At 50.1% G+C, this 68957-nt stretch overlaps 3 protein-coding genes across 9 annotated transcripts in view; 2 read left to right on the top strand and 1 right to left on the bottom strand.

Annotated features, from left to right (window-relative positions):
* HK1 (hexokinase 1) overlaps positions 1–30063 on the top strand; it is a 33183-nt gene extending 3120 nt beyond the window's left edge. The window contains exons 2-19 of one of the 6 annotated variants that reach the window (XR_003251779.1): positions 1211–1373; positions 5320–5468; positions 9949–10068; positions 12092–12187; positions 13371–13470; positions 13552–13735; positions 15619–15774; positions 17305–17538; positions 18584–18888; positions 19139–19287; positions 19387–19506; positions 20752–20847; positions 21642–21741; positions 23966–24149; positions 26500–26655; positions 27295–27528; positions 28242–28459; positions 28625–30063. Coding sequence is in view for 5 of the 6 variants with exons in the window: in XM_026054893.1 (XP_025910678.1) it covers positions 186–239; positions 1211–1373; positions 5320–5468; positions 9949–10068; positions 12092–12187; positions 13371–13470; positions 13552–13735; positions 15619–15774; positions 17305–17538; positions 18584–18888; positions 19139–19287; positions 19387–19506; positions 20752–20847; positions 21642–21741; positions 23966–24149; positions 26500–26655; positions 27295–27528; positions 28242–28386 (2745 nt within the window). In the remaining variant the exon portion in view is untranslated. Of the gene's footprint in view, positions 76–104; positions 240–1210; positions 1374–5319; positions 5469–9948; positions 10069–12069; positions 12188–13370; positions 13471–13551; positions 13736–15618; positions 15775–17304; positions 17539–18583; positions 18889–19138; positions 19288–19386; positions 19507–20751; positions 20848–21641; positions 21742–23965; positions 24150–26499; positions 26656–27294; positions 27529–28241 lie in introns of those variants that run through there. The other 5 variants (XM_026054892.1, XM_026054894.1, XM_026054893.1 and 2 more) reach the window with 5 other exon arrangements.
* A 3773-nt stretch (positions 30064–33836) lies between these two features.
* TACR2 (tachykinin receptor 2) lies at positions 33837–39933 on the bottom strand. The gene is made up of 4 exons (XM_026054923.1): positions 39477–39933; positions 36508–36702; positions 34675–34831; positions 33837–34074 (listed from the first exon to the last, which is right to left on the bottom strand). The coding sequence occupies exons 1-4, from the start codon at positions 39878–39880 to the stop codon at positions 33874–33876; spliced, it is 957 nt and encodes a 318-aa protein (XP_025910708.1). The 5' UTR covers positions 39881–39933; the 3' UTR covers positions 33837–33873.
* Positions 39934–47516: 7583 nt separating this feature from the next.
* TSPAN15 (tetraspanin 15) lies at positions 47517–62537 on the top strand. 2 transcript variants are annotated; one of them, XM_026054924.1, is made up of 9 exons: positions 47517–47595; positions 48039–48224; positions 50415–50489; positions 53184–53279; positions 55241–55357; positions 60173–60220; positions 61543–61659; positions 62128–62328; positions 62409–62537. In XM_026054924.1, exons 2-8 carry the CDS (start codon positions 48039–48041, stop codon positions 62278–62280), a joined length of 792 nt encoding a protein of 263 aa, XP_025910709.1. In that variant the 5' UTR covers positions 47517–47595; the 3' UTR covers positions 62281–62328; positions 62409–62537. The 2 variants fall into 2 exon arrangements, with proteins under 2 accessions (XP_025910709.1, XP_025910710.1); XM_026054925.1 differs by lacking the exon at positions 60173–60220 and having other exon boundaries at positions 62128–62537.
* The last annotated feature ends 6420 nt before the right edge of the window (positions 62538–68957 follow it).

Genomic DNA, 68957 nt, shown 5'->3' with positions numbered 1-68957 from the left:
TGGTGGCTGCGGGAGGCCGTCCGGGTCGGCGGGATGCTGTCTTCGGAGCAGGCGAGAAAGCAGGGCTCTGGCCAGGTATGGCAGCAGCGCTCGCTGCGAGAGYGATGACGCTGGCGCAGGCTTTACGGTCAGCTTAGGGCCCAGTTACGCTGCGGTCGGCTGCGTTTCCCTCAAGACGTGGTTTGATGGCGTTATTCATCGCATCCCGTCTCAAAGTCCTGGGTGCGCGCAGCACTTGCGTACGTACGCTTCGCATGGGAGTGTTTTATTATGGCATTTGTCACCTAAGATATAGTGTCAGCCCAGAGATACGGGCGCTATCTCGGCTTCCAAGGCGGCAGAGGAGGCGCAGACGGTCTTGGCACGGAAACGGCCAAGGGCGTAAAACAAGGTGGCTCTTCCCGTTTCCCTAAGGACAGAAAACACGGGATGGGTTTTATTTCCGTTGCCCCACTAAGTTGTGTTTCCCCCAAGCAAAAGTGATCCYGAAGGGGCGGCTTCGGCCCGAGGTGTTTGCAGAACCAAGTTTCCAAGGCAGGCAGTGAAACGAGGCAGGAACAGGCGGAAAGAGCTGCGATAAAAGGGGTGCGACGTGCACCTTTAGCAGGAACCCCCGCGGCCAAGCTGCGTTTTTGAAGCGTCAATGCAGCTCTTGCTCTTTCTTATGCTGAAGATCCGTGTAATATTATGGAAAACAGCATTATTGGACTCACTGTAAAACTGCCCCCTTTTTCTAGGGAGGTGAGTTCCCATCTTGGGAAGCCCCAAGGGAGAAGTCAACAGCTTTTAATTTGAGGAGGAAGACGCTACCCACCCGCAGCTAAGTTCTGCCTCCCCTGAGCCTCTGGCTGCGATGACTTTGGAGCAGGGTAGGGAAGAGGGTTTGGGACACAGAAATCATTTCTCAGCCTGGAAGATAGCGTTGAAACCGCTGCGGCAAATCCTTTGCAATCCTTTAAACGCCCTTTGTTGCCCYGTGCTGCTCACTAGCCGCCAGCTGCCCTCCGTCTCCGTCCCTTACTTGGTTTTCCCTCTCGTTGGGTTGAAGGACAAGGCACCGAGAGCTTGGCCGCTTTGTCYGTGTGGTCGCAGTCCCCAGCTGGGGCCGTGTGTTATTCTCCCATTAAATTCCGGTTAAAGAGCGGCATAGGCACGCTCGCGTGTGCTGGGCAGGCTTTCACTCTGCCGTGTTGTTTGTCTTCCTCTCCAGATCGACAAATACCTTTACGCCATGCGGCTCTCCGACGAGACCCTGATAGACATTATGGCTCGCTTCAGGAGGGAGATGAAGAACGGCCTCTCCAGAGATTTTAATCCCACGGCTACGGTAAAAATGCTTCCTACGTTTGTGAGGTCCATTCCTGACGGATCAGGTAAGGAGCTGAGTGTCTGTTTTCAGCATTAAACACGACGTGCTTCGTGGGAAACCTTTTAGAAATAAGCCAAAGCACTCCCAAGGATGACAAAGCAGTTTGCTTTCTGGCAAGCGAAGGCAACGTTTCAAAGAGGCAACCTCCCTTCCGTGTGCAAACCTGCTCCGACAGATGCCGGAGGATTTTGCGATTCCTGTGTCAAACCTGCTTTAATGGCAGCGGAAGAGCCCTTTCTAGCAATCAGTCCACCAACGATCAATACATTTGCGTGGAGATCTGCCTGCCAGCAATCAATACCTGCACGCAGGGGGATTTTTTTGATCTTAGGAAATTCACACTGAGGGGATTTTGAGTTTTAATGAATACAGTGGCTTTTAGTCTTTTGCAGTTTGACTCAGCCCCTCTTCTCCTTCCTGTCCCCCCCGGGAGGGTGCAAACCCCCCATATGCAGAATTTAAGCTTCCTGGCAATAGCTTTGCTTTCTGTAGTTACCTCTTGCAGACCCTCTTTGGGGAAATTTGGGAGCTCAAGGAGGCTGCAACATATTGCTTGAAAGCTACTGGTGCTTGGCTGTACCAAGCATTTTCAGGCTGGATGCAGGATTCAGTTTTTCTGTGATCACTGTACCTTATAAAAGGGCCATAAAGAGCTCTCAGAAACCAAAAAGGTGTTGCACTGGTGTCTGAGATCAAGATTGCCCTTATTTTTGTGTTTATTATTTAGCGGTAACACTGGATTTGCTTTTCATATGCAGCATGAGTTGGTTAACTGTATTTTGGTGCCTGTGACAGATTAAATCCCTTTTTGCAGGAATTGCCCAGTTATAATTGTGTTACACAGTTGTTTTTACATGTTTTGAGTCTCTTTTGAATTAAGACCAAGGAATTAATGGGTGAAGGAATATTGAGCCTGGTGCTTAGCATCAGTTTGAGCTGTCTAGCAGGTGGAAATCTTTGCTAGCTCTGCTCTGCCATTGCTTCATGTGGCCTTAATGCTGACTTAATTGCAATGTGATTCTGAAAGAAGAAAAGAAAAAGAAAGGGAGAACAAGTTTGAATGCTAATTTCCCTTAATTTAACGCTCTTAGCTGTTACGTTGAAATGTTGTGTTGAAATCTGCTGCCTGTTGAGACAGGCAGCATTGAGCTGCTGCACTCAGCCGTGTCGCCGGCAGGCGTTGCACTGGTGAGATGACCTTCTGTGCCGCCGCGGGGAGGGCTTTTGCGTGAAATCCCAGCATTTTTACTGACTCAGGAATCCCTGTTTTTTTTCCTTCCACCCAGTTTGGGTGGAAACGAGAGCAAACCTGTCCCCGTTACCCTGGTCGGGCAGGGAAGCCTGAGTGGCGGCGTGACTGGCCCGGCTCCYCGCCGGCCGTGTGCACATATGGGTGCACGGCGAGACGTTTGCTTTAGACCACATATACGCCCCTGCTGAAGCAGAGCCCTTGTGTGTGGTGTCCCGGGTGCGCAGGTCTGGCTTCGGCGCCTGCGGGCTCACCGGGACGGGCGCGCTGCRGGTAGGGCATCGGCAGCGCGGGATGAGAGCGAGCAGCCCTTCGACCGGGACGAGCGCCGGAGAACGCGATAATCACCAAACGTGGGCTGAATACGCAGGGTTTTAGTGTCTTCTTAGGTAGCTGTCAGAAATGTGGGCAAAAACATGCCATTATTTATCTAAAAAAGGTACCGAGCCCTCCCATCCGCCGGGAAGGGCGCAGGCGATTTCTGCCTTTCGTCCCTCCCTAGAAGCCGAAGGCTTTTTCCTGGCCCGTCTCTAATTTCCGCCTTGTAAGCTCTCCCCTCCATGTCTGGTTGTTATTATGAAAGCTGATTATTCAGAAAAAAATAGCGCTGTTTAGCTGCAGATCTCTGCTCCTGTACTTTAATAACAAGGAGCCTTTGAGCAGTATTTATTGGAGACTGGAGATGTTGTTCTTAGCAGGGTTTTTTTGCTTCGTTCTGAGTTAATTTGAAAAAGCAGCAAGGTTTTGTCCAGAATGCCTAGGATAGTATCTCAAGTTAACTCAAAATGCTTTTGAAGGATCTTCTTAAATTATCTGTAGCAGTTTTAATTGCACCTTTTTGTTATAAAGCATGGATTAAATCCTGCTACTTGGGTTTAACTCCTGAAATACTCTGAAAGAAGACTGTTACTTTGCATATAGAAAACTTTACGCTTTAGTTCAGGGCTGTTTTTTCTTTTTAACCAAAAAGGATAACTCTCACGAAGCGTTACCTTGTGAGGAGCCTGACCGTGCTGGAAATCTCTGGCAGCGTGTTAACAGGTCAGCGCATTTGAAGACCTTTCTGAAGTGCACTGTTTGTTTGGAGTGTGTGCTAGGGTGCATTTAGGCTTGAAAAAGGGCCATCTGCTCCAGTGTTGATTTTCCATTATTTAGTGGAAGCAATGGCTTACGCTGGACAATTGATACTCTATTATGATAAAGCTTGTTCAGGTATTTGGCTTAACGAGACACTGGCGATAGACATTTTTCTTCCGGTCTCGTCACAGTGAAGGAGGCTACGAAGAACTGAATTCATTTTACAAAACGTGATACAGGGAACTGCAGGCACAGTTTTTGGATGGCTTCACATTTTAAAAGGCAGTCATATTGGAACAAAATGATGTTTAAAGCCACGCTGTCCGGAAACAGATAGGGAAGCACTGCATGGTCTGTATTTTGGCAGACTCGATAGAGAATCAGCCCATGTCTAAGGCAGCCAGAAGAAAGAGCTACATCGTAATGGGGTAAAATCATGAGAATTATGTTAAGGGTTACGGGCCCATGCTGCATGTCATGAAGTTTGTTGCATTTTCTGCGTGGAAGTTGCTGTTCTTTGTGGCTCCTGGAGGCTCATTGGAGTCCAGGCTGGTGAGGAAGAAATGTCCATCGGGAGTTAAAGACAACTGTAGGTAGTTTTGGCCTGTGCGTGGGCAGAATAATCTCAGAGGCAAGTTTGGGTCTGGAAATCCTAGTGGGTAAATTGCAGACCCAGCACTTTTTTTTTTCTTTCTTTTTTTTTTTTGGATGGCAACGTGGGGTCAGAGGGCTTTGAGAGCCGAGTTGAAGTTTGAGATGGCACTCAACAGCTAATGGTCTTCCGGACCGTTAAGGGTCTTTCCGCACCGAATTTAGGTAGAAATGGAAAAATGGTGAAGATGTTGGGAATGGCCTTCCCAAAGCCGTAGTTTAAATTGACAGGAAGAGCAAATAGAAACGAGAGGCCGGGCCGCACTGCGGGATGGGGTTGGGACGGGGTGGGAGATGGGTCGGACCCYGCAGCAGCGGTGCCGGCTGCGGCGAGCACCTCCGCCTTGCCCTGGCGAAAGGAGAGCAGCTTGGGCCGCCCGAAGCTCGCGGGACTTTTGGGACCGGCAGATAACCGCGGYGTGCCCTGCTTCCCCAAATGCGACCTCTTCCTCGGGCTTCGGCGATTGCTCGCTTTGTTTGCTCCCTCCTTGATAAGGCGAGATAGYGCCGTTGCCCGCCCTCGCCGGCCCGGTGAAACGTGTTTGCTTTGCTCTGCAGGCAGCAGCGAAAGCGTGACTTCGCGGATAGCTGGGCAGCGTGTGAAACTCGCAGGGAAGCTTCATTCTACTCTCTGTGCTCAACGTCTTTTCAGCTCGCTCCCGAGATCTTTGCCAGCTCGGTCATAAGACCTGGATACGAGCTGTCCGCTGCCAGCCCGCTCTCTTTGGACAAACCCTCCTAATAGTTGTCCTTGTACCGTCGACGCTCAGTGTTGCCATTGCACTAACTTTGTGCTAAATTTTAAGGAATTAGCCTGACGCTTCAAACAGATGCACTGCAGACAGAAATTACTTGCTATAAGCACCGTGTGCTTGCTTATATACACTATACTTTATACTTAACATATACTTGGTGTTTTCCGAATGCGTGTTGCGTACAAAGTTTAATCGCTTATGTCTTGTTTTCCCCATAGAGAAAGGAGACTTCATTGCGCTGGATCTTGGTGGTTCTTATTTTCGAATTCTGCGGGTGAAGGTGTCGCACGAGAAGAAGCAGACGGTACAAATGGAAAGTGAAATTTATAATACGCCTGAAGACATCATGCATGGCAGTGGGACACGGGTAAGTGTCATCTCTTCAGGATGCATCTCTAAAGATTAGCTGTTTTTACACTGTCATTTGAGGGGGTGGGGGAAACCCCCAAAACAAAACCCCAAAAACCAAAAAATGCAAGAATGATCTTAGCATTTTAATAGTTATGCCTATGATAATGAGACTAAATCAACAGTAGTTAGTAAAAGAGCATTCAAGAGTACTGCAAACCTGCTGTTATTGTGTGGGAGACTTTTGGCCGAGTTAGAAGAAAGTATATACTCCTATAGTAAAGTTACTTGCCACAGACAGGAATGAAGAGCAGGAAAACAACTTGGTTTCTGTGAGCAAGCAGCAAGCCCAGCTCTGCAAAGGGAGTGCTAGATGATGGACAGAAATATTGATGACAGCGCAAGTATCTATCCTGGCAGTCTGAGGAGCTCAGCATTCGTGAAAAATTATGAGTACATTAAAAACATCACAGGAAGCTGATGGGATGCTTTGGGACAACTTCAGCTTAATTTTTGCTGAATAAATGGTATGTTTTTTTAGTCTCTTGTGTTCTAAGAGTGGAAAACAATATCTGAATCCATTTACTTGGATTTCAGATTTGGTTGTTTGGAAGAATTTGTTTTCTTTTTATGATTAAGAATTGGATTACAATGAGTATTTTATATACAAATGTGTCTCTGTCAGTGTAACACAAAACAGGTAATTTTTATTGTTGGAAGGGACGTTTTTATACCTTTTTTTTTTTTTTTTTAGAATGAGGTGCTATTTAAGAATATAAGAGGAGACCTGTAGGAAACTTGGTCTGTTTTAAAAGAATGAAAAAAATCAAAAAATGATGTAAAGGGCATTTCTATCCTTAGTATATTTTCTGTAGTCACCTTAATAACATTAACATTTATAGGTAATAACCACTGCTACATTCTTATGCAGTAGCATGCATCAGATGGCAACCATTGCTCGTAAGTAGCATTGATATAAAAATTTTTGTGGTATCTGAACTACAATAATAAAGCACATTCCTCTTAAAGGCTTTTCCTAATATTATTACTTTGTTATCTGGCTGAAAGGGCATGCAGCAGCTTTCCCACGGCGAGGTTTCGGAGGGGAGCTGAGCTGAGCCGAGCCGCCTGTTGCAGGTGGAGGTAGGGAAATAAGTATTCCCACAAATAAGTATGCCCAGCTCGGCACCACCAGCTCTGCCCGGCGCTCCTTTGCCCTTCCCTCAGCAGGCAGCGGCCTCATCCTGGCGTTTCTGCCTCCGGCTTCTCCAAGGCTGCCCAGCCTTGAGGCGCCCCGTGCCGTTGTGTAGCTGAGCCATCCTACCGCTGCTCTGGCTTTGGGAAACTCGCGGAGCAGCCCCTGACTGAAGAAGGGGAAAGGTTTGGGGGCCCCCCATCCCCGGGATCGAGCTCATGACGCCGGTTCGAACGAGCAGCCCAGACGGCGGGCGGTGAGGAGGCAGGTTTGGGATGAAGGCAAGCGGAAGAAGCAGGGGAGGGAGCCTGAAGGAGACATCGCATCTCCGTCCTGTCTTGCGCTGACTCTGTGCCTAGATGGATCAGTGTGCTTTGTCTTGATAATATTTTACTTTTTAAATATCCAAAGGCAATTTGGCTGCTGAGAACCAGTAGCACGGAGCTCAGACTGATCGGCTTTGTCACGGCTTTTAGACTAGAGAAGAGGCAAGCAAGGGCGGCTTCCGCTTACCCTGGGGAGAAGAGACGTAGCTTAGGTCACCCTGGTGGAGATGCAGCCTAGATCATTTCCAGTATTTAAGTACCTGGAAAAGACTGGGAGGATCGTCAGGATTAGATCCAGGTCCTGAGATGTCCCATGACAGAACCTAACCACAGCTGAGCTGTTCCCTGTGCCGTGAGACCTCGCAGGSAAGCGTGATGGATGCCGGGAGGCACCTGAGCAGGTGGTGGTTTGGTCCTGAGGACTCCGACATTCCCGATTCAGGGTCTCCTGAAGCTGCGAGCCAGATTAGTGCAATACTTGCAGCAAACCTCCTGCGTGGTGTAGGTTACTAATGTGCTTTTCAGCAAGCTGTGTCATTAACTTCGGTGAGTTACACGCTTAAAATCCCAAGACATAATCAGCTTATTGGAGGGATCGTGATTTATGGCTTCATGCCTCACTGGCACAGTTCATTTTGTTATTTTCTACTCTACTGCATTCAAAGTTCTATTTTTGTCCACCTGTTGGGCATGAGCAGACTTCTGCCATTCCYAGCTGAAGTCAAGGGCAAAACTCCTATTGACTTCAGCAGTATCAYAGTGAGTCTAAACTTAGTAAGAAGTCTTCCTCACCAACTCGGAGAACGGCAGTGCGTTTAAGGCTCGATTTACGTGTTGCTTTTTGTGTTCTGCTCACGCCATTGCCCACCGCACACGATGCCCGGGAGTGGGCAGCGATTTGGGTTTCTCCTCCATCTGCCTGCACTGTTTTAATGAAATCCGCAGGAACCGCAGAGCGTCGCCTCTCCTGTCCTCGCAGATGTGAGGTTTGGGTGGTATTATGGGCAGTGCATGTATAGATGCTTTCTTGAGTCTCCTTAGGAGCTGGCTAAAACTGATGGTAGCAAAATCAATAAATGCACCTCTCTTTCTTCTCTCCTTTTGAGCAATGTCTTCTTACTGTGCTTTATTAAAAAAAAAAAAGGAAAAAAAGAAAAAAAAGAAAGGTTCAGCAAGGTTATGCAGTACGGAGTAGGCGCTGCTGMTGTCATGCCACGAACGTGGCTAATGGTTAACTCGCTCTGCCCGTGCGCGCCGCGGCGGCGGGGTGTGCATGCACGCGCCGTGCTGACCGCGGGGCGCTCTCCGCGCACCCAATGAGCTGTGGCGTGTCGCTGCCGGCCCGCTGGGGCGTTCGTCCGCGGAGGAGGCTCTCGAGGGATCGCGTGAGACCCCTCTGCGCCGGGGGCTCGTGGTGCAAGGGAGGGGTTTTGTTGCAAAACTTCTGCTTCCTGCGTGGGCTGCAGTTGGCCCTCAGTTAACATCTGTAGTCCTGGTGGCAGCTGCAAGTTTAGTAGGACCGAGGGTTTAGCAAGATGGAAAACTTGCCAGAAACGTATAATCCTGTTGCTGCTGTGCTCCTCTTGCAGGAACTGTTGTATTTTGTTGCTTAACTAAAATTCTCCTTTTGGTAACTCCTCTTTCTCTCCCCCTCATCTGGACAGCTGAAAACAGTATTACAGAAGTGCAGTGTGTATTCTTTTCCCAGTCTTTTTTGCTGTGTCTGCTCAGTTAAATGCCCCCGATTTGCCCGGAACAATGAATGGCAGTGTTTCCCCTGGGAAACCACTGTAATTGTGCTTAATCAAATTTGAGCTCGTTTTAGGAATGGGTTGAACTGTGTTCTGTTAAACGTTAATGCTGCACATGCCACTTCTCGGCCTGCTTCAGACAGCACAATATTCCTTTTCAGGCTCAGGATTGCTGCAGTCTGTCTGTAGTGCTTTTCTGTCTCTCTGAGATTGTGTGAATCCTTCTGAATAAAGCTGGGAGAGCTCGCTGCAGCCAGCAGCCGGGACGGATACCTGTGCGCGCTCCCTTCCAGTCGTCCCCACTGCTCTGGGCAGTTTTCCCAGCTTCTGCCCACCAAAGCTGCAGCTGGATTTTGCTTCAGGGAGCTAAAACGTGAAGTTATCTTCTGGGGCAAGAGGAGGCTCGTTAATCGGTTCAACATCCATTTGCAGTGTTGGTCAGTTCAAGGCACGTGTGGCTTTTTGGTCCTGGTGCCTACCTGTGTGTATTTGCGCTGTTTTGATGGACAGGGCTTCATCTCTGCCTTGTGAGCGGCTTCGGGCGTTGCAATCCAGCCGAGGGCCTTTCCGAATAGCTGCGAGCGGGAGACCTCCCCGCRTCTCTGCCCGCCTCTTGCACTCACCCGCACGTGCAAATCCTGCTGCTGGAAAACCGGCCCAGCAGCGGCAGGAGCCGCGCAGACAGGCGCGGGACCGGGAAGGCAATGGAGATGTTGATTTAGACGTGTTTTGGGTTGGTCCTGCGCGGTGTTGACTTTGCTGGTCTCAGCAATGCCTGCGTTCAGCAGATGTTGATCTCTGCTGCATCTCTGTAAAAGTGCTTAGCCTCGCATGGGATTCAGTCCCATGTACTCTTCTAAGATGCATCGTCCTGTTAACGAAAGGTTAAAAGAATATTTTGTTCTCCTCCAGCGTTAGGTAGAAGGATTATGGCAGGCAGGAGAGTCACGTGCCTCTTGTTCCAGGAAAAGCATTTTTATATCGGTGTAGAAGATGCCATGCAGAATTAGATGCATTAAAGAACAACTGATTTGGTAACTTATTAATTACTAAGGTGTTAATATTCGCTGCCTCAGAGTTCTGTCACTTACATGTCTTAAAAAAACTTGGAGCAGATACGTTCCCTGCTTCCCCCACCCAGCACAGTTTTCATACTCGGTTTGAAATACTCTCTGCCCTAAGCTATATCTCGATTCATGGCTGTTCTATGTTTTCCCCTTTTTATAGCTTTTTGATCATGTCGCTGAATGCCTGGGAGACTTCATGGAGAAACAACAGATMAAAGACAAGAAATTACCAGTCGGGTTTACGTTTTCTTTCCCGTGCCGGCAATCCAAGCTGGATGAGGTAAGAACATGTCCCGATTTTCTTAATGTGCAAAAGAGCTACCGTGGTATTAAGCCACGGCTATGAAAGCAGTATCCCAGAAAGGCATCATTTCTGGGAATAAGTGAGTGGTATAGCTCACTGGAAGAGCTGATTAAGAGGTGACGGTGAAGCATGGAGCGTGGCCTCGTGCTGGCTCCGCACGAGATCCTCAGCGTTACGGTTTGCGGCGCAAACACGGCAGCAACTTTGCCTGGCTGTTACAGAGCCTTTTTCACCTCTCCCGGCAGGCCGCAAGCGGAAGAGATGCGGCCCGGCGGCGTTTGCTCAGGTTTTGTTGCGCTCGCTGGGCGCAGAAGCCGACGCAGGTTGGGGTCGGCCCTCCGAGGAGCGGTGCTGAGCACCGCCGTGGGCTGGGCGCTCGGCGCCTCGGGGAGCCGGCGGTCGCCTGCAAGGGAGATCCTGCAAAACGGGCTGGAAATACCCGAGTGACGTTGCTCCGGGTGCAATTCCCGCACTACGATATTCCCCCCCTGTGCCTCGCTGTAGCGTGCGGCTCAGCAGCCGCCTCGTACAGCATTGCCGTGGCAACCGGGCGCCAAATTAGCGCCGGGACCGAGCGGTTGCATCCGTGCGGAGCGCGGCGAGGTTGCACGGCGGAAAGCGCGACCTGCTCTTTTAGCTTGCAGTGCTGTAGGCGGGCTGGTGCCCCCGCGCCACGAAGGCTGGTGCTGAGAAAGGTCAGGCGAGGCCGTTATTTTTGCATTATTTGCAAAAATATGCATTATTTTTGTTGCATTTCACGCCACTTGAGCGAGGCCAAGAGCCGAAACACCAACGCAGGGCTCGAATGCGGTGAAAAACGGAGAGTAAGTGGTTGGTAAATGCCTGGTCGGCTTCGGCGCGGCTCGGCGAAGGCTCCCGGCCGCAGCAGAGCCGTGCGGGGAGAGCGGGTGCGAAGCCGGGTCGCCCTCAAGCAAAGCTGTGCGGGTGCGTGCGGGGTGCTCGTGCCCGGGCCCGGGTGCCGAAGCACACGGAGACGCAGCCRTGACCGCGCGCTCCGGGGGCGGCTGGGGACGTCAGAGACGCGGAGCTGAGCGTCAGAGGAGGGGTAYGATAAGAGACGAGGGAGAGTGTCCCTTAATGAAAAAAGAAGGTACTTTTGGAGGCTGGAAAATGGGTTTGCGGGCTGGATTCGTTCCTGGCTTGCCTCTGCTCCCGGGGGGATCTTCAATCTCTTTAAGACAGTTTGCAGACAGGGAATTCAATATCGGGACTTTTTTTTTAAATTTGATCCATGCTGCATGCCACTTTTTTTTTTTTTTTTTTTAAACTGTAACCTATCATTTTATACCTGTGTTTTGCTTAGCTTCATCTTAATTTAATTTTTAATTTTGGTCGTTTCTTATTCATCCTTGTCAGTATAAAAGTGACTTCTAGCCCTAGATTTGTGTCTAACCGTAACATGTCATGATTTTCTAGGTATGTACATAGTCACTCATATGTTCAATTTACAGCGAGTGCTGGCAGTTCGCTTTTTGCACACGTATACGCACGCATGTGTATATTTAAGGATTTTAACCCGTGCTACACTTCTAGTGTTTGCCTTAACCTGTGGGCGCCGTCCCACGGTGAAACAGGCCCCGGCGATCGTGCCCAGCTGCCTCCCGCTCCTGCAGACGCCCCGTCCCTTCCCTTTAGTCTTTCTCTGAGAGCAGCCAATTTCTGTGGCCCCAAAGGATTAAATGGTTTTCCGAGAAAAACTGTTGAGGAGTAAGAGGAAGAAGAGCAGGCTGAAGAGATAAATGTGAACAAAACGCTTCCTAGCAAGGGAGAGGGGAAAACGTTTCCCATCTCTCCAGCGACTGTTGATGAGGGTCAAAGACCATCAGTTGTCCCAGGTTGGGTTGGTAGGTCATGTCAGAAGAGAGACCTGAGGATGCGTTTGAAGTACAAATGTCTTGTTTTCAAAGAAGAATAAAGTCACGGCTGCGTCTCGGCTCGCGCCGGCCCCGTGGTCAGCGTGGCTCTGCTCTTCCCTCAGGGCGTCCTGATCACCTGGACGAAGCGCTTCAAAGCGAGCGGCGTGGAGGGAGCCGACGTCGTGAAGCTGCTCAACAGGGCCATCAAGAAACGGGGGGTAAGCCGCGCTTTCTTCGCGTCTCGTTCTGCGTCCAGGCAAGCTGGCGTGCTGCTCGGTCGCAGAGCCCCGTTTCTGCGCTGATCCCAGCGACGGTGTGGTCTGCCGTCCCGCCTGGAGACGTGCGTTTTGGGGCCGGCATCCCGCGCTCCCGCCATCCCCTTTCCTGATGGGCAGCGGGAGCGGCGACGTTGTGGCACCTCGCTGGCAATCTTCAGCGATTTTATCACCCTCCAAAACCTGAGAAATTGCTGTGCTTTTGGTGGCACCTGCTCCCAAGAAGCTGCACATCATGGTTGGGGTTGGTCTTGCCCAGCTTGGTGCGGGCAAGTTGCGGCTTCGGGGGGGGGTTTCAAGCTCAGTGTTGCCCCCCTGAGGTTCCTCAACGCTGACTTTATAGGGGTGACTTGGTTGCTGATTTAGACAAGTACCAAGGCACCTAGCGTTAGACGAGACCAATCTGGGCTCGTGCGACTCTTGCAGCCAGGCGATATGTTGACGACTCAAAATCCAGATCCATCGCATCCGGGGCAGTTTTTGCTCTGGGCAGCAGTGGACTCTTAAGCAAGTCTGAGTTTGACCGTCACCAAACAGCGTTACTGTAGTCCGTTACTGCGTCAGACTTGGGAGCAGGGAGAGTAACGCACCAGAGCGCCTGGAAGGGAATGGTTGCATATCGCTCTGATAGTCTAGCATTATTTGCTTACATGCTTCTATTGAAATCTTTGCTTGAAATAAGCATCCTAGATGTTTTAAGTGAATTCCAAGAGAAATAGGCACCTTGGGAATATTATCTAGACTGACTCCTCAAAAAACTGTATCATGATCTTTTAATTGCACAGTTCCTCCCTCTCTCACGTGTGCACCTTTTCCTTTTCTTTCCTGTTGTAAGGGTGTTTACCTGACAGCAGGGTCTTTGCTCTCTGCAGGCTGCTCTGCTGCTGCTGCTGCTCATGGTTTGCCTGGTGCGTTAATCTGCTCTCTCTGTGTTCTTGGATATGGGATAAGGATTGACAGACAGAGCAGATGATGTTTAAAAAAAATGCAGCTGTCATGTTTAGACATATGGTTTATCTGCCCTTAACTGGGGAAATTGGTGGGTATAAGCAGGGCTGGTGATAACCACAAGTGGTGTTTTCCGGAGAAGCCGTATGGTACAGGTAATGCTGTGTTCCCCCGTCAGGACTACGACGCGGATATCATGGCAGTGGTGAACGACACCGTCGGGACCATGATGACCTGCGGCTTTGACGACCAGCGTTGTGAAGTTGGCCTGATCATTGGTAACACACACTGCTGCTGCAGCAGCGTGCGCGCGGCTTGCTGCTTTGAGCGGCTCGTTCCCTGACGTCCTTTCCCTAAAGGCACGGGCACCAATGCCTGCTACATGGAGGAGATGAGGCACATCGACCTGGTGGAAGGCGACGAGGGGAGGATGTGCATTAACACGGAGTGGGGGGCCTTCGGGGACGACGGCTCGCTGGAGGACATCAGGACCGAGTTCGACCGCGAGATCGACCGCGGCTCCCTCAATCCTGGAAAGCAGCTGTAAGTGAGGCTTTTGTTCACGAGCTTTCTGGCTTCTGCTGACGGGTGGTGTGATCCAGGCGAAGTTACTCCCTCTCAGGAGGGCCAGAGGGGCCCCGTGCAGCCTGGAGCGGTGGCTGAGGACCACCCGGAGCTCCTTCCTGGTGGGCGGGTGGCTGGGAAGAGGACAGGGGCTCTCCTGAACCCTGAAGAGTTTGCTCTTTGCTTCGGAATTGCACCGTTAGCAGCCGCTGGAGCGGAGGGCACCCTCCCYGGGAAGTGCGGGATCTGATCAGGGTTATAAATGTCCCTGTTAGGGCTATGGGTATTTACTTTGTCGGCTCTGGTTCACAGCTTATCGCTGTGGTTCTGGCCTGAGCCAGGTGATTAAAATTAACTCAGGCTTGCTTGTTATCTTAATTATTGCGCTGAACAGAGTGGGGGAGCAAACTCTGAGGCAGAGCGGCTACCTTGCAAGGGCCTATTAGCGTCCCAGGCTGCCTGTGTTATCTCAGATCTCGTCTCAAATTTGCATTTGATTTATTCAGTAATTCAGATGCACCTTGTCTTCAGAGTCGTGATTTGTTTCCACGCTCTCCCCATTTATTTCCCGTCAGCTCTAGCCCCATCCTGCTCCTGCTTTTCAAGCAGGTCTCGAGCCCTCGCTCAGTCCAGCCACAGCTCGGATGTCCGTAGCATTTCTGATCCCACCGGTGCCTTGTCATTTTTTTTGTTTTGTTTTGTTTTTTCCCCCCTTTTGCCTTGCCTGGCAGTGTTGGGGGAGCTGAGGGAGACCAGAGCTGAAGGTCAGAGGGGCTCATCAGCGGTGTTTTGAAGCGCTGGGCTGGGGGAGCCATCTCTTTGCAGAGCCAGGTCCCAGAGCGCGGCGGTGGGTTCAAAGCCGGTGGAGGAAGGCAGGCCCAGCACGCGCGACCCCAGGGAAGACCCAGGAGGAGCTGGGGTAGTCCGAGGTGGAGGACAAACGCGGTGACAGCCCTCATGTAGCTCAAGGGTATCTGCAGAAAGGAAGGGGATATGCTGCTCACTGAGGATGGGACAAGTAGCTCTTCCTCAGCAGCAGAAGGAAGATTTTGGCCAGACGTCGAGACAAACTGTTTAATGCCAAGGGTAAGGCAGCGCTGGAAGAGGGAGGCTGTGCCACCTCCATCCCTGGAGCTTGTTAAGGACGGGTTGGACAAAGGTCTGGTGCTGGTGAGCGTGTCTAGCATTGACCGTGGGGAGAGAAGATAGACTAGAAAGCCTGCAAGTCCCTCCCATCCTCACTTTCTGCGGTTTCGGGAACATCTTATATTACTGAAGAATCTCCAAAGTCACCTTTGCTTGTGGAGGCAGTAAAAATGAGAGGGGGAGTGTGAGGAGTCACAGCAGATGGATGGGTGCCAGCTGGAAACGAGTATTTGTGTTTGATTTAATTCGTTATGTGCTTTAATTTATTAAAGATGTTCTTGCTTCTTTTGTGACTGCTTTCCAGTTGTTTGATCAGCGCTGTTTAAAAAAAAAAAAAATAGAAAAAGGGGGGGGCTGGCATAAATTCCCCCCGCTTGCTGGTTCAAAGCCTGTTCAGTCTGGTGTAGCGAGGCCTTGCTTGGTGTTCGCCTGGACCCTTCCTGGCGAGCAGGCCCTGCGCTGCGGGAGCAACGCGCTTGGCTTGGCTGCAAGGAGCAAGCAGGGCCCCTTTGCAAGGCGGGCGCTGGGCATGGCCACCAAAGCGATAGGGTTTCAGCCTTCATTGACGTGTAGGTGCGGTTTTTGGCTCTCATGCGATGAGCGTGTTTTCCAGCCCGTGCTCCCTTTTCGGCTTGCTCTTTGAATTCAGCGGTTGAAGAATATTTTGAGTAAAACCAGAGTTTGCCCATGGTGACTGCTGCTGTCCTTCCCTCCAGGTTTGAGAAGATGGTGAGCGGGCTGTACATGGGGGAGCTGGTCAGGCTCATCCTGGTGAAGATGGCCAAGGAGGGGCTGCTCTTCGAGGGGAGAATCACCCCTGAGCTTCTGACCAAAGGGAAGTTTGAGACGAAGCACGTTTCTGCCATAGAAAAGTGAGTACCTCTCCCTTTATCTCCCCTAATGGCTCTGAACGTCAGTCTTCTGGTGCCCCCTTTATGGGGGACACACTGTGGTGAGGGTGGTTGCCACCGTGGCCCACCTGAGCCCACCAGCACCCTCTCCTCCAAGCTTCGAAGGCAGGTTTTGGCAGCACACTGGTGGTGGTGCTGCCCTTTTCCTGGGATTTGCTGCTGGTAAAAGCCTGCCGTGGGGTGGGAACGGCTGTGAAACCCGAGGCTGAGCCTTCCTGCAGGGACGCCAGCCTCTTCGTCTGTGTGCACGGCGCTGCCGCTCGCAAGCCGCCGATGTCCCTGCACCGCCACTAAACGTGGGAGTGAGTTGGCTGAGGGCCTCCTGCGAAATGCTTGTGTTGCTCCTTGCCGTCTCCATGAGATCGCCGGGCAGGGAGAAAATACGTGGGACAAAGAAGCCGGAGTGCTTGGCCGCGGCGGCGGCAGYGGCGGGTGCTACGTGCCGACCTCCCAGCTATGTGCTGGTTGGTTTGCTGCAGCGCTGTCGCCCTTTCGCTCAGCGCTTACTGGCTGTTAAAATTCGCATCGCTGGGGCTGCTTGTGCTGTATTCGTCAGGCCAGCTTTGCCTTTGGAAAAGCTTCTGGGTTTTGTGCACGTGTGCGGAGGTAACGTTGGCTGAGCGCAGCGCCCAGGGGACAGCCAGTAACTTCTGCCAGCCTGTTGCGCCCTGCCTTGTGCTYGTACCCCTGCAGACTGCTTATCTAAGCAGCTTTCCGCTCAGCCTGTGGATCCATCTGTCTTAACCACAGAGGTCTGGGTGGATCTGATGCAGTGTTAAACAACGGTGGAAAAAATGGGGGGTGGAAATAGGCCAGGGACTTTGGTTGCTGAGAGCAAAATTTGACCTGAAATTCCACCCCGCACCCCAAAGAGCACCTTGGTTATAAGTATGGGGCAGTTTCCGATTTCTGACCGTCGCTAGTGAGATGCAAGAGCCCTTGAAAGGATGCGTGGGGTGTAGTTAGTAATGACAAGATATGCACACTGCGTTTTTCTCTTTTTCTTGAATGTGACCGAGCTGGATGTGGGGGGACTTTCGTCAGAAGCTTTGCTCTCAGGCTGGGTGCTAACGTGGGAAACCTCAGTGCAAGAGGCAAACATTCAGCGAGGCTGTAAAAGTCTGAAAAGAGACCCATTAGATCACTTGGGCAGCTTGAGCTCTGGGTTTTGTTCTTCGCACTGCGCTTAATTTATCAAGACGTAGAAGCATGCGAGCGTGGGATTAGTTGTAGGCTCAGGACTTTGCTGGCGCTTGCAGCTCCGGCGAGGAGAAGCTGTTTGAAGTTCCCAGCGTCAGTGTGATGAAAATGCATTTAATTTCCCCAGGCTGTAGAAGTGCCCGGAGGGGTCGTTGCTGATTTCTCTCCAACACCCTTCTCAAACCCTCTGTGGGGTTACCGCACGCGGGGCCACCCATGGTGGGACATGCCTCAGTCCTGCTTTTCACCGCTTCCCCCTAAAGCGCGCGCTGTGAAACCCTCTCTCCGCAGGAGCAAAGAGGGCCTGAGCAAAGCCAAAGACATTTTAACCCGCCTGGGAGTGGAGCCGTCGCACGAGGACTGCGTGGCCGTCCAGCACGTCTGCACCATCGTGTCCTTCCGCTCGGCCAACCTGGTGGCCGCCACGCTGGGCGCCATCCTCTGCCAGCTGCGCGACAACAAGGGGGTCGGCCGGCTCCGCACCACCGTGGGCGTGGACGGCTCCCTCTACAAGATGCATCCGCAGTAAGTCCCGCGCCGCTCCGGAGACCTCCCGGGAGGGGGGTCGCTGTGAGCAAAACCCAGGGACTGGGCTTTCAGGAGACCTTCGTTAACGTGGCTTGATCGCTATTTGCAGTTTGAACTCGGCTGTTTTGAGAAAGACTGTGTTTAACACCGTTTTTCAGTCTTTCTGAAGATCCTCTTGGAAAAATCGATGCTTACGCTTCCATGCCTTTTTAAAAACAATCTAGCGTGGTCTTTTTTCCCCCTTTTTTTGAAAGCTACTTTTTAAACCAAACAGTTGTTGGGGTTTATGTAAAATTCGGGGAGGAAGCTGAGCCCTTCTGCGCAGGGTTGTCCCAGTAACCTGGCCATGTCTGTTTGGCGAGAGTTTTGGTGTCAAAAACGACGCAGCCGCCCCGGCCCCTAATCCCGCTGGCCTTTGGGAGTAGCTGCTGGCCTCCGCCYGCGTGGACAGGGCTCGGGCATAAGTGTTTCCAAGGTCAGAAGAAGGAAACTGAAGAAATAGGCGGTATGCAGGTATGGTCTGTGCACGGGTGCCAAAACGCTTTCCTTCAGGAAAGGAAAATGAGGCAGTTTTCGGTCTCGCCTGTAGGATTTGGCTGTAGGAGCGTGAAGTGGGGGGAGTACGCAGCGTACAGGACGTACCTTGGTACTGGAGCTGGCTGGAAGGGCTGAGCGCTTTTTGGGGGGAAACTTTTGAAAAAAGCAAAACAATTTTATTTCCAATTTGTCACTATTTGGTTGAAAAAGGTGGGATTTTTTTAGTTAAGAAAAAAMCATAAAATTTTGGCAAGCAAAAATTTCCAAGAGAATTATTCTGGCCAGTTTTTTTAGGAGGGGACAGGATCTAGGGTGCTTGAAGGTGGCAGGTGTGGGCGCGTAGCCCAGAGGCACCTCGTTTGCCTCRAAGAGGACGGGCTGTTCCTGGAGCTCGGCGCTGCTCGCCCCCCTCGCGCGTTTCGGTCCGCGCTGGCCGCGCAGCCGTTTGAGGTGGCGGTGGTGGAGGTGGAGGAGCGGTGGGCTCGCAAGCGTCCCTTCCCCACAGGTACGCCCGGCGCTTGCACAAAACCACCCGGCGCTTGGTGCCCGACTCGGACGTGCGGTTCCTGCTGTCGGAGAGCGGCAGCGGGAAGGGGGCGGCGATGGTGACGGCGGTGGCTTACCGGCTCGCGGAGCAGCACCGGCTCATCGACGAGACCCTGGCCGAGTTCAAGCTCACGCACGAGCAGCTGCTGCAGGTGAAGAAGAGGATGAGGACAGAGATGGAAGCGGGCCTGAAGAAGAAGACCCACGACACCGCCAAAGTGAAAATGCTGCCCACCTTCGTCCGCAGCACGCCGGATGGGACAGGTAGACCCTGGGCAGCTCTTGGCTTTCCAGAGTGGCTGACCAAGTTTGTCCTTTTTCTGCAGAAGCTGCTGGGTGGGTGCTCCCTTGTTAATTGAAAAAAGGGGAGGAAAAATAAAAAAGGAGGTCTGGAATAAACAGAGCAGCACCTAAAACCTTCGCGTGATAGACACCTTCCACCTTCTGGGGGGAGAAGTGCACCTCTTTTTCTAGATTTCATTTATCCTATTCTTTTACCCCTATTCCTTTACAGAGAATGGAGACTTTCTGGCACTTGACCTTGGAGGAACAAACTTCAGAGTTTTGCTGGTGAAAATCCGCAGCGGTAAAAGGAGAACGGTGGAAATGCACAATAAGATATACGCCATTCCTATAGAAGTGATGCAGGGAACTGGAGAAGAGGTGAATTTGTGYGCTCCTCTTTTGCAGCACTGCTGCTTTTTAAGTACACGCTCAAGTGTAACATGTACAAATTCAAACGTGTGACTTCTCTCTTTCAAGCTGTTTGATCACATCGTTACCTGCATTTCTGACTTCCTGGATTATATGGGAATAAAAGGTGCACGGCTTCCTCTTGGCTTCACGTTCTCCTTCCCTTGCAAACAGACCAGCTTGGATGCTGTAAGTTCGTTAGTATCTTTCGAAGCTGCTCTTGCGCTTATGCCAGGCCTGATTCTCCGCCTTCCCATCACCTACGCGATACTTACGGGAAGGGTGTACGAGGGCAGGGTTCGTGCTCTCCCCCTGATCAGTACAGCTGCTCCTTTATGCGCCTATAAATAGCTCCTTTGAAGGCAGTAATGCAAATGCTACTCAGCCCATGGCGGTGGCGGGCGATAGCATTCAAATTTCCCATGGCAGTGATATTCCCTTTCTTAAGTATTGTCATTTTTCCAGTCGTTTTTCCTGGAGCCCCTGGTTTTGCGGGCTGTCAGCGGAGTCGAGGTCCAGCTGTGCCTGCTGCCAGCGACCTGCCTCCGGCGCTGCCTGCAGCGTGTCGAGCCCCCGCCGCGGCCCCTGGGGCGCCCTTTTCCTCTTTGCTCCCTGTGACATTGGTTAGCTCATTAACTCCCACATATCCCCACCTGTGCACCTGCCCTTCCACTTAGCACTTCTTTTCTTTTTCTTTTACTTATTTATTTATTTTATTTTTTGAAGAAAGATCTCTCTTCTGTCACAGCTGCCTTTGGACTCTGTTGCATTTTATGCTTTGCGCAATAGCGCTGTCTCCTGGTCATATGTTTTTTTAGTGAGCCATGCCACAGTGTTTTGGGGAAAAAGTAGTTTCCCAGTCTCAAATGCTGGCATCTGATGTTCCCCTTTTCATTTTCCATCTTTGGGCAGGATGTTGAATGATTCAGTCCTGGAAATTTGGAGGCTAGGCATAATTAGTGGTTTTAGGTGCAAAGTTCCAAAGATACAGAGATCTTCCTCCTTTACAGAGACTCTTCTGTGCAACTTCATGCTGAAGTGTTTGAAATGTTATGCGTACAGAATAAAATTGGAGTGTTAGCAAAAATAAGATGAATGTTCATGTGTAAGGAAGGAGAAAATAGACAGTGATGTTAGGAGCAGCATTCAGATGTCCAGCTCCCAAACACAGCTTTGCACGTGTGTGGCCATAAATACTCTTGGCCACTTGCTGGGGATCGTGGGGCCAGAGCTGCAGCATGCAACAGCCCTTGGTCACTTGGCTGTKTGAAGCACGGTTATGATTTTGTGCTCTTACGGGCCAGGGAGGTGGGTAAATGCAGGGAAATTATCAGACAGAAACGCTCGGTGATTCTCCCTCAGGGGATTGCAGGATTTGGAGCAGTCTACTGTGCACAAGGAAATTTAATAATAAAGTATTTTCTTTCTTTTTAGGGTATCCTGCTCAATTGGACAAAAGGATTTAAAGCTACAGACTGCGAGGGAGAAGATGTGGTGTATTTGCTCAGAGAAGGGATCAAAAGAAGAGAGGTGATTTTTTTTAACTTTATTTATTTATTTTTCTCTCCCTCCTACTTCTCTCCCGGCTCCAGAACTGGCAGACCTCGCGGGCCAGGCCAGCTCTCTCGCCCAGGGTTTGTGCGCCTCGGGGTGACCAGCCGTGCCCCCCTTTCCACGCAGAGGGGGTTTGCCTTGCGGCGGGTCCAGGGGCTGCACAAAAGGTGTCCGGCAGCCCCGTCGGGTGGTCTGGAGAAAGTGGAATTTCTCAATGTGGTGATTTTTAAGAAGGTTTCTCAGCACACCCTAAATGAGTTCCCTCCCTTACCCTTGTTCTTGGAAAAGGCTCACACAGCTTAGCTGAAACTTTCTAGGAAGGGGAAGAAAAATGCCTGGGAGAGGGCACTAAGTAGTAAGTTGGGCAAATTTTTGTGAGCAAGTGAAAAGAGGCTCTTACAAACCTTAGCTACTGGATTTGCTGCYGGCACTGCTGCAACACGAATGGCAATAGCCATCCACAGCGTGCCTACATGAGAGGTCTGTATTGGAGCGTGCCTAAGCCAAAGTCAACAGGCRGGATTATACTTTCTTCTGGTGTCGTAGCCTATAGTACAGCACGTGAGGAGCTCAAGCTACCTGCTGGTGGATTAAGTTCCTGTTTCTGCATGTGTAAAATCCAGGGCAGTACTTTCAGTTTCTTGTTCCCAGTGTGTTTTGCCGGTGTCCTCTTTCACGTGCTCTTTTTGTGTCCCCTTTTGTGTCACAGGTTGCCCCCAAACGGTAGTCGCTCTGCAAAGATCTCACTGGGTTATTTCTCTTTTCCACAGGAGTTTGACTTGGATGTGGTGGCCGTGGTGAACGATACGGTTGGCACAATGATGACTTGTGCCTAYGAAGACCCGAACTGTGAAATTGGACTCATCGTGGGTACGTGCTAGAGCTGCTTCTTATTCAGCTCTTTTTTCTTACTAAACAGCGCTGTCGTATAAAGCAGGCAGACTCCTGGGAGGAGTTGGGGTCCGGGTGCCGGGGTCAGGATGCAGCCCCAGCGTGGTGCCAGGCTGCGTGGAGGCAGGCCGCGCTGTACATAGTGCTGGTGGTGTCCTCTGCGGTGGGGTGGCAAAGGTCTGTCTGTGTACTCCCGTGGAGACATCCCCGTGGTCAACTGAAAACGTAGCTATGGCGTCCAGGAGTGAAAGGTTTCGAGACCACCAGATATTCCCTCAAAAGCCAGCCACGTGAAGGAGCTGGGAGCAAAATTCAACAGCSAGCTTAGCCCTTGGTCACTGGAGATGTGCATGGGCTGCAGTGCTGAACAAACCCTGCCTGCTTTGACTTGGAGGGTGTCGTGCTTCTCCGGCAGCGTGCATCGGTGGGCACGCGTAGCTCCGCCGGCTCGCTAGAGTATGTGTTAGTCTAGCCCACGACAGCTCTCCCTGCCGGGGTGCTGAGAGCRCCCGCAGCTTGCCTGGAGCACGTGGTCTCTCAGAATAAACGCGTGAAGCAGAGCCGTGCRTTCCCGAAAGGCACGTGATACCGAGCGCTGCTAGACCGAGCGCGGCGGCTGACAGCTCCCTTCCCGGCCGTAAGACAGCTGAAGTAATCCCGCAGGGCACGGCTGGTGCCGTCTGCAAATGCCGCGCTCGGGGCGCCTGCGGCACGCGGCGACATAAATTCCCAAGAGAAGTACGTTCTCGGGGCCTTGCCCGGCGAGGAAGAGAAGGTCCCACAGTGGAGATCTCCCCTAAAGAAGGGGACAAGGCAGCTGTGAGCGTAAGGAGGCCTTTAAGTTGCAGAGCGGCTCTTAGGGCCCTTAAGAGCCTGCACAGGGGCACAGTCGGTCTGCTCTGCCTGGATTTAAAGCAGGTGGGGTGCAGGACTTTCCCCTTGTTGCTTGGCAGGGAGTAACCTTCCGAGGACAAGTCCACGTCATGCTGGTGCCCCTTGGCACCGCGCTGAAATAGGAGAACCAGTGCTTTGGGTCTCCTCTGCCGAATGCTTGGGAAGCTCCTGCGGATGAGACCGGGCTCTGCTCTTCCTCCACTGGCAACAGGAGAGCTTAACATTAAATTAATTAACGTTAACATTAATTGACATTAGCTGACATTAAACATTATCTGCACAGAATCTACAACAGCAGATTAGCTACTGTTTGTGTCACAGTATTGTAAAAAATACAAAGAAACATCGAYTTGCCAATATAACTGAAGCAGAATCTGTGCTGCGACACTTAGAGTTGCAAAGGCAACTTCAGGAAAACTTTTGCTCTGGGTGGCAGCGAAAGCTGCGTCTATCCGCTAATGCAGCTCTGCTCCCTGYGGCCTCCTCGCGCACGGAGCACTTGGTAATCGCCACGCTCCTTGGGACCCCCTTGAACAGCATCGGCCGTGGCATCGTTTCARCACGGGAGTGACCTTCCTGTCCGAGAATCGCTTTAAGCGATTGAATTTTGTGCATCAGAAAAAAACAAGCAAGAACTAAAAAATACCCTGCCATTAGCCAGTAAAATCCCTGGGGGTTTTCTTTGCCTCGTGGCTCAGAGCTCCGGCAAATTTTCCCTTGAACTGTGTGGGTCCTCGGGCTTTGTGAAAGGTGCCTCCTAACTTCCAAAACCGGGGTCGTTGCTTACCGTGGTTTTGGGCTCAGAAGCGCCTGGGGGTGGGCCTGCCGGAGGGGCCGCGCTGCTTCTCCTCCACCGAGGACGTGGGTTTGCTTTGCCCAGTTGTGGGCATCTGAACGAGGTGCCGACAGGGGGAGCCTGCTCCTTCTGGCCGCACTTCGTGGTCAACGGAAAGGGAGAGGTCTCCGCAGAAGGTGCTTCAGCCCGGCGACCATCTGAAGCGCTCTGTGGAGGTCTCTCTCCCTTTCTTGCTAAAGGCAACCAACTGCACATCCCATTTCTGAGCCTAAATTTAGGCAGGCTGAATCCTGCACGGGGAACTGCTGGGCTCCTTGCTGCAGTAACTCGTGCAGTATTGGCTTCCCTTGATGTGGGATTATTGAAGAAGGTTTGTGGCCATGCTGAGAAACGACTTCACTGTTCAGAAAACGCACGTTCAAGATCCACCAGAGGTTTTGTCACGGCTCTCGTGCTTGTTCCAGTGTTGTTTTGATTCAAAAAAAGAGTAATTTCAGTGTTTGCTTGTTTCAGGAACTGGCAGCAATGCCTGTTACATGGAAGAGATGAGGAACGTGGAGATGGTGGATGGCGAGCAGGGAAGGATGTGCGTGAACATGGAATGGGGAGCTTTTGGGGATAACGGATGCCTGGACGACATCAGGACAATATACGACAAGGCGGTTGATGACTATTCACTAAATGCTGGCAAGCAAAGGTACTGCGTGACAGCCGGGCAGACTGCTGTGCTAAGAACAAGCCAGACGGTCTCAGACGTTTTTAAGAGATAATTGGATTTCTCCCAGTCAGAGAAGAGAGTGTGCAAGAGCGGCAGATGACTGTGCTGTCCTGTGGGATCGCCCTCGTCTGCCCTTCTCCCGGTAGCTGCTTTTTTTCTCGTTTCCAAAAGAGCAGACAGCTACGACCTTCTCTCTGCTGTGGTCGGTCTATTGGCAATCGATGTGGCTATCGTTGTCAGGCGGTTTTGCAGCCGCGTCCCTGCGTTTCCCTTCCAAGAGCCCGCGGTGCGTTTAGCTACGGCTGCGTTCGGATGGGCCGGGCAGAGCGTCTGCCCGGAGCTTATTTGCTGCCGCTGGGCTGCAGCAAGGCTTTTGGTGAGAGCTCCAAGAGTCTTGCAGTTACTAAGGGGCTCTTTTTCTCCTCCCCTGTTGTGCCGAAAGGGATAAGACGGCTTGTTGTTCCTTTGCTGATAGTCTCTGGTGTAATCTCTTTTAGCTGAACTCTTTGCAGAGGGTTCGCCTCTAGAAACCCTCAGCCTAGGCCAGCCAGCATGGTCAGCGTGAGGCCGTCCGGAGCTTTTTAGCGGCTGCAGATAGCTCTTGTTTCAGGCAATTTGCTGGATGAAGTACCTCATGGTAGAGGACCTGTCCGTCGGCCCTGGAGGCTGGGTCCCAGCTGGGGGGTCCGGCTCGCGCGTGGGTATGTTGTTCCCTGCCCCCTTCAAGAAAGGGCTGCCGAGGAGGTGGAATTGGCATCGTTGCAACCCGGCTGAGAGCGCTGAGGTTGCTGCCTGCCCAGACTGCTGGGTTTTTTTGTTGTTTTTTCCCTTCTCTCTCCATAATTTTTCACAGCAATGCTTTGATGCCAGGGTAATGGGGCTATTAAAGAGACTGTGCGACTAAAGTAAATCTGACTGCAGACCTGGGAGATGCAGATAAGTTGGCAGGTTCCTTGCAAAGCTCTTGAGAGGGTGGGAGGACACGAACGGACCCAGAGAGATGGAAACTGCGAGAGCCCCGCGCAGCAGCTGAGTCAGCCTGGAATAAGCTGCCAGAGGTGGCGGTGGAGACCGCTGGGGGAGTAATTTATTCTGGGAACAGCTAGGCACTTAAGAGGGAGGACGCTCGCCGGGTACAAGCCCGAGACAGTTCACAGTCTTAAATGGACTGTGTGGCCCGCGTCCAGGGTGGGATGGTGCGCCGGGCTCGGCTTCAGCCAGGACAAAGCCCCCGCTTAGCGTTTCAGGAGGCGATCTAAAAGCTGCCAGGGCGATGCATCACCAGATGTACTGCTCGATAAATGGGAAAGCGCTCAGTCCTCCTTGTGAAGGAGAACTGGCCTCGGTCACGGAGCACAAAGCGCTCCCTCCAAAGGAGCAGGATGCCGGAGGAGAGCAAAGCAGGCTCCTGCCTTCCTTGGCACGGGACTGCCGGGCACGGCTCCTCGGTGGGCACCGGGAGCAGGCGTGCGGGCGAGCAAAGCCCGGGCGGCCCGCGCTCGATTTCCAGGGCGCAGGGTTTGTCCCTGTAGTCTCAGGCTCCGCTCACGGCGAGGAACGAACTCTCGCATCTGTTGGCTTAGGGTGGAGGAGCCGAAACTTCACCAGAAGCTTTGAGCCCGGTCTCTTCCTCCCGGCCCCGTGGCTTCCTTCCCGCTGGCGTCTCCATGCCCTGGGAAGCGCTGGGTGCCCGTCCCTGGCCGGTGCCTCTGGACGGGCAGCGCGCACGAGGCCAAGGAGCCGCGGTGGAAAGTGGTGCCAGAAATTCCCTCTCTCCGGTCCGGAGGCAGGCCTGCAGGGGGGAAGCTCCGGTCCTGCCTGCAGTTGGGGCGTGAAAGCGCGGTTCCTCCTTACTGATTCTGGGCTACCGCTTCCTTACCAAAAACCAGGTGCTGGAATGAACCGCTCCGTAACAAAGCACAAGTTAACCTCATTCCCCCGGCTTGCTAGTTCACGCCTTATATCATGGTCAGCAATCCTGGGAAAATGCTCGAGAAGCTCCTGAATGCCAGACGTCAGGGATGAGCTTGCCCGCGCTCAGCGCTGTTGCTGCAGGGYGCTTGGGGACTTTAGCCTTGCAGCTCTGCGCTTGCCGTGGGGTGGAAATACCGGCCGTCACCGATGACCGCTGAGCTGGGGGAAAACGGCGGCGAGGAGCAGACGAGGCGCTTGCCGATGGGCTCGTGAGCTTTCCCGCTGCGCCTTCGTGGTTTTTTCCCGCCTTATTTCCGTAATAAACGGCTGCTCTGCGTGAATCGGGTTGCGCTTCTCGTGTCGCGTCATGGGCGAGCAGCCTCCCCCTGAGACGCGCTGCCGCCTCCTCTTGCAGGTACGAGAAGATGATCAGCGGCATGTACCTGGGGGAGATCGTCCGCAATATTTTGATCGACTTCACCAAGCGGGGCTTCCTGTTCCGCGGTCAGATTTCGGAGACGCTGAAGACCAGGCACATCTTCGAAACCAAGTTCCTGTCTCAGATTGAGAGGTGAGAGCCCGGCACAGGCGGCTGCTCGGAGGCAGCGGCGCGGGACTTGCCTGGCCGCCCTGGGAGCCGCAGCTGGGGAACGCGGTTCGGTTCCCCAGGGATCACTGTGGCTTCGGCTGTAAGGAAGAGCCTGCGCGTAAGCAGGACGACGCTCTAAAGCGTCAGCTGGATTTCTGCATTTCTGCACAGCTAAATCACGGCCATGGCTGTGAAAGGTTCCCGTATTGCATCACTTTCTTTACTTGTTTATAAGTCCAGCCGTTTGCTTGTGCCCCTTGTGCGTGCGAACCTTGGAGCTATAATTACTGAGCTGAATGAGTGCTATCTGCTTATTCCCCACTGTACATTTTTAATCGTGTCTTTATTGCTGGGGCTCTGCATCTTAAAGTAATCTCAAAGCCTACTGAGTCTTTATGGGGGGAAGAAAAAAAACCCAAGTCGGTACTAAAAATATTTTCCTGGAATACCCTCGGAAAGCCCTGACGAGGGGAAGCAATGCAGAGCTGGACTTGGGCACCCGCTCGCGCCCCTCTGCCGCACCGCTTGCACGTGGCGGCAGCGTGGCGACGCTTGCTCTCCGCTTCTCACGGTGGGGTCGGGATCGCGGGAAGCCTCTAACGCCTTGCTCTTGTCCCGCAGTGACCGGTTAGCCTTGCTCCAGGTGCGAACCATCCTGCAGCAGCTGGGGCTCAACAGCACCTGCGACGACAGTATCATCGTCAAGACGGTGTGCGGAGCGGTGTCGCGGCGAGCGGCTCAGCTGTGCGGTGCCGGCATGGCTGCGGTGGTAGATAAAATTAGGGAGAACAGAGGATTAGAGCACCTGGAAATAACGGTTGGTGTAGATGGGACTCTGTACAAGCTACATCCACAGTGAGTATTTGCCGTCTCTGCGTTTGCCTGTGGCCTGTAGCGCGTTGCTGCACGTCCTGTCTCTTGACCCACCAGAAACTGGTGTCTCTTGCTTGCTAGGAAAAGAGCCAGGGAAGGGAGGACTTAGTTAAGGGTGGCCAGGGCTTTCTAAAAGGCGATGAGGGGAACAACAAGGCCTCCTGAAGGATTCGGAGGGCCGTGCCAAACCGAAGGTGGTGGAACTTGCTGAGCAAGTTTTAGCGTGACAAGGGGATGATCTCTGGATTCACGAAAAAAGCGACATGGCAGCGCCCAAATTTCTGGTACATCTTTGGAGGATGTTTATGTATGGCGGGGCAGAGGAGACGGACTGTCACGAAGCAGTGACAGGCGAGAATAAGAGGCTAAAAGAGCAGGTGACAGGAGGAGGAGAGGGCGAAGTGCCTGTCTGAGCTGTGCATGGGTGCAGGCGGGTGGGTGGGAAGGAGAAGACCATACGTGGTGTCTTCTCTCCCTTTTTCTGTGATAKCGGGTAACCCTGATCACGGAGAGAGGCCGGAGTGGGATAAAGTGCCTTGTTCCTCTAACTACTGCTGCTCCCTGTCTTCAAATTCCCCACAGTTTCCAGCATTACCGCTCTTTCCATGGTGAAGGGGGAAGCGTTGCAAGGGCCCGTGGTGGTGCCGTGGGATCTCCTCCCTCCCTCCCTCACCGCGGTGGTTTCCCTTTTGCAGCTTCTCGAGGATCATGCACCAAACAGTCAAAGACCTGGCGCCCAAGTGCGACGTGACATTCCTTCTCTCGGAGGACGGCAGCGGGAAAGGGGCGGCGCTCATCACGGCGGTGGGCTGCCGGCTTCGCGACGCCGAGCAGAACTGAACTCCTCCAACCTGGCCCCGATTCTGTCTTGTGAGCACTTTCTCATAAAGCAGCGACTGCCTAGTCTGAACTGGTAAAAACCCAGAACTCACTGCTTTATCGGGGGGAAAGAAAAAATACAACTAATGATATAAATAGGATACAAGATAGAATGTGTGCTGTTAATAATATCTCCTGTTTCTGGACCCCCAATCTGCATGTTTCTTATTCACCTTGTTGGTACCTTCCCCATCCGTAGGTCATTGAAAATCAGTCTATACTTTCTGCAGCCGTCAAAAGTCGGTTGTTGTCCGAGATGAGATTGCCCCCAAGTGATGTGCGTTGAGAGCTGCCGTTGCATCGCACAAACCGTGCTCTGCCCAGCATCCCCGTTAAGCGTGCCGCCACCACGCCGACCACGAGACCCGGGGGGTTGTGCTTTCGGAGACGGGGAAGCAACAGTTCCCTCCTGCACATCTACCTGCTGTTGTTTCCTTTAAAGCGGTTGCGGAAACGTTACGGTGCGTCGGCGCTCTGCACGCGCGTATCTCTATAGTGGGACTTGGCGCCGCAACTGACTCGCTTCCTCGATTCCTGTTTTGTCACGGTAAAAGTAAATGCCCTTGTCCCACAGATCTGGTTCTACTGGTATTTCCCACTGCTTCTGTGAATAGTGTTGTGTTACCGAGCAAAACCTGTAACGTTTCGGCAAAAAATCCCTAAGGAGTAAAACGAAGTGGCTGGTGGTTGGGGTAATCCAAATCTCCAGGCCCAGGAAATGGGTAGATTTGTGGTCTTGAGGCAGGCTGCCCTCTGCTCCTCTGTTTAGGAGCTCTTACAGAATTATTTCCTATCTTTCTTACTAGTATAGATGGGGGCACCGCAACTGCCGGTCTGCTGAACCTGCAGCCGAACAGTGTCACTCGGATGTGCACTTCCTTCTCTCGCCTTAAATGGGTATTTGCTTCCCCTCAGAGCTTTAATCTTTAATACTGTTGAGCAGCCACTCAAAACACAACAGCTAAAGTTAATGAGGAGAAAGGAATTTGAGGGTTTGATTTTCATCTTGGCTTTGAGGACCCAGTTGCATAAACCAACCAAACCACAAAACCAAAAGCAGACCCAGCTTATTCCAAGACTAAAGCAACAACAAAGATTACACACACTTGGTGTATCGTGTCCTCCGTCGAGTCGATGCCGTTGTTACATTCACATAGCAGTTATATTACTTAAATTGAGAAGTGGGTTAGGAAGGCAGAAGTTAAATAACATTTGCAAGTCACACCACTTTCTTTCTGCAAAGAGGGAGACCTCACAATAGTATTTAATTCCCATTCTTCTACCAAAAATGAATTTGAGATCTCTGCATGGTTTTCCCTCCTCTCTTTTCCTGCAGAAAGTAGACAGAAATTTGCAGGCTACTCCTGTTTGTTCTCTTTGCGCCCCCTAAGATTTGGATTGCCCTACCTATTGATAACATTTCAGTATGCGTTATGGTGCACTGTGCGTGAATGTCGTAAAGTAACATGTGAGTCACAACCAGTCATTGCAGCTTTAAGTGTGTGTCTACCTGAAAAATTGCATGCCTAACTGGTTTTGCAAAGGTAGAGAGTCTTTTTACTTTGCACACTAGTAGCTACGATACTAGTGTTACGTGATATTTGTGGAAAATATTAAACTTTTTTTGATGTGCGTTAACTGGTGTTTAGTGGTTCTTTCCAGAGAGACGCTGTTGGCCGGTGGCTTAGTGCTTTGGGAAATATCTATTGTGCAGGGAGAGCCGCAAGCTAATCCCAGTGGTGCTTGGGTTTTGCGCGCGCGTGCTTATTCCTGGGCATTCAGTCAGGTTCAAACGGGGGATTTCAGCCAGGTCCCCGTGCCTCGCGTTTCCGAACGGCTCATCGGAGTCTGTCGGAGGCGCAGAGGTGACCGTGCCCGAACCTTAGGGCGCACGTGGCTTGCCCGCATGCCTCTCGCGCCCCGTTCTGCTGGGGGACCTGCAGCGGCGCCAGCATTTGCGTGACCGCGGTGTCAGGCGCTCACGCCGCGGGTTTGCGTGTGCCCTGCTAGATCCGTGTGCCAGAGCCCCCTTTGCACGCGCTAGAGCCGCGCTCCTCCAGGAACCAGGTTTTGCGTTACGGCTTGAATAGTCTCCAGCACCCTCGATGGCCCCAAATAAGAGACAGGACAAGGGAGATGGGGGTTGCGTTTTAATGGCTGAGCATTTTGCAAATCTTGCGTCTGCCCTCGGCAGTCCTCTGGAGGTGGTCTGAGCCGTCCCTGGGGACCCGGGTTTGCAGCGCTCCTGCATCCAGGGCCCTTGGCGCTGGAGAGCCTGGGTCAGTGCAGGGCAGAGGGCGAGTGGGAAGTGAAGGTTAAGCTTGGTCCCTGTGTGACTGCGAATATCGGGGATGCTGCCATAGGTGGATTTGCCTATCGGATCCAGCTCGCAGCAACAAGCAGGGGTTGCTTTGTGTGTGTAACAGCATGATTTTTCCTACCGCGGCCCACAGGCAATGTACCCGATAAGGAACGGCAGCCCTTTTTGAAGGGGACCCTGGCGGGCTTTCCATTTTCAAGCTAATTTTTACCCCTAGGAAACTGTTACAAGTGAACCACGAGCCGTAGCTGTGTCTGAAGAAAGGTCTCCGATGTTATCCAAGCAACAACTGAGATGTCTTTCTTAAAGTTAAGGCTTGCTGAATAAAATTGTAGTCCTCTTAATTGTTAAGCTGTTGAAATTACTTTAGCATGAACACAAAAAAACTTATCTTTCCTGGGAAAAGATCATTTACATACTACTGTTGTAATGTCATCTGCTCCGTGTTCCTCTGGGGGTTCTCTCAGAAGCCTTTTGAATGGGTTTTAAAACAAGCAGACCTTGTTTTTTCTTTCTTTTTTCCCCTTAAAAAAAAAAATAGAACACAAAAATAAAGTGTTTCTGAACTTCTGAACCCGTTCTGCGCTTTTTGTTTGTTGCTTTGCCACAGCAATAAGTCTTCAAATGTTTTTCCTTAATGACTGCAGGGACTCTGCTGGTGCTTAGAGCACAAGTAGCTGCATGGAGGAGAGATATATTGCTGGCCTGGAGGCTTTTAACTGCAGCGTGGTATTTATTTATATTAAGAATTGTATTTATTTCTGATGGAACATGGTGTTCTTGCGATATATTTCGAGTATCACAAGAAATAACGTAGTCTGCCTTGGTGTGCCCTCTCTTGTTGCAGTATCTAATAAGGGCTCAGCGCATCTCTGCTAGCTTTACCCGTTGCCGTTTCTAGCGGAGAGCCTTCTCGGGATCTGTGGTGCGAGTCCTTCGGAGAACGCTTCCCTTCGCTTGCAAATTGAAGAAATCGGCCTCCGCTTTCTGCGCCCAGCCCGGAAACAAGCCGGTGGGGAAAGGCGCCGGTGCTGCGAGCCATCGGTCCTGAGCGCTTCCCCTCTGCCCTGCGCGCGTGCGCGCACCGGCGGGGCTGCCCCGGCAGGAGCCGGCTGCCTGGGTGAGGGGTGGCCAGGTGACCTCGGGGCTGGAGACTGCCTGCTGGAACAACTCGGAATTACCAGCCTACAGCCCTGGGCTCTCTGTTGCTTCCCAGTAGCGAGACGAATTTGTTGGGTCTCTAAGAGTAGCACATAGCTGCTCTCCGGGGCCACCAGGGAGGTGGAGAACACTGTTAAGTGGAGAAAGAATAAGTGTCTGCTGACTCCCGTATTTGAGCAGACTTGGGAAAATCATATCCCCGAGCTCTCTTGTAGTTCAAGCCACAAATCTTTGCCCTGAATTTACTGCAGAAGCCAAACCTGGCAACAATTTGTGACTAAAGCAAAGGGGGATATTTCCAATAACTGGGTCTTGTGAACATCAGGGGAGCTCTCACTACGCCAGCTGTGGCTCTCTTGTGTTATACAAGTCTATCATGGAAGGTGAAGGTGACTGGTGGGCGCTACTTCTCACGCCACTGTTAAAGACTGTATTACATTGTACATAATGTTTATATTTCAGCTTCTCCTGTTTTGCATGTCTGCATGTAATGTCTCAGGCTTTGAACACGGCACTTGTCAGCCTTTATTCCCTATGTGAGAAGAGAAGGACGGAGCAGAGGGAGTTGGGGTAAGTCTGGGCAGGGAGAAGGAAGAGGCTGTCTGGGACAAGACAGCCGTGGGTCAGGCTGCGGCTAGGACCGAGAGGAGGAGGCACAGGAGCCGGATTCGGATTGCTCTCCGTGCTCCCTTTGCCTTGCGTTGCAGACGGTCTCTAGCCAGGGGAGGGCGAGCCGAGCTGCCGCCGCTGCAAAGAGCTTCTTGAAAGTTGGAGGAACCACTTGAATGCAGTTTAAGAGGAAAATGACATCGTATTTTAGTCCAAGGTCATGGAAATCCATGTGACTGTGATTCGTTAAGGAATGGCTTCTCGCTTTTTGTCGATGAGAGATGGTGCTGGCGAAAACTGCAGGCCTGAAAATCCCAGAACTGAGGCAAGTTTCAGGCGGGCTTTCCAGCCTGGCCTCAAGCCTCCCGGGCGCTTCGGCATTTGCTGTTGCGGTGAGCACGCCCCGGTGGTCCCGCTCGCGTCTCGCCTGCCCCGGGCTGCCGAGCCGCGTGGAGTCGGCTGCCCCAACCGGCCCGGGGTCCGGATGTGCCCCTGGCGCTGCTGCATCACTATTTGGCCAGATTTTAGCGTCTCGGTGGAACAGAGAACACGAAGGCGATCACCATCTGGATGAGAATGACTTGAATGCTACTGATGGATGCTGCCTGCGGTTTGCAGTGCTGCTTTTTTGACTTTAAGGGCAAAATCTCTGTTCCGTACTGCAGTCCTCAGCGCCGGGAAGGGCTCAGCTTGCAGCCGTGGCTGGGCGGTGTTTGGAGCTACGTTATACTACTTCCAACGCTGCTGGCATTTGCACAAAAGTCCTGTAGAAAAGAGCTGCTTAAAAAAACCCCTGCTTTAATCTTGTAAAAATCTACTTAGAGCCTAAAGCTTGAGAAGAAAATCAGAGCGTTAGCTGAGTGAGGGTAAATGATGTCTTTTCATTGAATTGCGCTTCTGTGCTGAAACTTGATGTTTTTAACCTTCTGTGGGTCGTCTGGTAATGGGACGGGGATGTAAGTTTCAGTTTGTCTTTCTCAGTTGCTTTTATGCACGGACACCACCGGAAGGCTAATTTGAAGCCAGAACGAAACCTGTAAACGCAAGAAGAGAAATTAAATGGTAAAACGATCATCATCTCTGCACTGAGAAAGAACAAATGTGTGACCTGGTTCTGTCTCTGAATGACTGTGGGAAACAAAAGGTTTCTACTGAAATCAAAGGATTTGGGTCGGAGTGACAGCTGGAAGCGGGGCTAAAAAAAAAAAAAAAAAAAGTGTGGCTAATCTCATACTAGTAGACTATAAACTTGTCTACCTGGCCCAGAAACATGCGCATCATTCCAAAATCACACTTGTCCTCTCCTCCAGAGATGCATGCCCTTGCAGACTGAGATTTTCTTTTTCCTTGCGTGCTGCTCACCTTTGGTTGAGGCAGCAGTATATGATGGGATTGTACATCGTCGAACTCATGGCCAGCAGAAAGATGGCCAGGTAAACCTGCTGAATGTACTTCTGCTGATAGATGTCTTCCTTGAAGTTCCCCAGGATGAAGTATATGTGATAAGGCAGCCAGCAGACAGCAAAAATGATCACGACTACCACCATCGTCTTCACAAACTGGAAAACCAAAAGCAGCGTGTTACTCGCGCCTTGGCTCTGCACGAGCGCCGGGTTGCTGGGGGAGTGGAAAATGCTGCTGGATTTGTGTTTGCTTTTCCCCCCTGAAGCGCTGCGTGCGATGTATAGAGCTGGGCTGAAAGAAAGCAGTCCTGAGGGTGGAAATTGAGAACGGGGAGGGAGTTGCAGCATATGTTTCCCTGTGGACTACGGGAGCTTTCTGTAGAAAGCTGCTTGCAGCTAAGTCAAAGAGACTCAGCAGGGAAATATGGGAACTGCTATTATATTAAAAGCTCTGGACAGTGGTGGAGAGGTTTTCCCTGGCTTATTCTGTRATGTGTGGATTCGCTGGATACTGCCCTTTGCTCTCTAAGGGTTTCTGGGCAAACTAGTCTCCTCCCTGATGCTGTGAACCTTTCTTCCCTGGAGGCTTAGTTTTTCTTCATACTTGCTGGGCAATGCCCCTTACCCCTTGGCCCAAAATATGTCGTCACCCTTTCTTGCCCAATCCTGCAAGATTTTGTATCTAATGCAAGCTCCGTGCTGGAGCCAGAAGGGCTGGYGCACTGAGGGGAATTATTTTTAAATATAACTTCCAACCTTTTTCTTGGCGTTAACTTGATGCTCGTAGCGGATTCGATTAACGTGGTTGCCTGGAACTGTGCTGCTCCACAGAGTAACTCCTATAATGCTGTACGCAACAAACATCACCATTAAAGGCAGTAAGTAAATCAACACGATCACTGCAATGTGATACCTGAAAAAGAAAAACAAGCACGTTTTCACAGTCAGTACGTCGCTTGAAGAGCTCTTTCAGAAATCGTCTTTTGGATGCATGTGTCTGGCTCCCATTGACTTCAACCCCACAACATGAAGAAGCAGAAATTTTGCTAAACCGTGCAGCCCCCCGTCCACACGGGCTGCTCGCTGCTGCCCTGGCCGTGCGCGAGCTCGGGCGCTCTCCAGCTTTCCACGTTACCCCTCGGGCTGCTGCTGCTTCCCTCGCGCTCGGCTCCGATTACTTTAAGCGAGCACTGTTTATGGGGAGGGAGCGACCAGCTCGCTTGCTTTACAGCAGATGTCAAATTAATGTAAACTGTGAAAAACAGAGGATTACGCTGCTGGCAGTGACCACCGAAGGCTGGGTGCACGTGGTCCTTCTCCGGCTGACAACGCTGCGCGGTTACCTGCGGCGGTAACCTGTGACAGGGGAAAAACCCTCTGGTTAAGGTACTTTATTTTGGTGAGGCTTTTACAGGTTCAGTCCCTTCGTATCCAAGATTCCTCGTGTGGTTGGGAGCTGCTGCTCTTTAGCCAGGGGTTCGGGATCAAGCATTTGGGACCGAGCTTTCCAGCCTGCGGGGACAACAGGCGGTGATTTTGCCCACACGCTGGGAATCTCCTGTTTCGGCCCTTGCACGAAGCTTCTGCAGCTTGGCACAGATYGGTGCGAAAACCTGTTACTTTGGTAAAAGCTAACTGTAGGAGGCATCCAGCTGTGTGTGTCAGAGATGGAGGAGGAGAAGGGGAAAAATAGCCGTGGTGCAGATAGCTGGGCAAAAGCGTTCACCGTGAAGAACGGTCGTGGGGGATTCAGCCCTTGGTTTTGCTCTGAAGAATCGTTTCCTTTTTGTTAATCAACTTGTTCCTTTTCCGCAGTTCTGCCATCACTCCTTCACACAAATATGTTTTGCGTGATAGACTTCTCAACCTGCTCTTTGTATCAAGGGCGTAACGATTAATCGCAGCAGATCCCCGAAACGCAGGATAGACTTTGTTTGATCTGCCTGAGCAGTCTCACCCGAAGAGCGGGGGGAAATTGCCGGCAGGGTTGGGAGCTCGCGGGAGGGCAGAGATGTGCCCAGGTAAGCAGGTCTGTAAAACTTTAGGGTGCTTGAAACACAGTCCTCTTTCCCCCACAAGGAAGAGCATAATTTTTAGCTACTTGTGTCACTTCTCGGCATTAAAAATCGCCAGCTTCTTCCTGCCTGAAGGAGGGAGAGGAGAATCCAGAATTTTTGGAACTAGGATTTACTGCTCATTTTGAGACGTCACGTTCAGCTTTCTCTTGAATCCACGTGAGCTGGGTGGTGGCACCCGTTCCCTGGCCCAGAGAGAAACCTCTTCCAATCCCTGCTGCAGAGGGGGGCTTCACGTGACTTGATCTCCCTCCGTTCTGGGTGGTGTGTCACCCGTCTTTAGCCTGAGTGTGAACACACGGCAACTTTTTCCATGGCTGGCTTAAACCGAGCTTAGGTGGGTTGCCCCCATCCCACACCCCTCTGGCTGCGTGTTTCCCCCCAGTTTTCCCCTTCTCTCTCTCCCAGTACAGCCTGTAGCCAACACTTTGGAGGAGACATGAATTTCACGGTTAACTTCTACATGAACCTGCACTTTTCTCGTTTCTCTCGCGCACCCCYGAGAAGGTCTTACGTGAGCTGGTGCTTCCACCCAGTGTCATCCGGCCAGATGACGACGCACTTGGTCGTCCCGTTATCCATCATGATCTCGGCGTAGAAGCACTGCGGGAAGGCGAGCCCAAACGCCACCAGCCAGATGATCCCTATGATGACTCTGGTGCTTCCYGCAGAAAGCCTGGGCTGAAAGGGGTGAATTATAGCCACATACCTGCAAGACAGGTGGGTTGTGCTTTTACTGTTGYGTCAATAAACCATACAAATAATATAGCAAGAGTAAAAACTCGTCAAATGATATGGTAGGCTTCATTATTTAAGGGCTATAAGTAATTGGAAGGAGCTAATCTTTTCTTAAGAGAAGCAACTACAAGTCTTAAGGCAGTGTATCTTAAACGCATGCGGATGGATGCTTTCRGTGTGGGGAGGAAGCAATCGTCTGTGCCTTCTTCATATGCTCCTTTGCAAGTCTTCCCCTTGCTTTGAATTCTTCATTGATGTTTCTTTCTTCATTTTTCAAACTAGTTTATCTGAAATCCCGGGTTGAGCTAGAACTGGAAAGCTTTGAAAAAGGCCAGCACAGTTTTCTGGCCCTCCCCTCTCCCATGAACAGGTACTGTGTACTTAAAATAATACCGATGGCTGAAAATAGTATTGCTGTGGCACCGATGCAAGGTGCCTAAACACACTGTTCCCACTAATTATGTCAGTCGTTGATGCCCCATATTATCACAGCAACACTGTCTTATGTATCCTTTACTCTGTATTTTTTTCCCCCACTGATTTTAGCAGTGGAAAACGTGTGCCACCCGCTTCTGCCTGTAACTGCTCTAGCGCTTGCGCTCGTGGCGCAGGGCACATCCCCTCGTCCCCCACCTGTCGGGAGCCCTCGCGSCACATCTGACTATCGGGTTACTGCGAGCCCGGCGGCCGCCTGGTTTTAAGTTCACTGTGCAAAAATGCGCGGCACCGTAGGGAGTACTTATCAATTATRCATTTCTTGTCACGCCGTTCGTATTCATGGCTCTTTCGAAGGCAAAATAGAGTGGAAAATGCCAATTGCCTCCCCGTTTTCAGAGTGGAAAATCTGACAAATTCTGTGCTGCCTCTTGGCCAGGCCTTTGGGAGAGAAACCTGCCTGGGAAAGGGCATGGGACGGACACGCGGCACGGACACATGGCACGGTACGTAGCCCGGCACTGCAAGGTATCAGAGCCTTAGGTAGCTGTCRAATTTTTACACTGCCTTGCATTTCTTTAGCTTACAGTAGGTGATATTATAGTTTGCTAAAACCCAATCTTGTGAGATTTCCCGTGGTTTTCCTTCCTTGCRATAAACTGCTTCAACAGACGTTGTTTTATCACAGTTAAACAACTGAGCCCAGGAGGACACTGGCTCGCCTAACAATAAATGGAAGCTGCGGGTTTCCAGGAGACGGTGTCAGYGTCTATTTTAAGGTCAAGCGAAGAACAGCTAAATATGGTTTGCGGGGAGATGCCAAGTTTTCTTTCTGAGCCTTGCTGTGTGACTCGAGAGATTTTGACTTTATAGGTACTTTCCCAACAGTCCCTAAGGAATGAGAGTAGGGAGACACGAGGATAGGCTGAAATGGAGTGGTTTTTTTTGTTTGTTTTTGGCAGACTACATGTGTAAAATAACTATTATCAAGAATCCGTGATTTAAAGCCAGGACTAGCAAAAACGTTTTGGGGTTCAAAATTGAGATGCCGTCACTTCTAAATAGAGATTTGCTTTTATTTGGACAACTGCAGGCTAATGAGYACATCGTTGCGCTCTCTTCTTATCAGCAAACCTTTTAGTGACTGCAGTGGCAAGTAGCCTGTGTTTTGGAGGCTGCAWGTCAGTCCCGGACGTATCTGTAATTCAGGTGTCTGTAGGCACTGGGTTGCAGGGCAGAGCTTCGCTTTGCCAGCTACTCTCTCTATCTCGTTTGATTTGTCTCTCGCTGGGCTCCCGAGGCTGGGAGCATCGGCCAGGACCCTGCCGGCAGCGAGCTGGGAAAGCCGCACTGGTGATTCACTGAGCAACGCTGTTCAGATGGCTCCAGAGGGATGCTGGCATCGGTCCCGAGGGAGCTGGAAGGGCCCTTCTCCGATATGCATGCTTGATAAGAAATGGCAGAAACCGGTAGGAAACCGCAAAGTCGACAGAGGACTGATAGGGGACGTGATAAGAAACCCCAGGTATTTCTGGACGATGGGTTGTGCTTGCCCAGGAGGGCAAGGCAACACAAGGAGGGCTGGGAGAAACTTTTATATTTCATTGCTGCCTATAAGAAAGGAAATTGCAGTGGATTTTTGACTATTTCCTAGTAAATAGGAAAAAAAAGCGTTACTCTACTTTACAATGAACCATAAACACATTCAGGCTCCACAAATCTAAGCTTGAGTAAGAGACACTTGGCAGATCCTAAGAGAGTATTATGAAAATACTAAATTGCCTCAAAAGTCAAACAAAACCACTGTAATTACTTCCCCCCCCCCCGGAATAAATCATTCATGTAAATTATTGAAACCAGCCCTGCCATTTCTGATCCGCTTCCCATGTTTCTGTTGGTTTGTGATTACACTGGACTTGCAAGTGGGATTGTGGATTCTGATGTTTTCAGCATTTGTATAATCAGCCTATTCCCATAATTCCTGCTCTGTCCAAATTATGGGACCTTCTCAAGGTTTAAAAAATGAAAAAGTGTGCATGGGAAACATATGTAACATGGGAACAAAAAAATTCAAGCCGCTTCCATTCGTTGCGGACTTGGGCATGATGCAGACCAGGGATAAGGCAGACGAATCTACTTTTCATTTCATAACCAGCATCTAACCCCATAGTCTATTTGCTGCTTTGTGGGTAAGGCACCTGCCAGGGTAGATGGGGCCCAACTGCACAAAGTATTGCAATAGATTTTTTTGGTGGTTGTTTAGCCTACAGCAGATTTGTTCAGACATTGTCTTTCCCATTCAGCTCTTACCTCTCTGCAGCAATCGCTGTCATGGAGTAAATGCTCACAAACATTGCGGTAATGGGGAACCAGTTCTGAAACCTGCAGAATTCCTCGCCGAAATACCAGACGTTGTGGCTGGCGTAGATAAAATTGAAGATGGTGTTGAAAGCAGACATCAGCAGATCCGAAAGGGCCAAATTCACAATGAAGTAATTGGTGGCAGTCCTCATCCTGCTGTGCGCGAGGATAATCCAGATGACGGTGACGTTGCCGACCATCGACACGACCACTACGAGGGAGTAGGTGATGGCCCACAGCGCGATTTGCCAGCCGGGCTGGGTGAACTGGGTTGCGGCCGTCCAGTTGCCGCTGTCCTCGAGGGAGTCCGCTGGGGAAACGCTGCTAGTGTTTAAAAGGGAAATTGCGCTCATGTTTTTTCTTCRGCCAGGCACAAAATCGGGTCTTCTGGCATCCGCTGGCTCGCTTGCGGTAGTCGCTGGCGTTGCGAATCCCCACGTATGTGACCAGGTGCTGCTGGAGAGACCTCAGGATGCGATGTCTGATGTCCTCCTGCCCTCTTTCTCAAGGGATGCAGTGTCGTGCCCAGGGAAGATGCTCCTCAGCAAGGGCCTCCCTGCCTGGCACTTCCACTTAGCTTGCAGAGCAACCAAAACCAAAACCAACCCCCCAAACCTCTGAGTTCCTTTTCCCCTAAAAAAGAAAGAAAGGGGGGAAAAAGAGAGGGGTGGAGGGTTTTCCAGGTCAGTAACAGGCAGTCTCTTCTTTTAGATTATCTTTAGGGCTAAGGAAATATAACTGCAAGTATCAAGCCATAAAGCATTTTAATCCGAGTGGAAATCCTTCTGCTTTGTGCCAGGGATTTTCCAAAGCACTGGGTGTCTGGACTTGGTGGTGGGACGAAGGATGCGTTATCATCTCCGCCTGCATGACTGCTAAGCGCGAGGCAGCAGCCGGACTGGGATGGATTTTCTACAGGGTTTAGGGGACTTGGGAAGGAGGTGGAGTCTCTCGCAGGCAGAAACTAAACAACCAATTTGACATCAAATGTAATGCGGCAAAGTGGTGCTTAAAACTCCCCCTCTTCCCCCCGCTTTTGTTTTGGAAATAATCTCTGAAATGGCTGTGCTGCTACCGGGATTTATAGGCATAAATGCAATCCTTGTGTTTCTAGAGCGCTCTCGGGCTTTGTGGGGTCTCTTGTAGCAAAAGAGAAAATATATTTGCCACAACTGCAGCAAGGCGGTCTTGCTCTCTGCAACTACGCGGAGGTTTGCCAGCGTTTTTAATAGCATGTTGCATTTACTTACGGTGAGTGCCCAGCATAATATAACTCCACCAGCTGTATTTAGCAGGTTTGATATGATTTAATTCATTTGAGTGACTGTGCTTTCGGTGCTGGAAGGGCCGCCAATCAGTGCTGCGGCATTTGTCAAGGCCGGACCTGAGCTGGGATTTCCAGTGAGGCTTCAGCAGAAAGCCGGCACCCGGGGTCGATCCTGGTGTTTCTTTACCTGCGCTGCCAAAGCTGTTTGCAGAAAACCGCTGGCTTTGCACACGCGGGGGGGAGAGGAGAAGGAGGAGGACGTGGTGCACCTAGCAAAGGGGAAGCCCTGGCTCTCGTCCCTGCTCCGAGGACAGGTTTCTTTCTCACTGTCATCTTTTGGATAAACTACATAAAACCTAAACAGCACGTCGAGGCTGAGATTTCAAAGAGTACTTGGCATTGGCCCCATGCCTGCTCTGCTCGATGCTGATGTTAAAACCCGCTTGCAGATATTAAAAGCAGTTTTCAGGACTCGGAAGGCTCCTGCTTCGTAATGCTAAGGAAAAACTCGCYCTGGGCATGCGGTGCCGGGATGGCGATAGCTTTCCAGCTCTTGTAGCTCCTGGAGGTCCAGCCATGCCCAGCTCCTCTGTAATAGAGCAGATTTGTCAGTTTAGGGCCCTTTTCACTGGTGGGGCCATCTGGACAGGTTCAGCTTGGTGTCTTCCCTCGCTGCACTGACTTCTGAAGGCAGCTGCTGGTTCACCCATCGCCTAACCCAGCAGCTCTTCAAAGCAGCCCTTCTCTGATGCGGTATTCCTAAAGAGTTGTTCGATAGAAATAAATGCCTGCAGTACAATGATTAATATCTCCTTCTCCTCATGGTGGACTTTGCCTCAGGTAATCCCACTCGCTTCCTTACCCGGAAATGACCAAAAAAAAAAAAAAAAATCAGGTCTCTTCTCAAATGGATTGCTAAGCCATTTCAAGCTGCTCTTGAAGGTCTTCCAYGGACGCCTCATTAAATAGCTTATGAACCTTCAACTTTCTGTATACAGTGCAGGAGGGCTTTTCATCTGTTTTGCAATATGGGCTCAACGGCTTAATACTGTTCTTCAGATTGTCTCTGTGGCTCACTTGAGTCTCTCCAAATTCCAAAGAGAATATGAGCAAACGCCTCCAGATGTTTTTCAGAGACAGCAAAGATGAAGTGCTTTCTGAATCTCCGTCACAGAAAAAAAAAATATAAACAAGTGAAACAAGTGCTTAGAAAAAGAGCTGCACTCTTTTTGATGTTTCRATGGTGGAATGAGAACCACTTGGATGACTTTGGCTTCGAAGATGGTCAGGAGGGCGCCTGTGCCTCCTGGGAAGCCCCATAACCTTCCTCGGACCCGTGTGCCCTGGTAACTGGTGTGTGTTAAGCAGGCATTAATCGAAGCGCAGCCACCCTTGTGTCAACATTTCCTCATCCGAGTCACTGGGGACTCGCTTTCCCGTATAGGCACCCACGCCTTGCATGCATTTGCTGGTTGTGCACCGACTAGGTTATGGGCCTGGAGGCCTGCCAGCTGCCGAGCGGGGGCTCTTGGCCTTCCGCCTTGCAAACCAGAGCAATTTGTGCGAAGGCGGGCTCCAAATTCCTCCCAAAAGTCACGCTCGCCTATGCCTGTGGTGCAACCCCCCCCCCCCCCCCGAAACATGTTCGGAGATGCACTGGGAAAAAGCGCTATCTGCGAGGGGGGTGTTGGGTTTGGCTGGTTTGTTTGCCCTTTCTATTAAGGGCAAGATTGTTGGAGGCCGAGCGTGACCGCGCTGACGCACCAGCTCGCGGGCTGAGAGATGCAAACAGAAGATGTGGCTCTGGAAAGTCATAAAGGGTGAACAATGCCTGTTTTATGTTTTGGAAAAATAATGCAAGGGTAATCGCAGAGACTTTAATCGTTGTGCACATTGGACCTGGCTTTAGCAGGAAGAACTTTGCCTGGGTGTTTGACTGATGTCTATAAGGTGTTACCAGTGTGCGGTAGACTTTAACATTGGAGTACTTGCATTATACGCAGCGTGGTTTCCAGGCTGTTTTCTAGGCTGGCCTGAGCAGTCGCTTGGCCATTCCTGCCTAAAGCCCTGGCGTGGGGCCAGCGGTGTTAATGCACAGGTGCGGGATAACCGTGTGCCGCAGAAACCCTGCGAGAACGCATCTGAAAACTGGAGCCGCCACTGTTTTCGGGGACAAGGGCCTGGAAGCATTGCGTTATGCTTTATTGTCGGGAATGCAAACGGGGGAGAGCGACTGTGTCGCCGGCGGGGACGCTTCCCAGAAGCGAAGGCCCGCAAAAGCAAGGGGGCTTCCTACAGTGCAGTCAGCCGTGAACATTATTTTTATGCTTAAAAAATACAAAAAAAAAAGAAAAAAGAAGAAAAAAAAAAGGGGGGGGTTTGGTGACTGTTGCTGGATCAGGAGCTTCCAGCGCTGCTCGCCGCCCTCCCCGGCGCTGCGACGGAAGCGGGGCGGTGCCGCGCGAGCTCCGCCCCCGGCGGCAGCGGCAGGCGGCAGCGGCAGGCAGCGGGAGGCGGCAGCGGCGGCAGGTGCCGGGGCGGGCGGGGGGCGGCGGTGGCGGGCGGAGGATGGCGCCGGGGGACGCGGAGCAGGCGCGGTACTGCAGGCACTTCTCCTACCTCTGCCTCAAGTTCACCCTCATCGCCTACTGCACCGCCTTCTGGGTGAGCGGGCTGTGCGTGTACAGGTGTGCGTGGGGTGTGCGCAACAGGTGAGCGTGCCGGGGTTGTGAGTGTGTGCACCTGCGTGGGGGTGGGGAGTTTGCAGGGGGTGCGTGCGTGTGGGGTGTGTGCATCCGAGGGTTGTGAGTTTGCAGGGTGTGCATGTGTGGGGGGGGTGAGCGAGGACCAGAGAGCAGCCTTGAGACTGTTGTTAGTTGCAGGTTGTTAGTGTGCCAGGGGTATCGTGTGCGGGTGTCTGTGTGCGGGTGTGCGCAGGGGGTTGTGAGTGCCCGTGGGGAGAGGTGGCCCAGCGAGGGTGTGCGGGGTGTACATGTGAGAAGTGGTGGTGGTGGGGCTGGGTGTGTGTGCCGACCGCGGGTGTGCGCCTGTAGTGTGTGGCTGTACGTGCTAGAGTGTGGCGGGCTGTTTATGGGGCCCTCGGCTGCCGTCTCTCAAGGCAATTTGGGGATTAAAAGAACTTTTTCTGGTCCCCTGGCTGCCGGGCRGGTGTTCCCAAGCAGGGGTGTGTTCTGCCTGTTTTCTGCCTGTACCTAATGCTTCAAGTGTACCCGCGTGGGAGGAGGAGGAGGGAAGAGACACTTCCTCCCAGGGAGTGCTTTCCTCGTGCGTGAAAGTACACCGGGATTTTGCAATCGGGTGGTACTTGCGGTGTTAATGGCCCGGCTGCCTCACCGCCTGTCACTCTCGGGGTGTAGCTTCATGGCATCGTTAGGTATTTATCGACCAACTGGTTCTGGCAGAAAGCGACGTGAAGAGGTCAGAATCTGGCAGAGAAAATCGATSTATATGCAAAATATTTTGCTTTCCCTCTCTCTGGTGGAGGTGGGCAGGTAATGTTTTTAGCAGCTGGAAAAATGAAGCCTGCGCCCTGGGAAACCGGTTAGGCGGTATATAGGGGAATTCATTTTTTGAGCTTTTGGTTAAACAGTGCTGTAAATGTTTGCAACTTCAAACACGTGCCTTGCTTGCTGCCTGACCCATGTTTCGGACACCACTTCTTAGGCATATTGCTGGGGCGGTGATTTAGTTCTGCTGTTTTGCGTTCTGAGGACTCTTTCTTAAATTGAATTAATTACGTTTACACAGATAGCTATGCTCCCCGCTCCCTTCTGGCACTGGGGGCAATTCCCGGTGGGATGTAGGAGCGCATCTAGTAACCGAAAAAAGGCAGTTCTCAAGCGCTTCTGCGCGCGTCTGCCGAGAACAAAACGCCTTTCAAAGAGCAGAAGAATTTTATTTACTGCTTGCAATCGTTTGCTCTGGATTTTCGGCATTCTGGCCTTGTTCGCGCCTGACGGCTTCAGTTTCGCCGAGGCGCCGGGAAGATGGTTTGCCCTTTGGGAGAGCGCGGCGGGCACGGCGGCGGCTCTTGCAAGGGGGGAGGCTGGGGGCCGATGGCATTTTGTTCCTGCAGCGGGTGTCGTTTCGTGGCCCGTCCGCGGTCCGAACACACAGTGCATTGTTTGAAGTATGTTGCATAGTTTTCTGCGCCCTCCAAATTCTGCATTCTTCTGGTTTAGCAAAGCGGATCTCATTAGCGGCGAATATCAGTGGTGCAATTATTTTTTTTCAGTGGTGGTAGCATAGTCTCATTGAATCCTTAGGTTTTTATTAGCAAAAATAGGAGYAGAATTTGGCTGTGGAATTTAAATAATTAGTATTGTCTTTCTTAATTTTTTGGCATTTTTAACACCTGGAATATACTTTTGCTGTTTTATGGGACTTTGATTTATGGGATACTGAGAATATTCAAATTCTTCACTGCTGTCGATGCTGTTCTGGGATATTTGCTAAGCGGYGAATATCCCCAATTCAGGTGCCCAAGGTTGGTAAAAGATGCCAGGGACTAGATAATTCTCTGGGGATTCTGGTGCAGAGACGGTGTAGTTGTCATCCTTGTCTTTTTGTAATGGATCACGATTAGAACATTTAATTAAAGAATAAATACTAAATCTTCATATTATATATTATATTCATATTTTTAATATATATAGAGAGAGGAAACATTCAGCACATTGAGCAGAGCATACTGTTATCAAGCAGGCACAACTTTTTACTTTATATAACAGCAAATGCTATAAATAAAACGTTAAAGCCAGTAGTTAGAAGAAAATGCTTTTCCTTTCCCTTGGGAAAGCAACTCCTCTGCATGCAAAGCCCCAGAGAAAGTCCCTGGTATTTGCTGGTGGATACTCGTTTAATGCAAGTCAAGGCCAGCGAATTTTTCCTGCGAGCACAGYGTGAACTGCGAAGTTCGGAGCCGTCGTGAAGGATGCAGGATGTAAACAGTATGTGTATTTGGGGGCTGCCTACGCAAAAGCGGGATTTCCATCTGTGGCTGCCGGAAGGGAGAGAGCAGCCGGCATTCCCGGCAAAGAGACACCGCTGGGATCAGATAAGTTTTCCAAGTGGCGCCGGCTGCATTTCATTGAAGCTATTGGTTTGGGCCCTAGTGAAGGTTTAAAAGATTTTTGTTTAATACTTAAAAGCATGAAGGGTGATAAAAGCGTAAATACTGTTTATGAGGAATGAGGATTTTAGTGCGTACCTAGGTTTTTCTTCCTGTCGTAGTGTTGCGTGCTCCGAAGCCTGTATACGGGCTGGAAAACCCGCAGGTGCCTGCTATGCCGTAGGYGCGCGTGAGCTTTTTCTTTGCCAGCCGATGTTCTCCCGGGGCGCAGCAGAGGTGCTGAGCGCCGCCGCTTAAATCCCCCCCCTTCCCGCGGCACGTGCTTTTCGCCTGTGCAGGCGTCTAGTGTTTCTGCTCACGGGCAGCTTTAAAACTTAAGATGCTAAAGAGCGTGTATGTTTTGACGAGAAGCACACCGCTCAGGAAGAGCTATTTCAGGAAAGCGTGGTTCTTGGGGCTGTACGAGGTGTTTTAGGGTACAGAGCCGGCGTTTGAGGTCGTGGCCTATACGGATRTGCCGATTTATGTCAAATTCGGTCTGAGGTCCGTTTGCTTGGTAAAGACCATATCTGCCCGTGAAAGTCCATAAATGCATTTTTGCATCGATGACGGTCATCCCTACTCTTTGAAAGGCCTAGGATAGGAAGCTCCTGAGCTAATGTAAAATCCGAAGTTAAGTAACGAAAATTGCTATTAAGGATCTGCATTGCATAATGGTTCTTTAAAAATCAATAGACTTTGCAAACGTTATGTTCTGTAATTGCTGTTCTATGGTTTTGAGACTCCTTCCTCGATTGTTATACCAATATTTAAATATTTCACACTTATTTTTATTGTTTTCTGCTAGAAATGTAATTTATAATTTATTACTTAATTAATTTTTTAAGGAATAAAGATAACACTGCAAAGCAGCCATGAAGCGATATAAAACCCTATTATATATTACAGAAGAAACAATCTGGTCATATAAATGGTAGGTTTAAATAACTGTTATTTGCCTAATGCGTTTTCTGTGATCCATAATCTTACAGTGCAATTTCTAACTTTGTCAGAGGGGAGAGTTACTTTGAGTTTGGTCATATTAAACTTAAGTTGCTTTAATGAATAGATCCCCTATACTTATTTTTATGGGTGAATCATTTTGAGATTTTTTTTTAAGGACAGTTTGGAGGCATTTCTCACATGTTGTCCTTTGGATTCATTATTCTTACCTTTAGAAAATAAAGAATTTCCAGTGAGTTGTATTTATTTCAAAATATCCAATAATGGTAATTTTGAAAACAAAAAATTCTTTTAGCGGTTGGGCTCGTGATCCCGCGCGGTCGCTCCGTGTGTCCGTGAGCACTTTGCTGGGGGAGCACCAGGTCGTATCTCAGCCCCCCGCGTGATTAAGGAACGCGGTCTTGTCGCTATTGATGGGCAGGGAGCAGAGTCTTGGTGTTTGTCGAAACGTCAGGTCAGAAAAGGTGGATGCTGTTTATTTGTTTGGCAAACGAACTGATTGTGATCTCCGGGGTTGTTATGGGTTGTTCTCTGAGAATAYATCTGGCTTTAAGCTGGCAGTTAAATGTTTCCACTGCRATTTTTGTGATTAAGTAATGTGGACTTTTTTTTTTTTTTTTTAGTGTAATTCAAAGTGACCTGCAACATGCCAAATATGCCAAATGATTCTGATTTAGCCATAACCACTTTGATTGAAGCCCATATACGTATGTTTCTCTGTGTGTATAAGTATGCATATCTGTGTGTGTGTGTGTATACATATGGAGAGAGAGAGCATATGAAGGAGGAATATTAATGCCAAGACATTTGGTAATTTCTGTGATGTACCTGATTTCAGATGGGCAATAAATTAAATTTTAAACAAATTGAAACATATGTAACTGGGTTGAATTCCAAATTGTTAAGACATTATTAAATAGATTTCTTAAATGAACAAATCTCTCTTTTTTTTTTTTCTAACTCAGCTTTTTTTGCTATAGTCTTTGAGTTTTTTATTCAATCTTTTGCTAGCAATTCTTTCATGGATTATAATTGGTTCTGAAGTAAGTAGTCACAGATTCATGTGTGCTCATACTAATAGAATTTCATCTCCGTATTTACTGGGGAAAAAAGAATAACATCTGTGTTTTTCTGTTTTTTTCCATTTCAGATGATTGGAKCATTTATTCTTGGTGTTGGAATTTATGCAGAAGTTGAAAGACAAAAGTACAAAACCCTGGAAAGTGCCTTTCTAGCTCCAGCGATTATTTTAATCCTTTTGGGTATTATAATGTTCTTTGTATCTTTTGTGGGTGTCCTGGCTTCTTTAAGAGACAATTTATGCCTTCTTCAAGCAGTAAGTGGTTTTTTTTTTTAATTCTTCATTTTTATAGATTTCATAGCTTTTGCTCTTTAGTGTCACTTGAAACTAAACCCGTAACCCTTCCCGTGTCTGCGTTGCGTTGAAAAATACTTCAAGCAGCAAACTGTGTTTTCCTTTTGATGAGTATTTAAGTTGCTTTTTTGATTTAAACTGAATCTAAAATGCGCCGATGGCGGTGGCCCCCAAGTCGTGGCCCGCGCTTGCCTGGCGATCCCGGGGAGGGACCTGGTGCGAGGCAGGCTTTTCGGGTTAGTCGCCGCGGCAGCTGGGGCGAGAGGCTAAATGCAGAGAGCAGTGGCGGTCTTTGCCGGCTCTTCCCGATGCTTCTCGCGCCGTAGGGCTGCCTGTGGTCTTAGAGATGACGGTCCTAAGGGAGAAATAACAGGGACCAAGTTTTTCTCTCCAGTGCCTTTGAAAGGGCAAGCTTTAGGGTAATTCCTATAGAATCCTGTGGTTGCAAATGAATATTACGTATACCACGAATTTAAAGGAAAATGCGAAAACATAGTTTTCACCTGCACATCAGTTTGATCTAAAGAAATGCCAAATACACGGTATATTACATAGGCTAAAGCAAGAGGTAACTGTGAATTTTTAAATCATGCCAGAACCTGACTGGAAGTGTTGTGCTGTCATTCCCTCAGAGAATATGTCCATAGATGGTAATAGCTGCTTTAATTCCCGCTATGGTATTGCTTCCTTGTCTAACGCGTAGGACCTTTTCTGTTCATGTTGTGGAAGAAAACCTGGCAGGGTATCGGAGCCAACAAAGTCCCTAATGTCCGTTTCTAAGACTGATTTTTGTGCCTAGCAGAAGAAAAGACACCTGTCCAAGAAATTCGTGACACCGATATTGGCTATCGACAGCACAAAGTTGAACCGGTTTTCTGAGGCGAACTCTTTGCTGCAGGGCTTTGTCCATGGCTTTGTGTATCTAGGCTTCCGTGAACGATGACATGTGTTTTCCTGCCGGAAGTCGCGTTCAAGGCGGAGGAAGAGTGTGGAGAGGAAAGAGGAAATTAGTAGCCAGAAATACAGAAAATTCCTGCACTCCATCCAGGGTTTGGGGTGGAGGAGACTGTAGCARTTGTTCACATCTGACTTCCTTAAAGCACTCATGACGAATCAGGAGAGCAGGGGCACCCAGGACTAATGCTGGCTATATATCCAAAGCATACCGAAAGGGAATAGCCTTCACCTTCTGGAGTGAACATCAGTCATAGGTCTGCTCCTAGGGCTAGAGAGTCTTTTCAGTAAGAGATCATACAACTTCTTTCCTGATGAAGCGCGCCATTAAGAAGCAGACCTAAAATCACGTGAGAGTGGTCTTTTATACATAAAGAATCCTTTAGATTGGAAAAACATTTCCAGTACTGGCACATCTCAGTTATTTCATGCTGTTGCTATGAAATACATTTTGCGTACCCTTTGATAAGTAGTCACGTATGTGTACGTAGTGGTCATGTGCGAGTGCATTTGTGAGCATATGTATATAGCGTGTGAAAAACAAATTGAGACCTAGCAGATACAGTTTTTCTTACCGCTAAGCATGCTAAGTCCTGTTAGTGCTCCTAGCGGGACCTCTACTGCGAGCCGGCTTGGTAAAGCAGGATTGTTGAGTTCCCGCTTCTGAAGCAATGCACTCAAAATGTACCAAGCCCTGAATTTTACTTTGGTTTAACACTGGTGATTTAATAGAAAATGGTTTGGGCTTCTTAAAGCATTGCTTTGCCAAGAAATGAAAACTAACAGATAACTACTATCTTTGTAGGAAGCATAAAAACATAATGTTCTGTGTGTTTTGTAGCAGTTCATTAACATGCTTCTCTAAAAACTAGGATGCTGTTGGAGAGAGAAGTATCTTGGCATGATAAATGCATCTATTAGTTTTGATTCTGTTCAAAGCAGAAAAATAATGTTTCTGCCAACTGGGCAAAAAACCAGAATCRGTCAAGTGAGAAAAAGGCTTTTTTGTGACATGAACAATTTCATAAAAACAAAAAAWTTTTCATTCTTTCTTTAAAATTTTAACTGAAATTATACCAGAAAACTGCTAAGTATGCTGGCAATTGAATATTATGGACTTAAGCACACTAATTGAAAGAGTAATTGAGATTTGTTTCTTGCCCTCTTTAAGATCTTACTTGCAATTGTTTTCTGCAGTTTATGTACATCCTTGGTATTTGTTTGCTGATTGAACTGACTGGTGGAGTTGTGGCACTGATCTTCAGAAATCAGGTGAGCAGCTCGTTTAGGTGTTACTCACAGCACCTGACGTTGTGGCTATGCTACTGAGCAGATAAAAGGTTTTAAAATTGTCCTGTGAGCATTAATCGATRGAAGTCTAAAAGATGAGTAGTGACTTCTCAGGACCTTTCACRTTAGGAAAGAATGGATTGGCCATCAGTTCTGCAAGAGAATTTCAGATTGGAGAATTTGGAGAAAAATCTGTTAACTAAGAACTTGYAATAGAGGCAAAATGAGTTTCCAGCTCTTAACATATTACAAAATGCTCTTTTCACTTGCCTTCCATGTCTCAGACTACTGATTTGGGAAGTTTCCAACTGGGTTTGGAGACTCAGCCATTTCTTAGTGGCCAATATGTTTTGAATGTGTTTTACCTTGTGTACGGTCATCTTTTCCCTGTCTGAATCCCCAGGCAACATAACTGATTTCTAGAGGAGACCTCCACCTTTCACAAGCTTGCTGTAACAATATTAAAAAACTTTATTCTTCTAAGTGGAAAGCAGACTATTTTGTTTCTGTTGGAAGAGTTTTAAACCATAAATGTGTTTACCCCGTTAAGTACTAAATGTCCGTGATTTTGATTTTCTGCTTTGTTTTTTAATTTGGCAAAGAACATATGCATGCCGAATAAGACCTCTTCCCTCATCCCCCCAAATCCTACCTGTCTCAGTTCCAGAAGTCATACATGTTTTAAGAAGTCATGTATTATTTTATAAAGAGCTTTTTAAAAGATTTTTTTTTAAGATCCTGTCTATTGTTATTATTTTGAACCAGAATTATGTTCTCCCTGTCTAGTCTTTTCCCCTTGCTTCCTGCTCCGCTGAAGCTGTGAGCTTGACTTGCGGCAGTGGAGTTACCTGCTCTTCTAAAAGCTGCCGTTAACGGTGGCCCTGGATCTATCCTTGACCCCGGGCAAAGGGTTATTCCGGATTGCGTTCGGGGTGCCAGGTTACGTCCGCGYGGAAGAGGTCAGCGTGCGCAGTGTAGGAGTGGGCATCATGGGAAAGAGAGAATTTGGTTTATAGTGAATAAATATCTGGCATTTACTTAGTTTTCTGAGAGGATGAGGAAGAATTGCTTTTGGCTGCCTCCCAAAGAAAAGGTGTTGTGTTTTATGCGTTGGGTGGTTTCCTGACACCTTTACTGGCTGTCTTAGCAGGGTAGCTGGGCTCCGGGATCAGGTTTTTATTTGTTTTATGGGGCTGATGGAAAGTTAGGGTTAGTATGGGGAGGAGAAGGAAGTAATTAATAAAAGCTTAGYGTAATAGCCTGCATTTAAATGCTGGTGGTTTTGCATGGCTCATTTGTTTTGTTTTGKTTTTTTTTTCCCCCCCACATTTCTTTCTGTTATTTCCTTCTCCAATCTAGGAAGTTCTGTTGCTTTTCTCTGAGTCGCGCTTATCACAAGAAGCATCTTCCAGGGGCACGTATTTTCAAAGAAAACATTGCTTACGTGTCTGCTCTTGTATACAGCTTGCCCGTTCACCTTAATGCACGAGCAGCATTTGAATGTGTTGCAACAATTAGAACTCGCAGGGTCAYGTGGATATTCCCGAGAGGATTTTCCGTAGTAGTCGTGTGTGTTTGGTACTCGTCCGTTTTACGGTGTTGATTTGTGACTTGAAAATGCCGTGCGGTATTGGCGTTTCTGCCCCTTTGGGTGAAAGCAGTAGCGGCTGTGCCTCCGCGATGCTGGTACCCCAGTTGGGTAGCGCTGAAGCGCCCGCTCCGCGCTCTGGCTCCCGCGCCTGCTGAGGCAGCAGGGCGTAAGCTCGTACGCCAAGAGCGGTGTCAAGTCCCCAAGAGGCAATAAGGAGCACAAAACCCGTCTGTATTTACTGCTCCTCCTTCCTTCCTTCCTTCCTTCCGGGCTTTGATGGACCTGCAAAATTCTTTGTTATTTCTAATCTTTCCTGTGATGGCCATGCATTTCTTTTGTTTTCCAGTTTCTAATATGGAGAAAATATATATTTCTGGTTTCTTTTTGCTCTGTAAGGATCTAGCTTTGAGCCTTAATTATAGCAGCTTTGTTGAAAGGAAATTGTTACGTTCTGGTTATGATTAATCTCCATTTTTGGTTGGTTATGATTACACTGGATATCGAAAATAAAGTACTTTTTTTCCTCGTGTCTTGAGCTTTAATAACATTTTATTGGTTTAATTTTTAATATGCTAAGCTGAAGAAATACCTTTTTATATCTGCTATCACTCCACTGCCATATTTCTCAATATCATGACTGTAAAACATACAGATATGAAATCTTTTCCTCTTCTTTCTGTTGAAGCTGTARTAAAGTTCTTTATCAGACAGCTATGGACTCCTTGGAAAATAAAACATCGTATGATTTGTTGAGACAAGATTCAGTTTCTTATCGCTGAAAGCCGTGAGTAGTGAGGACCAGTAAGGGGAGAGGTGCAGTATTACTGGCACTTGTCATCGCAGAAAGTGCCGTACAGCTGTGCTTGGTGTTAGGTGGAGAAATCGGTGAGACCGCTCACTTAAAAGCAGCTTACAGCAAACGATAAGGCCTTGCAGGACTGCGGTCTAACTTACATTTGCACTGTAAGTGCTTAAAAAAGAAGTTTGTCCTTTTATGCTCATCAGTCACACTGTCACTCTAACCTGTTCTTTAATACCGTTTCAGCACACGTATCCGATGAATCTTATTGTGATTTGTCTTCTAGACGATCGACTTCTTGAACAATAATATTAGAAGAGGAATTGAGAATTACTATGATGATCTAGACTTCAAGAACATAATGGACTTTGTTCAAAAGAAGGTTGGTTTTTCTGGGAGTACTTGGATTCCACGCGGTGCCGAGATGCAGCAGGTCCTCAGTGACAGCTTTGAGCTTTTCCAGCGAGGTGATAATCCCGTTCTTATTGACAAGGGGGGTTCGATCCCGTGCGTCATCCGCTCTGCAGTCGCTGTGGGCCGGGATCCCGTCGCGTTCCAGCTGGCACTCAAAGCCCTCCGACGCCCTGCGCAAAGGGAGTACCAAATGCAGCTCTTGCCCTGGTAGGGCAAGATCGTGCAAACATTTCCTTTGACTTTAATAGACTTAGAGGGGCCCCACAGCCAGATTCAGCATAAGTTCCAGCTCAGTTCCTGTGCTTAGTGTTTCTACAGACTTTCAAAAGCTTATAACGAACAGGAAACTCTGGATAAAGAGAAATTGCGTGGAAATTAGACTGTGTGAATCTGGGCCTTTGCCTTTTTTCCTCAAGGGCACATAGCAAGCTCTTTAGTAAGGTTTTTATTCAAATGAAATGCTCGTGGAAGCATGTAYACCTGTAGCTAGAGTTCAGAAATTATGTTGAGCGCAGCTGAACATTACTTAATAGCATGTGTAGTTGACTCATAGCCTTTTTTTAAGGCTGCTGTGTTGAAATGTTTATTGGATTACTTAAGAGTTCTGCCATGCCGCTCAGAGACCATRGAAGCAGCAGCAAATGTTCAGAAGCATGCTCGCGGTATCCATATGATGCGAGTAACCGTGCCAAATAATAAAAGAAGTGTTGGCTAGGAGATGGTACGTACGTTTTATGGCATCGTTATGGAAATGGCAGCCTGCTTTGAAAAACACAGTTAATGTGGAAAGTGTGTCAAAAACAAACCATCTTGAGGAAATTTTGTCATTATACTTCGTAATGTTTTAAAGTTTCCATGCACTCCCAAAAATGATGTGCCATTACAGCAAATACAAATGTTAGTGATTAAACTAACTCCTGCTTTTCCCCTTAATTTAGAAATATAAGTTGAATATTTGTATTAAGGTAGTGCAAACTTACAGTATTTGTTTGCCTGATCTCAATTCTACTAATGAAGTTATACCCAAAATATTTTGGTGTATGGTTTTTTTATGCCTTGCATGAACGCTTTCATATTTTAGATTCATGTGTTTGAAGAAACATAGTYAAAACCCTTAAAAAAAATTTTGAAGGGGTACATTACAACTCAAGACTGACCGAATCTAAAACACTTTTAATAATATCCAGATCTGAAAAGATATTTTTTCTGAAATCCAATCTGAAAAGATTGGAGAGTGGCACTTAGTACAAGGTGCTTTGCTCTGACGCCTGGTGTAATGGCTGGATGAGTGATAGAGGAACATCACACTTATCTTTCCTTCCTTTCGCTGTTACCGTTTCCTGGTGCRGTGACAGTATTTGTGCTCTCAAGGAGGAGGAGAGCCCTGGTACCTTGCACCTTGCCTGCTTTGACGGCTGGTGTGAAGAAGTTGCATACTCCTGGAAATGCAGCTGAACCGATCGACCACGGAGAGTTACGCTGGCCTCAGCCCTACCTCTTGCAGAGGTTTTCTGTTCTAAGTGCCAATTTGGTGTCTCCCTTTTATTTGGCATGACCATAAAAGCATTCCTTTGGATGCAGTTTTATACAAGATACAATATTAAACAACTTTTCTATTTGGGGTCAGAGCCCTTTCTTCTTGAGTTTGCACCCATCCCTGTACTTTGACTGATTCTATAAACAGTTGGGAGATTTAGATATTTGTTGCTTGATCTAATGAGAAAATCTGTTTTCCCCTTTTTTACATATTTTGCTTGCGAATATGAGTATACTTCAGCAATACATATATGGTGCAACAGCAGAATTGCTAGGTATCTGCCTTATTCCTCAGCGTTCTTGAAGTAACTGCTTGTATTCTTGCTTTGTCCTCCAGTTAACAGAAGAGTTGCTGTTAAGGTGCGACTTTTTGTCTCTTGTGGTGTTTTCCAGTTTAAGTGCTGCGGCGGGGAGGATTTTAAAGACTGGTCGCAGAACGCGTATCACAGCTGTGCGGCGCCGGGGCCGCTGGCCTGCGGGGTGCCTTACAGCTGCTGCATCAGGAACAAGGTGAGCCTCGCCTCTCCTTCCGCTGGCCAGCGATTCCCCGAACCGGTTGAAAGAACTACCCTCGTACGAGGAATGCCTTCCCGAGAGGCAGCCTGGCCCCGTAGCGGTGGCCTCCCGCCGCTGTGACGCGCGCCGGGGCGTGCGGGAGGGTGCGTGGGAGACGGGAGCCAGGGGTCTGCGGGACCCGAGAGCTTGAAAGGGAGAAAACACTGCATAACCCAGCTAGGCGCCGGTCCCTTTTAGCGCCCGCTTTGCCTGCAGCTCTGCCCAAACTCGGTGTTTTAAAGGGCTGCGACGTGGTTGCACCGAGTGCTGCCGCTCGTTTGCATTCGTGTGCGTGCCTGCGCCCTCTGTCTTCCTCCTCCCCTCTTCCCTCCGTCTTCATAAAGGTCTCAGTCATTCCGCTGCAGCGTCCTGGAAACGCAGAAGGGGCCTGGGCCTTTCTCCAGCCCGGCGGTAGGACCGCTAGCCTGGACCGGGGCTACTTGATTAAGTTTTGCTGATTTTTGTTGTTGTTTTCTCCCCCGCTCCGGGGCTTGCTCGGCAGGAGGCAGCGTGCTGGCTCCGGCTTTGCCGGGAAACCCGGGCCCTGATTGCTTCCGTGGGTGGGGGCTGCGGTGATGTACACCGGCTGCTGTTGGAGGGAAAAGCGGAAAACGAGGCCATGCAGAAAAATCCTGAACCAAATATGGGTCTCCCTCCGAAGTGGGGGCTGGATCCTCTGAGAATCTGGTTTCTCAGTCTGCAGCGAAGCAGCATTAAACGGTCCTGACGGCACTCGGAGCAGGCGTTGTGCTGCGGGTGGATGGTTTTACGCAGGCGCTGCCTTTTACGTGCCTTTTAGCGTTTTAATCCACCGCCCTTCGTTTGAAGGCTGAATGCAATGCTAAATTGGATAAGGAAGCATTCCCTGGTTTAAAAACACTATGGGGAATCCCTGCCTCACTCGCTTTCTGCCTTTGGTGTGAGCGTGAGACAGAGAAGTTAAGCGTATGTGAAAGTTAGTGTCTGGGGCCGTGTGCGTGTCGGGAGGCTGCGGATGAGTCCGTGCCTGGGTCCCGGTAGGCAAAGCGCTGTTATCGTGACGGATAACCTGCTGGCGCCTGCTAGGTGCTGCCCTTTCAAGGTGTGCCTTAGGCTGAGATGGTCAGTTAAAAAAATGAAGAAAAAGGGAGTAATTCTCTCAGAAATCCTGCTGGATGTTGCTAGGAAAAAGGTGTTTTGTGTTTTATGAAAGCGTTTATTGCATAGGCCTGCGCATTTTGTGTGCGTGAGAAGAAGTCTCTTTAAATCTGTGCTGCGGTCTGGTTTATTCTCAGAAACCGAAGCTAAAGAGTCATGTTTTAAATCGTAGGTGCTCGAGGATAAGAAAACTGCGTGTCTGAGAATATTTTATGCTGGACCTCAACAGCACTAAGCTAAGCACTAAGAGTTCAGGTTTTTGCCCTCTCTCTCAATTGATGGTGCAGGAAAATAGTGATGACTAGTGTAGAACAATCTGGCTTTTTAATGGTGATTCAAAATAGTGCTTGTTTTTGTGCATCTCACATTTCTCTATTGAAGCCTTGTTTCAAAACGCTGTTTAGTTCATGTGTTTGGAAATAGAGCACTGTGCTCCGAGGAAAACAGGGAATATATTCTCTGTACAGAGGAAACTAGGGAGGAGGGGATGCCCGAGAAGTCTTACTGTCAGTGACATTAACCGAGGGGCAGGGAGAAGCCCCCAAATAACCTGCAGACTCCTCAGTTAAGGGGAGACTTCAGCAAGTCACCGTAATCTGTTAGGGCTCGCGGCTTCGCTGCACGCGGCTGCGGGAGCCCGGAGCCGTCGACGTGCCCCGCCGCCTGCGGGCAACCTCGCAGCGCCCCGCGGGTTCGGCGGCATGGCACGAGCGCCACGGCCCTCTAAAAAAAAATAAAAAAAATCACAAGATGAATAAATCTTGTATGTTTGACAAATGCTTCCAAATACAGGCTGGTTTCTGTCCTGGAAAACTACAGATATGGTTTGTAATTACTCATTCACTTTGTAGTCATGGAAAACTTGTGTTAATGTAGGAGGGTTGGATTCTGCTGCTCTTAAGAAAGCTTGTATTAATGTGAGCCGGATCTGGATCATGCTTCTGTTGAGGATTTATCTTCCAGTGAAAGTGTTTATTAAAGATTTACACTACTGTAGCTGAGATTAAAAAAATAGTCCCCAAATGTTTATAAACTTCTGCTTCTAATGCATTTATCTCCATTGTGTACATTTTCTTGTGCGCTGATGTCTTGTTAGCAAATGCTGTGTTTAAAACTGAATGATGTAACCACGTTCTTTGTTGTCAAATATTTTACTAATGGCTGTGTGTTTATCTGTTAGGCTCAAAAGTTTTGCAAAATATGCAGTCCCTTGGAGCAGGAGTGCAGCACATTGATGCCTAGCACTGCAAGCGTAGGCTTTCAGGAGTATTACCTAGGATTCCCGAATGGGTATTCACTGTGTCTGCAGAATAGGTCTGTGAAATATTTGGACTTTTTTTTTAGAAATGCATTTAACCTGGTTTTGTCAGCTAATTGCATGCTCAAGGTGAGAGCCCAGATGTTGGGTTCTCTAGAGAAAAAAAAAAATTTAACCCTGATTAATGTTTCTGCCATTTTGTAGAAGATTTTCATGATACAAACACGTATTCCTATGCATATGCATACGTGGGTGTAATTTGAAGCTTTGCCRTGGATCCGAAGTTTCTGAGTAAAAGTCTAGAATTTGTGCTTCTGAATGGATGCCGCATTATGCAGCGTCCGCGTTGTGGTTGGTAAAGAGATAGGGTTGTGTAAGAGCGCTGCATTTCTGGCCTTTTTGGAGGCGCCCAGCAGCCCCTTGGAAAGCAGATGTCCACCTAGTTTGTYGTGGAGCTTATCTTAAGAGACAGAGTTATCTAGGAGCCCTGGCTGAGGGGCACCAGCATTCACAGACCGCAAGCATTTAGAAATCTCATTTCTACCTCGTGTTTTAGTTCTGCGGTGGTGTGTCTCGTTAGGGTGGCTCTTGCTGTGCCCTCTTTTCCCTTTGCGYAGTCTCATTTTCATCCTTATCGTCGGCTCTTTAACTTGTTCGTTGCTTCAGCTGATGCTGGTGGGCTTTGCAGGAGTTGATCGGCAAATGAAGGATGGTGTTTTTGTGTTAGCCTTGACCAGCCATCTAGAACGTCAGGAACCCGACCAAGCTGTTAAATGGCTGCAGGAAATGCCTTAGTAATCCGTGATAAATGCAGACACTCGCTCTTTTTTCTTGCAAAGTGTTTACCCAAGCGTTTGTAGTATCAGACGTTATTTGGGTCCTAGCTGTTTCGGAGCTTAAAGTTGTCATCGTAATGGGATGATGGCCTTGTTAATCTGTGGGTTTACCTAATATGCTATGTTAAGTTACTAAGGCCTTAAAATTAAARCTAGCTGTTTGGGTTTTGGCACCTGAAGCATTATAAATTCTCTYGTAGGCTTTTGTTCTCCTCTGCAGTATCCCACATGGATTTACCAGCGAGTTTGCTCATTAAACGTTTTTGGCCGAAAGAGATGGAGTCGCTCAAGTCACAGACCAGCCTTGTTGCCCCAAATTGCCTGTATTCAGCGGCAGGAGAAAACTCTAGTTTGTTGCACGTCTCCTAGTGTAACTTGCATTACCTTGCAGACAGCCAATGCTTGTCTTGTGTGATAAAATCACGCCTGAGAACAGCAGAGGGTCCAGYTGGTTTAGAGACTGGTCGGTAAGGAAGTTGTATCAGCACGCACGCGCGGTGCAGGTGACTTAGCAGCTGCATTTGTTTTCTTTTCTCTCTCTGGGAAGTTAGGGTATGCTTACGTGGTAGAGCAATGCTACGCAGAGTCACCCAAGCTGCTTGCACACTGGTAGCAGTATTACTATTATTATTATTATTATTTATTATTATTAAGGGCAGCAGGGTAGTCACCCAAAACTGCCTTTGCTAGAATATGTTTCAAATGYCTGGTGGCAGGACACGGTTACTGGTAATGCCGATTTCTCTAAAACCGCATAGGGCTCTATCCAAACCTGGCTRTGGGGGGCCCAGAACAGGCCCTCAGTATTCCCCATTAGAAGCATTTTCCTGCTTTTCCCCACGGCTGGTTTTGACACAGACAGACCATCATATATATATATACAGGCTACACCACCTTGTTTTCCAGCTGTCCACCACATCCGTGAATTACAGGGCAGCCCCACCACACTTACTGCTCGAGGAGAGCCACAGAAACAGGGAATTTTATATTTTTATATATATATATATATATATATGTATATAAATAAAAATTATATAATTTGGGTTGGAAGGGACCCTGGGAGATCTCCGGGTCCAGCCTCATCCTTCAGCACCACTGTTTCCGTTAGCGTTGTTGTTTCACTGTGTTTTCACCGTGATTTTGTGTGGTCGTCTTGCATTATTAGTGACCTGTCATTTTAGCCGTTTCTTTACTCTTTGTGCTCACTTCCCATCCGGAAAGACAGTAACTGTATCAGTTACCTGACTGGTGTTTGACTATTCTCACAGTCCTGGTAGTCTTTTACACCTTAAGTTGTTTACACAGTTTTCTTCTTTTTGTGCACGGAAATGTGGAGACTGTGTGTACACCCCAACCTTATAAATATGGTATAGAAACAAATATATACAGCCGAGTTCCTTAAAAACGTTCTTTACTGTGGCGAGAGACTGACAAGTCGCTTGTAGCTGGGTGAACAAATGAAGAATGAAACTAATTGTTTTCTGTGCTTTTCGTTTTTTGTTTTTTTACAATATTTTGTATTTGTTGTTCTCTTTTCAGACAGACATTATCAACACTATGTGTGGATACAAAACTATTGACAAAGAGGTAATGTAACCAGCAGCACCCTCCTGTAAGGGTGAAGCGTTCTGCTTCTCTGAATTCCTCCTGTCAGTTACAAAACAGACTTAAATCTACCCAAAAGTCAAAGTAGTCATTATTCTAGACTTTATCTGCAATAACCCTGTTTTCAAAAAAAAAAAAGAAGTTGGTTGTGAAGTGTTCTCCTCCTTGTATCTCCCCTGACTCCTTGTCTGGCATGCTGGAAGAATCCCTCTCTGAAGATCACCCCCTCCCCTTGCAGTGACTGCAGTTGATATACAGCAAGAAACTTCAGGGCTTGATGTAGTCACTCGGGTTGGGGAAAGCTTTTAAGTAAGCCAAGGTTTCCCTCTGAGTAAAACCAGTTTCTGTAAAGCCAACTTGGTTGTTCTWAAGTATCCTATGGTGGATATTCTCTTTTCATGTGTTCAGTACTTGCTGCTKGAAGAGGCATGGGACTTCCCGGCTGCTGTCGGCAGCCTCCCTCCCAGTCCCTTCCGGAGCAGGACGTGGCCTTGTTCGTGGGAATAGCCCCGCTGGCTCCGGAGCAGTGCCTGGTGGCTAATTGGGGAGTGATTAAGCATGGAAATCAGTAGTTTGACCGGCCGCAGTTCCCCGCTCGGAGCTTTGTGCTGCTAGCGCGGGGCGTTAAACCGCTGCTGGCCCCGAAGCCCCTCTTCCCGCTCGCCTGGGGCACTTGGCGCGCGATGCCCCTGCCCCTTGTTAGCTTTGTGGATTGCCAGTTATCTCTGCATGCGACCTGCCTTCGTTCACATTCGCTGGTTTTGCCTTAATCACCTAAACGCCCCGGTCCGGCTCTGAGGCACAAAGCACTCGAGCAYGTGCTTGACTTTGCCCCATTCATCTCCCTGGGGCTACTTGCAGGCTCAAGTGCTTGGCGTGTTGTTGGTCGGGGTCACAGTGCGCTGCAGCTTGCGGGGCTGAATCCGAAATCCTCTTGTCCCTGACCTTTTAATAGCCTGTTGCAGGGCACTTGGTCGGCAATTTATGTTTTTCCACTGCTGCGGTTCCAACTTGGAGCTGAAGATAAAAGCTGAAGAGGGACGTCTGTGTTTTCTGTGTGGCCTAAGAGCAGAATCGGATGTATTTCTTTTAGAAGAGTGGTAGAAAGAGAGAAAATTGTAAAACTAACTTGTTCAGATGCAGGAGAAGTGAGGGATAGACTGAAGAATTGGTGATGAGGTCAAATTCAGTGGGTTTAGAGAGGTGTGAATAAGGACCRAATTTGACTCCCCGAATTCTGCGTTATCACGTGTTAGTGTATCATGCTTCCAGTGTGACTTCTGTCTTAATGTGTTATTTTACAGCGTTTGAGTGTTCAGCATGTTATATATGTCCGAGGATGCACAAACGCAGTGCTTATTTGGTTTTTAGACAACTACAGCATCATGGCTGGTGTTCTGCTTGGTATACTGTTACCACAGGTAAGACGAGGCCCATGCATCGTGCCTTAAGGGAAGCATCTGATTCGTTACTGCGGCAGGCAAAATCCCGTTTGGCTGCATTTAATTACCATTTTTATTTAAATTTAACATAACTCATGTCATCGGTGCCACTCCGTTGATTTAGTAGCAGTACTGTAAAAGGTTGCAGTGTTTGGTACGTGGGGTTTTTCCAATCATCTGCTCCCCCTAGTTGTGTCCCCTAAGACTTTCTGGTGCTCGGGGATGCAGAGGTGATAACGTTTTGCTGTGTTAGCTGATCACAAATGTGTTTCACTCGTATCCCTGTATGCAAAATGCCCATCAGAAGGAATAGCAATGTGAGAGTCTATCAGTATACGTGCCCATATATCTGATGCACGTCTGTATGGTCTGCAAGAACTGTACGGTAAGGAGCATTAGCTGCGCGGTGCTTGGTCTCCTGCTCAGAGATGCCTTTGTGTTTTCCAGTTCCTTGGCGTGCTGTTGTCTTTGCTCTACATAACTCGCGTAGAAGACATCATTACTGAGCACAAGCTGAGCGAAGGGCTTTTCGAGGAGATGGGGCAGAGGTCTGAACCCGAGTTTGCCGGAGCGGGCTGCTGCATGTGTTACCCTGGGTGAAACCTCGGAAACCTCCGACGCACTTGAAAAGTGAATCAACCTGTTCCGGTTTGTACCTGCTTCTGCAGCTATTACGGACTATGGGTGTAATTAATCAGCGCTAACTCTTCCGGTATTTTTAAAAACAGCACATCGAAACCAGAGTGTGAATTCTCTCTACCCCGTGACCTTGCATTTTTTTTGTGTCCCTCGAGGCTGAGTGCGTTTCGGGTTGTCGCAGGATCTCGGCAGCGTGCTCTGGGCTGGTTTCGGCCGAGGACCAGTTGGTCCGCTGCGCGCCMAGCGCTGCTCCGCGGCCGCCCGCCCCTCTCGGCGCGTTCGGTGGTGCTGCCCGCACGGATGGTTGTGCCGGCGCCGGCGCTGCAAAGGACGCGGATGCTGCTGCCCGCTGCTGGCCTGCRTCTCCCGCGCCGCCCTCGCCTGCGTTTCCCCCGGGAACTTTCCTATTTAGTTAGGAAAAACTAAATGTTTTCCCAGTGGTTACCGGGTGATATGCAGCAAGGAAAACRTCTTCCTGGGAAGATTTGAAGTTTGTGTTTAAGTGTTTGCCATGTCAAATTTTATTTTCTTACCGGTTCCGAAAYGGAAGAGAGATTTCTTACTGATCTAAATGGTAAATATTAAAAGTGTGTTTAATAATTTTTTTTTATGCTAATCTCGATCAATATACTGACAATAATGGATGTAACGCTGAACACTTTCATTGCTCAGTGTTTTGTGCCTTTTAATAATGGGGCAGATGCCAACGTTGAATCAGTCAGGTAATGCTTTGATATGTTTTTAATGTGATCTATTACTATATGGCTTTTGTATAAGAGTTATGGGATGTTTGTGTCTTGTATGTATTATATTTTTCCTCTTGAGTAAATTAACCAGCCAATTTATTGGTTTTGGCGGGGGTGAATTCTATATATTGAAATATTTCCAAATTTGATTCTTCTCATTAAAATAAAAAAAAATACTTTTTTAAAAAAAACATAAAGATTTTGTTTAAACTGTTTTTTGTATTGTTATTTCTGAATCAAGTGTGTCCCTCAGTTGCTGAATCAACCAGTAGAGATACCTGAACTCTAATGCTGGCTTTGGCGCTCCCCGGCCTGACGCTCCGGACAAAGTCACTAAACTTCTGTGCCTTATTTTTTCTTATTTTAGTGCAGTGGAGACGATACCTGGGAAGTCACTGAGYGGGCTAATCTGGTTTTTTTGTTTCTTTTTGGTTTTGGCCTGAGCATTTATCTGCCGTGTTTGCAGCCCCAGCCAGACTTGCAGATGAAACCCAAAAATAGTTATTATGATGTTTCAAAGAAAGAGGTACGGGATTCGAATAAAGCATTTTTGGTTTCTGTTTTGTCATTGTGAATCTCTCCTTTCCTGATGCTGCACTTAGCAATACAGAGGAGCATCCGATGTCGTTCCTTCCTTGCTGCTTTTTTAATTCCCTTGTCATGGGCTTGTTTCCTGCTTCCGCGTCCAAGACTCCCGGTGTTTCCTGCCTAGCTCTGCGCCCTTGCCCGTGGTCGCTGAGGAAGTTTCATGCTTTCCCAGGTGCCAGGAACGAGTCAGCGCAGTTCTTCGACGCGCGCGGCGGGGCGGCTGCTGGCAGCCGAGTGCCGTCGGGTGACGGAGCGCGCGGCCCGGGAGCACGAGGTTGCTCCGCGCAGCACGCTCTAGCGTTTCGTCCAGCGCATTGCTGGGGGTCTGGCTGCTCCCTGCCGCCGCCGGCTGCGCTCCTCCGACCTTTGCTCCGAATAACGCGTTTCAGCAGGGTAAGACGTGGAGTCTCTCCGCGCCCCGGCGGGACGGTGCCGGGGAGCTGCCCCGTTTGCTCTCCGCGCTTCGCCCGAGGAGCGGCGTGGCGGCGGGGACCCGCGGCACGGCGGACCGCCGGCTCCGCGCACTGCCCTGCGCCGGGCGACCGCGGGCGCTTGCGGCGGTTCAGCACTGCGAACGCTTTGTTTGTATTTTGCAATTTCTGTTCCTGAGGCCGTTTCGCTCACTAGAACTTCCCAATACTCCTGATTACCTTTGCAAGATGATTATTCAGAGAAGATGGTTGCGCGCGTTCAGGAATTGCTCTCTCATAAGAAATATATTTGGCGACACGTACAGCAGCAGAAGGCAGGCGTYGCGGCCCCCTCCGATCTCGCGTTACGCTGCGCCGGCGCGAGTTGCTGAACGACGAGCCCATGGGCAGCACGTAAAGCTGCTTTGGTTTTGCTTCCGTGTTTTATGCCTTTTTTGGGGGAGCAGCACCTTCGTCTATGATGTTGTGGACAACGCTGATCGTCGCCTTGTTAAAATTATATTTGATCAGTCGTGCTGCTTAAAACTGACTTGGCCCCAGTGTGTTTTCATACTTGGGAAGAAAATACTGCCTTCGTCTGCGTTCGGTTCCTGTCTCGACGTCCGTCTTTGCAGCGCAGCCGTGAGGGCTAAAATTTTGCTTTGTGGCAGTGATGAGAGCTTTCTGCAAGTGCAGTTGCTGCATCCCCTTGGGAAAGGCAAGGTCCTGCCCATCTCCAGCGTGCTCCTTCTCCTGGAAGAAGCAGCAGCTCCTTCACAGCTCCCTTCCGCCGGAGCGGTCTCGCGCGGTCGCTGTCGCGGATGGGGGGGTCCCTTCCTGCGGCGGGGCGAGGACGCGGCGGTGGGGACGGCGCTGGGCTCGCTCCCCGCCTGGGCCAAGCCGCCGCAGCGCGGTTTGCGCCAGCGCGGGGCTGCGCCCGGCTGGACGAGGCCGGCCGCCACGCGCGGAGGACGAGCACCGGAGGGGGGCCCGGCGGCGGGCGAGCGCGGCGGCGCGGCGGCCTCCAGCCACCATTATTGCTGGGTGGCGAGAACGACATTGAAAAGCGCGGAGGAGAGCTGTGAAGAGGGTCACTTTAGTGGCTCTTTCATTTCTTCTTTCCCGGGAAGGAAGTTAGAAAAGCCGAGCCCTCAAAGCCTCATTGAAAGGGTGACAGCGACGGGATAAAGCGTAAGACGGAGCGAAGGGATCCCGGAGCGCTCGCCCCCCCCGTTTTAATGATCTGTTAACAATTACCCCTTTCAGGGGAGAACATATGGTAGATGGTTTGCTTTAAAAAAAAAAAAAAAAAGACAAAAAAGAAATTGCTTCAGAAACTTAAAGGATGTTAGGAAGCGGTGGCGATCGCTGTAACGAGCTGGGGGAAGGGCGCCGCGTCCCGCACGCCGCGGCTCCGGGCGCAGGGGCTGAGCCGGCCCGGCCCCACGGGGCTAGCGGCGCCCTTGCCCGGCACTGACCCCTGTGCTGTCCCGGGGCGGCTGCTGAGAGGAAAAATCTGCGCCTGGGGAAAAAATAAACTGTGCCACGGACCCATTGCAGAGCCTCTTTTAAGGAGCAAAGGTTGGATAAAATCACAATTTACGGGCTTATGCCCGAGTGGAGAAAGGGAGTGTGTCCATGGAGAAGACCCCGGAGTAGGTTTAGAGAAATGCCATAAGGAAAGCAATTGCTCCTGGAAAGGAGATGTCAAAACGTAGGACGAGCACRCGTTGTCCCCTCGACGCTGCACGGTGCAGCGCAGGCTCAAAGCACGGGGCCATCTCCACCTGGGAGCGTTTTTTATGGGTGCAAGATGGGTCGGATTAGGTCGCTCCCCCAGGGCAAAGCCAGGCCCTTCCCTCAGCGCCGGGGCAAGGGCAAGATGCTCTTGCACGCTGCAGGGTGCAAGAAACCCTCCTCGGAGCAGCCCGGGTGCAGGAAACCTGCCGCCAATGCCAGCTGAGCAGGTGAGGCTGGAGGCCACCAAGGAGCTGGTGGCCAGGTGCCCACCCACAGCCGGCGGGGCCACGTGGATCGCTCCATGATCTGCGCCCGGCCAGGCGTGCGACCACTCCGCGGCTCCCTGCTGCTGCCTCCCACGAAGTCCCCGGCCCTTCTCCCACTGCCGGGCCCTGTGGCCGTGAGCCGTGGCTCCCTGAAGCTTCCTTGACACGGCTTGGTCATACCTCGGCTGCAGAGCTGCGGTAAAACTCATGAGATCCATGACGTGTCTCATCCCGGAGAAGAAAACGCTCCTTTTTCTCTGGAAATGACCACATCTCCTCCTCAGGGCCAGGGTGGCTTTGCAGTAACCTTGGCTCTCRGGCAGCGCCTCTTTTCCGCCTTGTCCTCTTCCCCCAGGGTAAATCCCCATGTAAAGGATAACTGTAAATTCCCACGTAAAGGATAAATGACTCCGCGCTAGCCGTGCCCTGGGACGTGCCTGGCTCCACTGGCCGCTGCTGGGGCTGCGGCGCGGCGGCTTGCCCTGTGCCTGGGCAGGGAAGGAGGAGACCTGCAGGGCTGCCAGGTGTGCGCGGCACATCTGGAAAGGCGCTGGGAGGGCCGCGAGCCAGTGCAGTGGCTGCGTCGGCACCTTTGCAGGGTCACATCCTTCCTGCGAGCAGGGATTTGGTTAAAGTGGCGACCCCAGCGCCGGCCGGCTGCCAGCCACATCTTGATGCGATGATGATGAGGGCACGTCTGCCCTCGAGCTGCTGGAGAAATCACTATTTCTTCTCTGAATGTGCTGCTCTGATTATTTTCATGATTTTCCTGCTCCCAATTTAACATCTTCCACATACGCGGAGGGTGGTGCATGAAAGTGCAGCTCACTGGGCTTGTTTTTTGCATCCCAGCACCCGATCTTTGCTTGCTTATAGCACTTTCACGTTGCAGTGGCTTGAGTTTGCAAAGGGGGGGTGAGACCCTCCCCGCCTCACCTCTCCTTGCCTGGCATCGATGGCTCGGTGATGGCTTGCGGAGGGGCTGCAGCTGTGCTGTCCCTCTGGCCCGGCTGCCGCTGCTCCGGCGCCCGGAGTGGCATCAAATCCCGGAGGCTCCTGGCCTCTCACTGCTCAAAAGCCAGCTCCGTGCCCTCCGATAAGGTTGGCGTTTGGGCCATGGAGCCTCCAAATCACAGAGGAAAGCCCGTCTCTGCTTCGTTCCAGAGGTGGAAAGCGCCGTCTGCCCGCCTGACTGGCAGCCTGGGGACGGCTGAGGAGTTTAACAGCACACCAGGGTCTGCGCTGTGACAACTTCATCGGGCATTAAAATGCCAGAAGTTAGGTTTTGCCCTTACGAGGGAGAGGAACATTGTTCAGGAAGATGCGAGTCCGAGAAATGCATTTGCACCCTTCGCTGGTGGCTGTTTACCGACGGCCAAGGGAGGCTTTATGCACGTGGATGCTGAAGTCTCAAATCTGTATTCTACAGCTGGCAGCTGAGGACAACCACTGCGGGCTGGCTGAGCCCCGGCGCCGAGACCCTCAGCAGCAGCGCGTGCTGACGCGGGGCCGCTGGCGCTATCCACCAGCTTAAAGCGATGTGTGCTTACGCGCCCGTGGGGATCCTGACCTCGTTTCGCTGAGCGGTCAGGGGACCTTGAAATGGTGGCTTTGCCAGAAACGTGTTTGGCAAATCCGAATGAGGGAAGGTGCTAGGTATCTAACCCAGCCCTTGTGCTCAGGCTCTGCCCAGGGGAAAAGAAGAAACCCTCCTTCTGGTGGGATCTTCTCATAAAATACAGCCTGAGACAAGGAACCGTTTGCCACAAAGCGGAGAGGGAGAGCAAATGTCAGCTTGGCGGGATGGGAGGCAACCAGAGAGGTGAGGGCTACGTTTTCTTACCCAGATGGGTACTTGGAGGATTGGGTAAATACTGTAATGTAGCAGGTTTCACAGCACCCACCTGTAGGCACCACAGGTCAGTATCTAACTCTGACCGTTTTGAACACGGTATCTGCTTTCCTTCCAGAGATAACCTAGGCTTTTGGCACGCTTGGGTTTATGGTGCTCTGACCTAAAGAACGTTTCTGTGTCTGGACAGCTGTCTGCTCTTGTAACCTCATGAAGCCATCTCCTGTCAGACCACATTTTAAGGACACATAAGCCTGGAGAAAGGTCTATTGTAGAGGATTGTACACCAAAATCTCTTGGGTTGTCTCCCCAGATACCATTGGGTCTACTCTTTGGACACAGTGCCAGTGCCCCCCACTCCTGGAGCCCAAGGGCAGCGCTCGGCTGGGTAATTCCTGCCCTGGAGCAGGCTCGAGCCCCTGTCAGTCTGAATCTGCGAGGGGAAGAGCCCCAGCTTCCGCGGGGCCAGAGGAAACCTGCTTGGGGGGGCAAGGACCAGGCCTTCGAGCTGGATCTCTGCAGAAAAAGGGCTGCGCTGGCTGCCGCACGGCCAGGGAGGGGATCGGCGTGCTGCGGGGAGCTGCGCCGGGGATGCAGGAGGGAGAGGCAACCTGGGGGAGATGTTACTCCTGGCATAGCCTGGCTCTGCCCAAGCCGGGCTCCCTTGGCCCTGCGGGGCGTTTGGCTGCAGAGTCCGGTCCGGGGGCTCCAGGGCGGCAGCCAGACCCCGGGGGCAGCCGCTGGCTGCGCCTGGCAAAGAGCCGCTCCCACCAGGACAAAAAGGTGCAGGATCGGGTCCTGGGTGGGGGGGCACAGCCTTTTCAGCAGCCCGGGCTTGGGCCGGGGAGGGCTGCTGCTTGCTCACCGCTGCGTATGCGTCCCAGTTGCTCTGGCCTCTTTTCTCCGGTGCCGGACGCCGGACACAAAAGGCAGGGAAGATTTACTGTGGCGAAGCGGGGCTGGCCGGGGGCTTGCCGGGGGCTTCCCGTCCTGTCCCCAAACCCCCTTGGCCGCTCTGCCCATTCACGGCTCCCAC

This window comes from Apteryx rowi, unplaced genomic scaffold, assembly GCF_003343035.1.
Source record: "Apteryx rowi isolate R43461 unplaced genomic scaffold, aptRow1 scaffold_974, whole genome shotgun sequence".
In the NCBI taxonomy this organism is placed as follows: Eukaryota; Metazoa; Chordata; class Aves; order Apterygiformes; family Apterygidae; genus Apteryx; species Apteryx rowi.
Note: the sequence above shows the minus strand (reverse complement) of the source record. Positions and strands in the feature narration are given on the sequence as shown.